We start from the raw sequence: 69805 nt of genomic DNA on the forward strand, positions 1-69805 counted from the left end.
GTGGGCTTTCAGGGTAGGTAACATTAGCATTTTATAGATGAAGGAAAGGGGTTGGAAAGGTATTTATTCAAGGTCACTTAGAAATGAATGCAAGAGTCCAGCACAGTGGCTTATGCCTGTATCCTAGCTATTCAGGAAGCTAAGGCAGAAGGATTACAAGTTTGAGGGTAGCCTCAGCAACTTAATAAGAGCATGTTTCAAAAAATAAAAAGAACTAGTGATGTAGCTCAGTGGTAAAGCACCCCTGGGCTCAATCCCTGGTGCCAAAAATACAAAACAAAAAGCATAATGCTAGAGCTGATAGGGACCTAGCTTTTGGAGGTTCAAGAGCCCATATGCTTTCCAATAGGCTGGCTGCCTCCCACCCTCAAAGGGTACAGAGATGCCCATTATTCTTAGCTCATTGCTAGCTTAGGATATTTAGAGTCCATTTCCTTCTAACTTCTGCCTGGAGATTTATTTTTTAAGCAAATGGACTTTTTTTGTGTGTGTGTGTGTGGTACTGGGGATCGAACTCAGGGCCTTGTGCTTGTGAGGCAAGCACTCTACCAGCTGAGCTAAGCAAATGGACTTTTTATTGGGAGGTGAAACCATGTGCCATGGTGTACACCTGTAATCCCAGCAGCTCATGAGGCTGAGGCAGGATGATCATGAGTTCAAAGCCAGCCTCAGCAAAAGTGAGGCATGAAGCAACTCAGACCCTGTCTCTAAATAAAATACAAAATAAGACTGGGGATGTGGCTCAGTGGTCAAGTGTCCCCAAGTTCAATCCCTGATACCCCCAAAAAAAAATTTTATTGGGAGGTGAAAATAAACTTTTCAATCTGAAAAGAAATGGTTTTGTGACAATACTTTAGTTTCTCCTCTGGCACTCTTCTTCCAACGGAAGTACATTCTTCTCCCACTGGATGAGAGCCTTTAGGAAGAAAATTGACTTGTTTGTCCTTTCCTACCTGGAGCCCTTTAGTGGTTCTCCATGGTGTGTTATAAAGTCTCAGAATTTCACTTTAGCCTGCTATTTGAGCATGGATGTGTACCCTGAGCTCCAGACACAAAAAAATGACTGACTGTTCCTTCAGAGCACCACATTCTTATTCTCCCATGTCTTTGCACATGTTCTCACTTAGGCTTGGAAGAACTTCTTCCCTAGGAAACATCTGTTCTACTTTAAGTGCCCCTCTCAGATCTTCTCTGGGTTCTGGCCCTGTCTCTCAGTGATGGCCCTTGCTTACATACATATCTCTGCTGAGGCCATCAGTGTGGTTTTTTATAATTGTGTGTGTGTATATTTGATCTAGTCTAATTTCTCCTACTGCCCCAAGAATTCCTTTGTTGGCAAAGATTCTTATTTTCTGCTTCCTGTGACTTGCCCAAAACCAGGCACAGGGTACTTGCCCAGTACTTGTTTGTTAAATGAGTAAGTTAGATAACTTATTTGAGATGAGTATGTTTCGAAAGAGTCAGCCCTCGTTATTAGACTATTGATGAGAACATGACTGCTACATTGCATCCGGGGGTACTGCTACATTGCATCACTTTTCCTTGGTAGTGTGGCCTTAAAGTCAGATGGTATAGTCTATACAAACGCATAAACACAAGTAGCAGTCCTTAGTGAGGATTACCACACTTTAAGAAGTATGACCCAGGATGAATTTTCTATCTACCTAATCTCCCTGCTCATACCCATATATGAAATGGACTAAGGCCCTTTATGGTAACCACAGGTAGCTGAGGTTATTACAAAACTTTCCCATATATGTGAATCAGTGTCTAAAGATCAAAGAGGAGTTTTGGGCCTTACTGTTGGGCATGTGATGGAAAGTTTGTTAAGAGCCTTGGGATCAGTGTGTTTTCTTGGTTCTCCTTTTTTTTTTTTTTTTTTTAAAGATTGAAAATAATATTACAGAAACCTGGAAGAATACCAAGGAGAAAACAGTTACCCCTTGAACCTGTTACCTTATCTGAATGCTCTTCTTCCTCTTGTCCCCTCCAGCTTTGGACCCTATGTACACTGACACTTGTTACATAGTTTTACCAGAGTTCAAATACAGCTCTGTGTTCTGTTTCATTCTGTTAACATACTGTGTTAGCATAGCACTGTATTGTTAAGATGGTTTGCAGAGCACTTATTTAAATCCTTGCATAAGTGTCTCCTGAGTTGATTATACCTTCCTCCTTGTCAAATGTAAGAAGTCTAGAATTCCTGTGGTGAGTTGTTGATCAGAGCACTCTTTCATGTGGTAAGATTCCCGTTGGCCTGAACTCAAATTTGTTTATCTACTAAAAATACTTAAAGGAGAGTGCAATTTTTCATATCTGTGGCACAAATGGGTCTGAGTGAATTCTCACATTCTTAGAGAGTGATGAGGGAAGGGAATGTGTTGACCAGGTTGCAGCTGGGCACTTGCTCAAATGATGTTGTTATGTCTGTGGCAAGGAAAGGGCCTGGACTGTAGGGTAACTGTGAGTGTCTTGTCCTCCAGAACCTGTGGACAAAGTGGCTGCCCTGAGGGAGTTCCGCGTGCTGCATACTGCCTTGCACAGCAGCTCCTCCTACAGGGAGGCGGTGAGTGTGAGCTGGGACTGCAGGAGAGGGTGTAAACGCTAGTGCTGGTGGTGGAGAGTGGGAGCCGGGAGCCCCGTTGCCACAGCAACCAAGAGTTCCTCTGGGAGTTTTTGCCTTGTCTGTGGGCCTCAGTAGAGCTCTATCTTTTCCCAGAGAGCCTTTCTTAGCAAGGTGTTGGTTGGTGTTGATTCCCTCTAATGATAATGATATAATCTCTCATCATACTGGCCTCATGGAATGAACATGACAGCAACCAAAGGATCTACACAGTTTCTGCTGGGCTTCATTCTTTGGCTTTGGCTGAACTGCCTGCCTACCACCCCTTAACAAGGATTTCCCCACTGGTGAATGGGCTGATGCCTTTCTATAGGAAAGTTGACAGGAAAATTAATACAGCTGTGAACTTCCCAATATATATGAATATGAAATAGTAATTGTAAGGAGATTTAAAAAGGCTTTTGGGACCTTGTTATTGGGCTTGTAATGAGACCTTTCATTTTGTAAGTATTAGAACTATGGTGGGGGAAAGAATCACAGAGATTAGGGGTTTACTTGCCCTTTTTTTTTTAATTCTTTGTTTCCTTTCCAGTAAGCCACAATCTCAGAGCAAAAAGAAGCTCATCTATTTCCAGGGATATTGTTTCATTGTTGTGGTGTATATGCAAGCACATAGAGGGAGGAAGTCTTTGAGCAGAATGTGGGCATTTGATGAGTGTATGGAGCTAGTTGGAATGCTTAGTCCTCCCTGTTTCTCCTGCAGGTCTTTAAGATGCTCGGCAACAAAGAGTCTTTGGATCAAATCATTGTGGCCACCCCAGGCCTCAGCAGTGACCCCATTGCTCTGGGTAAGTGCAGGAAAGGATTTGAGGAAATAGGAGTTGTTGGAAAAGGAGAAAGCCATGACCCTAAAGTGATTCTGACCATCTTTTAAAGACTCACTGGTCTTGCGGATAGAAGGAAAGTGATCAAAATGTGTTTTACATACTCATCCCCTAAGAGTTCTCAGTCCTCCAGAGTGATAATAGCCTAAGTAGCATCACAGATGAGGGTGTGAGCATGCCAAATGAGGGCTACAGTTAGCCTGAATCACCACAATCAGGGAAGACTTCCTGTACACCTTGGTGGATGAGGGAAGAACCCAGATACAGAGGAGGAAGACCAGTGTGTTAGTACTCAGTGTGTGACTGAAGCACAGTGGGGAGATGGAAGGCAGGGGAACATCCCACTGGAAGAGGAAGGAGTGTACTCAGGTACATAAGACTGCTTGGGGCTTTGTTTCTTCCCTTTCTCATGAGGGTAGGTTTGGGCTTGTGTGTTCCTGTTGAACCAGTTGTTCTGAGACTAATGCCTCTTTTCCTTCCTGGATCTGACCAGATTTCCATTCTCTGAAGTGGGTTGTGTTCTCTTTCAGGGGTTCTCCAGGACAAGGATCTCTTCTCTGTCTTTGCTGATCCTAACATGCTGGATACGTAAGTATAATCATCATATTAGAGGGTATCACATCGGTCCTCATGTGATTAGGCTAGAAACCTAATTGTTGCCCTGGTTTCTGCTCTTGGAGCCCATCCTCAGCCTGTCACTGGATCCACCTTCTAAATATGTGAGGAGGTGAAAAGGAGCAAGGGCTGCTTGGGCGTAGTAAAACTCAGTCAGGAACATGTGAAGAGTATCAGGATGAAGCAAAATTCTGTGGGATGGGGCGTTGTGTGCCTGGGACAGTTTAGATTTTGTTTGGTAGATGTTAGAGAGTCTCTGAAGGATTTAAGCCCTCTCTAAAATATCAGAGCTAGAAAAGACAGAAGAGGCCACATCCCCTTATTTTGCAAGTGTAAACGACCCTACCCAGAGAAGAGAAGGAAGTTGTCAAAGGTTGCCCAGTATAGTAACGATGGTGTCTGGGACCAGACTCTGAGTCCAGCCTATACATTTCCCATCATGCTTTTTCTGAGATGAAAGTGATGGATTTGCAATAGAGTCCAGAAACCGAGGGCCTTGCTGTCATTGATGAGGGCAGATTAGCAGAGGAACAGAGCTTCCTGACTGAAGATGCTGAAGACACAGGCGACTCCGTCATTGTGAGGGGGCACCCAGAGCTGTCATGGATGAGGGTGTTCTTTTCCTTCTTGATCACCTTTGGGTTTCTTCTTGTCCCTGTCTTAGATTGGTGCCTGCTCACCCAGCCCTGGTCAATGCCATCATCCTGGTTCTGCACTCAGTAGCAGGTAGCACCCCGATGCCAGGAGCTGACTCCTCTTCCCGAAGCATGCCCTCCAGCTCGTACCGGGATATGCCAGGTGAGCCCCTGAAGAGAGTACCATGGGCCCCTCCAGAGCCGATAATGGCCCAGGGATTTGCTTTCCTCTGCAGCTATGTATAGTGTTGGCAGAGGGCGTTCCTTGGGAACTCTCAGTTTGAGTCAGGAAGTGCATCTGTCCTGTAATTTTCCAAGGGGAGATGAAATATGAATTTGGAGTAACTTGAGCTGAGATCTGGAGCTGCGCCTGTGCCTTTCTGTTCTTCCTCCTGAAATCTGTTCACTCTCTTCCAGGTGGCTTCCTGTTTGAAGGGCTCTCAGATGATGAGGATGACTTTCACCCAGTAAGTGGCCCGGCTACCTGCTGTTTAGGGGAGATGGTGCTGGGAATGAGCCCCTCCCTGGGACCTGGCACTCCCAAGGCTGAGAAGTGGTCATAGGTAGGCTCTTTTGGGAGCTAAGACCATGTCATACTGTTCCTTTTTTATTTTCTTTTTGGGACCTGGGGGCTTAGGCAGTCTTCCTAGGAACCATTTCTGGAGTGGAGAGGGGTTCCTTTGGGGATTTCAGTGTCATTTCCTGATTCTGGATCCTCCCTTCTCCAGAGCACCCGATCTACACCCTCTAGCAGCACTTCCAGCTCTCGCCCAGCCTCCCTGGGGTACAGTGGAGCTGCTGGACCCCGGCCCATCACCCAGAGTGAACTGGCCACTGCCCTGGCCCTGGCCAGTACTCCAGAAAGCAGCTCTCATACGCCAACTCCTGGCACTCAGGTATGGAGAGAGGACTGGGAACATCAAGGCCATGCCCCCAAGGGAGAAGCTCCCCAGTGGTAGAATAGGTTTGCCTTTGCTGACCCAGGTTCTAGATCTGGTTTAAGCTGAACCCTGGAGCCCTGGTGGGAACTTCTTGCTATAACTCAGGTGACTTCCCCCTCACTTGCCTCTAGGGCTCAGAAGTTTGACACAGGCCTGGCTCATTCCTCCTAGTAGTTGAAAGAATCCCCCCTCATTTAATGTGCCCTTCCTCATCCCTAACTGGGACTAGTTATCACCAGCTTAAGCATTCCTGGTGATGAATTAACTCCAGCTTCCAAGGCCTTCCCTCAGAACTGAGTTATGTGCTTGGAGTCCATTTTCCTGGAGTAGAAGAAAATGGAACCTTTTCTGCTCACATAAGTAGCTTTTAGGTACCTTCATGTGGTTGTCTCATAGCAGGTGTCTGTTGGGAGGTAGTAGTTGGGTACCCCAGGAGCACTGTGGGGTGACCTGATAATAGTTTATATCTGTCATGGGGTTGAGATAGTTCTTGAGGTGACTCTGATTGATTTGTCTCTAGGGCCATTCATCAGGGACCTCACCAATGTCCTCTGGCGTCCAGTCAGGAACGCCCATCACCAATGATCTCTTCAGTCAAGCCCTCCAGCATGCCCTGCAGGCCTCTGGGCAGCCTAGCCTTCAGGTCAGTCTTCTTCATTTCCTGGCTTCCATATGGCCCTCTTGTTGCTTTAGATGCCAGGCTTTTTTCTGTGTTGTGGAGTGCTTCTCATTTGTCATGCTTTGCTCTAGGTGTGGGCATGGCAGTGTGACAGGTGATGATTGTTCTCACCAAGGACATTTGCCCCTGTGGTTTCTACTTCTGCCCCCAGTGACCGTGACCTGACTGTCCTGACTGACTAGCTTGTATAATCATGTCAGTTTTAGTCAGGCAGTCATTCATTCATTTAGTGAGCACTAGCTGATCATTGAACATATGTATACTAGGTCTGGGTCCAGATGCTGGGGCTTGGGGCATACCAGTTTTCATCCCTGCCATAATGGGACACCAGGCAGGTATGGAAGTAGGGACAAAGTGAGAAACCTAGCTGCTTGAAGTGAGGGCATAGGTTAGGCAAAATTTTTTTTAGGCAGGGGTATTTAAGCTGATTATCAAAGAATTAGCAGGTTTTGTGTTTTGGTTTTTGGCTTTTGTGGTTTTTTTGATACTGGGGATGAACCTAGGGGCGCTTAACAGCTGAGCCACTTCCCTAGTCCTTTTTATATTTTCTTTAGAGACAGGGTCTCAGTGAGTTGCTTAGGGACTTGCTAAATTGCTGATACCGGCTTTGAACTTGCAATCCTCCTGCTTCTTGCCTCCTAAGCTGCTGGAATTACAGTTGTGCGCCACTGTACCCAGCAAGAATTAGTGGTTAACCAAACGGGGAAAAGGGGTGTTTGTAGTAGGAAGGGAACAATTTCCAGTTGGAGGCAACTCCCTGTTTGAGCAGATATGTGGAGGCATATGTGACTTACTCAAAACTATGAGGCTAAAGTGCAGTATCCCAGTGTAAAAAGTCCTGAGATGGCGCTAGAGAAAGAAAGCAGAAGCCTGGGCGTGCTGGGTGTAAGGGGCCTTAAATGCCAACCTAAGGAGATTAGATTTATCCTAACAGTTACCAGGGAGGCTTGGCAGGTTTGAAGAAGAGAAAGGGTCACCCTAGCAGCCAAGTGGAAAACCCAGGGCCTCAGCATTTTATCACATGCCTTCAAGTGTGAGCTGTTAGCTTTATATCTGCTTTCTTTATTTCTCATTGTAAGCCTGTGCAGGGAATGTCATTGGAACTTATCTGGGTCCCAAAGCCATGAAGTGGTAAAGACGTGACTTTTACTACTCCACTGGCCCTCAGGGACCATGAGGGTAACAGGCATAGGACATGAGGACGACTTACTTCTCCACGCTTTCCTCTTCCCCTGTTAGATTGCCTGTTCACTTGGTTCTGCAGCTCGGCTCTTGCCCTGGCTCCACCTAGCCTATCAAAGGCCTCCAAGTTGATGTATGGGGCTTTTTTTTGTTGTTTGTTTGTTTTGTTTGTTTTTTTGGTACCAAGGATTGAACCCAGGGGCACTTAACCACTGGGCCACATCTCCAGCCCTTTGTATTTTTTGCTTTGAGATAGGGTCTTACTAAGTTGCTTAGGGCTTTTTGCTAAGTTGCTGAACTGACCTTGAACTTGCAGTCCTCTGGCATCAGCCTCTCAAGTTGATGTGTGCTTTTTAAACCCTCCACAGTCTTCCCCTGCTGGGCTCTCTGTATTTGCCTTTCTTCCCCAGTGCCTTCTTCTGCATGTGAACACACAGTTTTCCCTATGTTGTACGCTTCTTCCTGTCATTAGGTAGGGATATTAATGAAGCTATGGGAGTACTATAAGAAAAGGTGGGTGTCTTTTTTTGTAAATCCTTAGAGTAGATAAGCCCCTTTCATGAATCCAGGAACCATTGAATGAGTTATAAGCCAGGCATGGTGGTACATTCCTGTAATTCCAGCAGTTTGGGAGGCTGAGGCAGGAGGATTACAAGTTCGAGACCAGCCTCAGCAATTTAGCAAGGCCCTAGCAACTTAGTGAGACCCTACCTCAAATAGAAAATAAAAAGACCTGGGGATGTGGCTCAGTGGTTAAGTGCCCCAGGGTTCAATCCTCAGTACCAAAAAAATTAAAAATTAAAAATTTAAAAAATAAGAGTTATAAATTTTGAGTTTGTAAAAGTGAAAATTTCTGCCTGGCAAATCAAACCCAAACAACAATAACCACAAAAACTAAACAAAAGCTAACAATAAACTGAGGGGAAAGTCTAACATATCACACAGAAGGTGAACTCTTCCTGATGTATAGAGGTTCTAGAAATTAAGACTAGTAACTCCATAGAAAAATAGGCAAAAGGGATGGTGATGTAACTCAGTGGCAGAGTACTCGCCAGCACCACAAAAAAAGTGGGGGCAAATAACATGAGCAGACTATTTACTGGAAAGGAAGTACAGATAGGTCTCAAACCCATATAATTCTAGCAATCCCTTTTCTCAGAATTTATCCTGGAGATTTATGTGCATGTAGAAAATGACAGTTGTAGAGTCAGTTACTGCAGCTTTTGTGATAGGAAAAGATTGGAAACAGCCCAGTTTTGGTGTTTTAAGGACACACATGTTAGAATATTATGTGAGTATTAAAAAGTTCTCTATGTACCAACATGGAAAGATCTCCATGTTATTATGTTAAAAAATAAAAGGTGAGGGGGGAAGAAGGGCAAAGGTGGATGTAGAACAGGAATATAAGAAAAGGGTAAAAACAACTGGGCATTGCACTTGTGATCTCAGTGACATGGGAGGCTGATCCCAAGTTTGAGACCAGCTTAGGCAATTTAGTGAGATCCTGTCTCAAAGAATAAAAAGGGCTGGGGTTGTAGCTCAATGGTAGAGTGCTTGCCTAGCAATATACATTTATATTCCTTGAAGGAAATAAAATTGGTTACTTGGGGTAGGAGGGTTAGGAGTGGGGGTAAATAAGAGTAAGACTTCACTACATATGTTAAAAAACAAAACTAGTTTTAAATTTTATCCATCTTCCATTTATTTGTGTGTGTGTGTGCATGCACATATGTATACGGGAGAAAGAATTGAGACAGTAATTTGCATTTTCTCTTTTGATCCTTTTTTACTGTAAAACTTTGAATTTGTTTTCTTAACCCTCAAGCCTTTTAATGTTTCTGAAGAACCCATTCCATGGAACTTAGTATAGCAAACTTTGCTGTAGGATTCTCATCTTCTTTTCTTTCCCCTGAAAGCATAGACCTAAGTATGTCTTCATTAGCATCCCAGTTAACAGCTTTGGTCCACCCTGTCTTTCCAGAGTCAGTGGCAGCCCCAGCTGCAGCAGCTACGTGACATGGGCATCCAGGATGATGAGCTGAGCCTGCGGGCCCTTCAGGCCACTGGGGGGGACATCCAAGCAGCCCTGGAACTCATCTTTGCTGGAGGAGCCCCATGAACCCTCTGCTCCTTCTGAACCCCCAGCAAGTTACAGAGGTTGCTGCTGCTGATGGGAGATAACTTGTGAAGATGTGTCCATCTCTCTCCTCCTCAATATACCTGATGGTCAACTCTCCTGCTTTGTCCAGTACTTGACCTTTCTGGCTGATCTGAGCTAGTAGAGGCAGTGGAGCAAGCAAGGTGGTGGCCTTGGTGCTATGGCATCAGGGAGTAGGGTTGGCCCCTGGTTCTGGGCCCTGAATAGAGGATTTTAGATTCACATCATGGAATACTGTGTGATACCCTTGTTCACCTTTGGGATTGGTAGCAGTAGTTCCAAGACTCTTTGGTGTTTTGGGGTATGACAGCTGTAGGTTGTACCCAAGGCTGGAGCAGGGCTGCTGCCCAGTATTCAGGGTCATTGCTATGTGACAGCTATGGCCAGAAGAGGCTCATGCTTCTGAGATATCCATAGTCTAGGGAGTAGCTAGGTGGGTTTTCAGAGGGAGCAGGTCGGGGTGGCTTGCCTTCCACTTTACTGCTTATTAGTTAAATAATTATACTAAATAACAACCCCAACACTAACAGGGCTGAGCTTTAATATTGAAGACAGGGCACCAACCCCCCCAGCTGCTGCTCCATCTGCTGGTGCTCTTGTTCCCCTTGGCACTGAATTCCCTGTGGCACTTTCTGCAGCGTCAGATGTGTTCAGGTTGAGAAAGTGGGTTTTATGTGCTTCAAGTACTTCGTTAGGAAAAATTCCTGTGCCTTTAATGGTGTTTGGGTTCATATGAGAACTAATCGGGGTAGAAAGGTGCTCAGAGCTCTGTTCCTGCCCCAGACCTTGGCAGGTATTCCATCTGCACCATCACCATTCATGGCTATTTGACTTCTAACTTGTTTTCTCCTGGGACAAAAGTCTTAAACTTATAAAGACAATCTATTCTTTCTTTAACTGTTCCCCAGAGAATTTACCCCAAATCCTCTTTCTGCCCTAAGGAACCACGTAGAACAAGTGTGCTCTGTCTTCTTCATTTAGTTACTTAAAGAGAGTGTGGTGATTCACTTGCCCCTTTAACCTGTACTTGTTTTGGTCCCCTTTTCTCTGGATATCCTCCAGTTTGTCATTTATTCTTAAAGGGAAGCACTCAGAAGAACCCACTATTCCATATATGTCCCCAACAGCCCATTGTTCTTTGTCTCCTCCAGAAATTTGAAGCTTCTCTGCATTCCTACACAACCCTAGAATTAATGTCGAAAGGTGTTTGCCTTGGCAGAAAGATTCAATCTCTGGGCCTCCAGTGCCAGGCCTCTCTGGGTCTCATTGGTGTGCCTGAAACCCAGCTGCCTTGTGGTTGAGAGCAAAGACCAGGAAGCTTTGTCTTTGAACCCAAAGTCCTTTGCTTGTTCCTGGTGGAAACAAACTCTGGTTCTATCCTCAAGGGCTCCTGGTGGTCAAATGGGGCTGACATAGCCCTTCCTGTTCCCATGATACAGCTGCCTAGAGCTGGATTCCATTCTGTGGCAGCTTTCACTCTGACGCTAAGGCCCTTCAAAGGTACTGGGGCTCCTTAGCTTCCCAACCCCATTACTCTGTGGAGTATTTGGGTAAGCCTGCCCTATTGCCAGAACCAACCCCAGTACCAGTTACACAGCTTCCCAGAATTGAGCCGAACCCACGGTTTCCCTTTCCCTTCTTTGTCAGCTCTTTCCTCCAGAGCCTTGGCAAGTCGGCTTTGCTTCCTGTGGCCAAGTTTTAAGTAGTATATGTTGGGTCTGATAAGTGCCCCCACTGAGCCTGGGGCTTTCCAGGACCAAAGCTCCTTCCTCACCATTGTCCTTTTCACACTTTGGACAAACATTGCACTTCTGCACCAGGTAAACATAGCATCCTTGCTCTCATGGAACTGTGTCATTGGCAAGACAGACAAAACACGTTTACACTACAGCCTGATAAGACCTGGACCAGGCAAGTCCAAGTCCTATGGGGGTTTCAGTTAAAGGGAGCTCACTTAAGGTATGTGAGAGAGTGAGTGAAGCCGATTGGAAAAAGTGGTATCCAAGATGAAATCAGAAGGGTAGGGAGGAATTGAGCAGGGAGGTGTATGTGCTCAGCAGGCTGGGAGTTGGGGGAGAATATGGCTCCTGTGCCCTGTCAGGAGGGATAGCAAGGCAGGGGTCATGTAAGGAGTTTTGGCTTACCCTGAGGACAGTAGAGAGTCAGAATTTTAATCATGAGAATCAGGTTTGTGTTTTAGAAAGGTCAGTCTGGCTGCTGCAGGTAAATAGAGGGGGGAAGGAGACAGGTTTGAGGTAGGGACCCCATCAAGGACGATGAGGCAGTGATCTGCTTAGAACTGAGGGCTGGCCTGGCAGCATGCAATGGAAGAAAAGGGTGGAAACAGACTTAAGGGGTCAGAATTGATATCAGTCTTTGGAAGAGGTGAAAATACCTACGATCATCTTCATTGAACAGATGGGGACACTAAATTCAGATGGGGAGATCATCTGTCCACGGTCTCATGGTTAGAAAGTGTACAACTATGGCTGACTGTTGACTGAAGTAGGGGAGACTAGATGAGGGCTTAGATTAGGCTGAGGAGCTCTGGCTTTATCCAGGGAATGACAAAGAGCACCCCTGGAATGGCTTTAGGTAGGGCATTTGGGGACCAGATTTATATGTAAGATAGTCTGACAGCTGCATGGAGGGTGCCTTTGTGGGAAGTGAGAGGGGGGTGGGTGACCAGCTAGGATGTTTGCTGTCTCCAGATGGGACATGGTGGAGGCCTTCACTTAAACTACAGCAGGGGAGCTGGGTGGAGGGGAGGATGTGAGGTGTGAAGGACAGACTAGATCTGAGGGTGAGAAAGAGGGAGGAGGCAGAATGTGAGTGAGTAGGTGGTGGTGCAGCAGGAATAAGAAATTGGGGGTTAGGATTTAGAATGCAAGACCAATTTTGGACATGTTGAGCTTGAGGTACAGGGATATCCAGTAGACAGTTGGATGTACCTGGGCTTCCTGGTGATCAGGAAGTTTTAAGTTCAAGGCTGAATTTTCATCATGTGAAAAGGTAATTCAACTTTTCAGGGAAAGGTGGAGGAAAAAATAATAGCCACTAAGGAGTTTGACTTTTTAGGAAATGGTGAGTCGTTAGTAGGAAACATGGAAGATGGGGGGTGGGATCTGCTAATTCTAGAAGGCTAGAGCAGGAGTCACCAAAGCAGAGGGAGTGGAAGGAACTGGACAAAGAGGTCATGGTCCTCATGGTGCAGGAAGGCTGACCTTGGACTTACAAACTTGTGCCGTGGTGACCTTGAGATGACAACACAGTAAACCAGACCCAGATTGCAGGGTGGAGGACTGAATACATTAGGGGGCACTGGAGGCAACAGGCAGAGAAATCTAGAGGATCTTATTAGTGAGGGACAGGGCAATAGCTGGAGGGGAGACGGGACTGAGTGAGCATTTGCAGTTCAACAGAGGTGAAGTTGGAATTGATTGCAAGAACTTTTCTAGGAAGCTGAGGGGAAAAAAAGGGAAGAGAGACCCCAAAATAGAATATGCAAATATGCAGAGATGGGTGAATTTCTGAACAGATCCCTTCTCCTGATATAACTCAAATTTGGCTGGGCTGACATGGGCTGGGCTGGCACAGCTTGCTGGGCACATGGGCCCAGGTTCTGCTCCTCGCCTCAGCCCCATCTGGCCTGGGCCCCAAACCAAGAAAGCTCTCAGATCCTTACCCTGAGGTGGCTTCTTGTTTCCTCTGCCCCAGGCCTTGGCAGTGAATGTTGGGGATTCATTCAGGCCTCCCTCTGCCTCCCCAGACTTTCCCAACATGTTGGACCCCCTCTGGCCATGGGCTAGGGTTTAGTTCAACTCAACTGTGCCCCTGGTTCCCCTGGGCCCTGCCCTGTTTTATTCCCATAGGCTCTGCATTTGCTGGTAACAACTCTGCTTCCTCCATGTTGAGATGCCTTTTGCAGTGCCCTGGGCACTTGCCTCCCCTACCTTGGCAAAACTAGCTAACAGCAGTGCAATACAATAGTGCTCATTTATCACACACCCTCTGTGCCAAGCTTTGAGATAGGCACTTATGTGTGCCATCTCAGTTGATCCTCATAACAACCTTCAAAAGGATATGTTATCACCTCCCTGTGCAGATGAGTGCTTCTTGTTAGGAGATTTAACAGCCAGGAAATGTCTTTCCAGGCCTTTGGTGAGTATGTCAGCCATGATTCCATCAAGGAACCCACCTGGGGCCATGTGCTTGCCTGGCAAGCCAGGAAGCCACTCAGGGAACTGAAGGGGTCTGCTCACCACTCATCCTGAAGTGGCAGCTCAGATCTTGGAAGGGAATTAGGTTTCTTAGAATGACCAAACTTTAGGTCACTTTTCCACAGATGACTTAACTTCTCAGACCCTCCAAACTTCAGTTTTGTCCTATTTGACATATCCCCTCAATTTATGTAAGTGAATATTGACTGTGTGTACATCAGAGATAACAGGTGCTCAGAACTGGGCTGGGGAATATTCTAGGTGGAATCAGGATCTGGACAGCAAGACAACCCTATCTAGAGAGATAGCAGCTGGGGTAGTCCAGAAAACTAATTGCTCTTATGCAAGAAGCAGGGTCTCAATTCTCCTGGGTTCAGATTCAAACTCAAAATCTTTAACTCAGCATCCTAGAAAACTACTAATGATTGAGAATTGAACCAAAGATGACCCTGGGCTCAGAAGAACAGGATTTAGCAGCATGGTGTCTAAACCTAATAAGGTAGAGACTTCATAGGTGCTAGAATCTGGAGTAAGGAAGTCTACCTTTTCAGCTTCTGTCCTAGGTGTTGTGTGTGACCTGAGGCCTAATCTTTGGAAGGGAAGGACACAAACTGCACTGCTTAGTGAAAATTTGTTAAATGATTAACCGATCATGTCCTAGGACTCAACCAGGATTAGAGAGACTTCCAATAAAAGTCCCATGAGAGACTTATTTGGAACTGGGGTTATAGACCCTGAAGAAGAGCAGATTTAAAAGGATATGACTTCTAAATCCTTGAAGGACTGTATGCCAGGAAAGAAGTATTAGACATTGTGTGGCCTTATAGGGCAGAGGTAGGACCACTGTTTGGAGTCTTCAACCAAGAAAGAAAACTTTGTATGAGAGCTAAACAAGATGGGGCAGGGCTGCTTAGTGAGGGAGCACACCATCACTGGAAGCAGGTAAGCAGAAGCTGCGTGGCTGTCAGAAGGGCTGTGGGGAGGGGCTCCCAAGTTGGACTGGATTCCTCTGACAAGTACTTCCAATTCCAAGAACTGAGATTCTTGGATCATTACATTCATGAAAGAAAGTGAACTTTCCATGAGAAAGCACCACTCTGCATGCCTATCTCCTCATTGAAGTGAATCCTGTTGTGGGACATCTTTTACCTGATGGAGATCATTTTGAAAGCATACCGAATTCATCATAAAGAGCAGAAAGTGCAGAAGGTAGGATGAGAAAACTGTCTCTGATCTAGAGAGTAGGTAGAGCAGGAGAACTGCTGCTTTAGATCCTCTTTCTCATTTTGTAAGCAAACTGAGGCCTGGCCTGGGGCAGGGAATTGCCTAAGAATCAGTGGCCAAGCCAGGACTTGACCTTTGGCCTCCCAGCCTCATCTAGTCAGGAGATGTTGTTTGGATTCCACATGACTTTCATGGGATTCTTCTCTGCCCTCAGGCCTCAGACACTGAGAACAGAGGCTCAGAGATGAATTTAGGGCGTGAGAATGAGGTGGAGGGAGGAGTTTGTCTCTAGGAAGCTTGTGAGTGTATACACGGTCTCCAAGTTTTGGCTGTTCCAGAGTGGACACCAGGTGGCGCTCCCACCACAAGCCAAGTGTCATCTGTGTTGGCTGAGTTTTGGCTAAGGGTACTGCGCTATCCCCAACCTGTCATGTTTTAGGTAATCTGAGTGTTCTAATGGAAAGAGAAGAGTCTGTCTTTTCTCTGCCAACCCCCTGTCCTCACTGAATATCCCTCTGTGGACTTTTACTTATTTTCTCATTGAACTTGACTGGCCTGACCCAGATCTTAGCAATTTTAGAGTAGGGGCAATCAAATTAAAATGCACCTAGAATGACTAGGACAGAGAACATAGATGAAGGAATGGGTTGCCCCTGGGAAGTGTAGACCCTTGAGGCTAAGCAAGCTAGTGGCACTTGTGAGAAGCTCTCTTTTCGTGGGGGCTGAGTAAATGCCTGGGAGATGATAGGCTCTTTGCTGACTTAGGAGAAGGAAGCAGGTACTTAAGGGGAACATGTTGGCAGGGGTTGGCTGGTGGGCAGAGTGCTTGGGGTAAAGTGTGACCCTAGGGCCTGAAGGGGGTTTCTCTACTTTCCTTGCTGGGCCTACCCTAAACCCCCATGCAATCTTCCAAGAGCTAGGTCAGGGACATTGGTATCCTCTTTAACTCTTGAAATATTTGTCAATATTTAAAACTAATGGTTTCAATAAAGACTGAATTTTCAGCTTCTCTTGAAAAATCAGAGATCACCTGTCACTTCTGGGTATACTTCTCTTTGGTTCCCATGACATGGAGTTGAATAAAAACTACCCTGTAAACACAGTTCCCCAGGCCCCAGCCCACTGGCTTCATTCATTCTCATGACCTGTCTGGTCTCTTTGTTCCCCTGCAATGGGGAGAGGGTCATGGTGGGCATTAGTAACTGTTGCTGTTGTTAGTAGCAGGCCTGGGTGTCCACTAAGCTCTGAAGCCTCACATCAGGGGTAGGATACAGCATTTAGGGATTGATGGAGGCTGAATACCTTCTGAACGCTATTAATAATCCCAGGAATCAGGATTCTTGGATCATTGTATCCATGAAAGAAGGTGAGCAGTTTGTGGGTGACCACACCTGTGCATGTGTTATCTCACTGAATCCTTATACCTCCCACCAGCTTGTTCAGGGTGGGTCACTCCTGCAAAGGTTGTGTGCAGCCACGGAATTAAGGTTGAGGAAGGGTCAGAGGAAGCTCAGGGAATGGGGAAATAAACCAAATTTAGTCATGAAAGGTGAGAGACTCTGGTTAGAATATTGGAGTGTATGCTCAGGGCTTCTGCTGCTTTGGGGTCATGAAGCTCAGGTCTATATGTGTCCATTTCCTTTCCCAAGGTCCACTTCTTGGATTTGGCTGTGCCTCTGCTGCCCACAGGACTCAGGAAGCAACTTCTGTTTTTCTCCTTTTCTCCTACATCCTTTCTCAGTCCCTTCTTCCCTTGCCTGGATTATGGAGTCGTGGGAAGGGAAGGACAGGAATATGCCTCCCCTTCAGATCTGTCAGTATCTACATCTGTTGCTTCTTCTGCTGGTCCATCTCCCATCATTGACTGTGAGTAGGGGTTGTGCCCCTTTCTCACTTCAGGCCCAAGAGTCAGCCTTGGCCTCCAAAGAAGCATGCAGACCCTTGTCATCATTTGTGCCATTCTGAATTGATTTCCCTGTGCTGCTGGAAGGCAGTAAAGTCTGTGCCCAAACACTGGTGCTAGTACCTATTGTTCCATCAATTAGTTGCCTTTCCCTTCATAGTTATTGCATCAAATCACAGACTCAGTTCTCATCTCCCTTAGTTGCCTGCCCAGAAGTGGGCTGCCATCTGGTCCTGCCCTTTATCCCCAGGTTGACTGGCTTGGGGTGAAGATAGTCTTCATTACTACTCCCTCTCACCCCAACCCCAGTCTAAAAAATGTACCTGGGCATTTACCCCAGTTTCCATCTGCTGCCTTGTTGCTTGGAAGGCTCAGCTTAGTCTGTGGTCCTTCTGATCAGTAATTGGTGACCTGGGCCCCGTCTGTGTCCTTCTGAGGATCATATGGACCTAGACAGCAGTCACAGACAGGAGGCAGCAGTACAAAGGCATGTCACACTGGGAAGTTAGGGGTGTGGGCCCTAGAGAGAATATCCGAGTTTCAATCCCCACTCTACCTCTAGCCAGCCAAGTGCTCCTGAGCACATCACATTTCCTTTCTGTGCCTTAATTTCCTTGTTTGTGAAGGAGGTGAATATTAGCACCCATCTCCTAGGATTGCAAAAGTTAAAATGAGGCTATGAAATGTGCACTGCACTTAGTAACTACAATGTTAGCAATTGTTACTGGAATCTGAAAACCTGGGTTTCCATCTTGATTCCATCATTTACTGATTGATTTTGGACAGGACCTGTCCCTCTTTTTGTCTCACTTTCTTCTCTAGAATGGAATTATGCTTTTTCCCTTAGGGAAAGAATGCGGGACTGGCAGGAATGATGTAGGTGGAAGTGGTTTGCACTTTGCAAGTTACTATGCCTGTGGGTAAAGTTTTTATTTTGAACCTGCTTGAATTCTTAGTTCTTAAAGGCAGGGATTGGTGATTTCTTAATTTGCCTTAACTTTTTACAGAGAGAGAAGATACCAGGGGCCATCTGTCTGGCAGAGGAGGCCTTGGGCTGGACAACAAGTGTCAGTCTCAGAAGCTAGCCTAGGCCAGGTCATACTGCTGGCTTCAGGGTCACAGCCTGGGGTGCAGGTCTGGGTGCAGGCCACACATCGTAGACTCTCCACAGCCTGCCTCCCTCTGGAGCAGTGTGATTCTTGGCATCTTGAAGCTGGTAGCCCCACCCAAGGGCCCAGGAACTATCTCTGGAGGCATCTTGATTCCCTCTTCTTGGCCTGCTAGGATATCTTGGGGCTCTCAGGGAAGGAGGAGAAGGCAGGTAAAAGCAAAATGTGGAATGGCAAAGCTAAACTTCCTGGTAGCAATACTTTCCTGGCCATGGAGCAGGGCAGAGGGCTGGGGCTGGGGCCAGGGCATCCTGCCCAGTGTCTTTGTTGGTGTCTGCAGTGCATGAATTAAGCCTAAGTCTGTGAGTTCTGAAGGTCGAATCTTCATTTGCCTCTGCTGCCACCTCCTCACCCTATTTCCTGTCAGTGCAGTACACTTTGGGCTAGATCTCTGGCATGCACTGGATAAGGACTTACTGAACTGGGTGGTCTTCCTATTTGTGGTTCCCTGGGGCTCAAGTAGAGCTTATTGATCCAAACCCTTTCTGGCCTGAGGGACAGAAGAACCATTTTACAAAGGACAGGCAGGTGACTCTGAGAGGATGGGCTAATGGCAGAGCTGCCTCGGCAGCCCAGGTGACTGCAGAGAGACTGGGCCTGGACTTTCCAAGGGCATCATCATTGGGTCATCAGGTTGCCTTTGGTAGCTAAGCCCTAGACACCTTATTGGCAGAGATAAGTTGGTCCTAACCTGTCTCCCTGACAGTCTTGGGCATGTAGGATATTCCCCTTTCCACTTGGGGAAGGGGCCTTCCTAATTATATCCCCCTCTGCTCACATGGAAATGAGTTTGGATTTTCTGAGCGTACACCAGCTGGCTGGGGGGAGGCAGCCCAGAAGGCTGCTGGCTGGGGAAGGGAGGAGAGAGGAGAGGGAGGGGAGGGAGCAGGCCAAGATGAAAAATTCCCAGTGTTCTCACAGGCAGAGCAATAATGGGGCGCTGCGCACTCCCCACACATCATCAACTGCCCTCCCGCCCCCAGGGAAAAAGCATCATGCTCCTGCTGATAGGCTTAGGCAAGCCCATCCTCTGAGAACCATGACTCTTAGGCTCCAAACCTAAGCGCTGGCCAGAGTGAGGGTGTCTGGTGTTAGGCAGTCTGCGCACTCAGAGACTCAGTCCTCCAGGACTTCTAGACCAATCCTTTCATGGGGTAGGAGGAGTGGAACTGAGGCCCAGAGAGGGGATGGGGCCTGCCGCCGAAGACAGACCTCAAGTCTGTCTTGTTCGCAGTTGGGTTTTCACGGTGGAGTTGCTCCTGAGTCCGTGGGGAAGGATCCCCTGGCTGCCCGCACGACTCACGCTTGGGGCAGCAAGGGAGCGGAGAAAAGGCTGAGAGGGGCGGGGGAGGGGCGGGGTGGGGTCAGGCGTTTGACTCCGCCTCCTGGCGCTAGGTTCAGCCTGCGGCCGGGCGCTGGCTCAGTCTCGGCTGCTTGCCGCTGTCGCTCCGGGGCTGCGGGATGACGCCTCCTCCTCCCGGACGTGCCGCCCCCAGCGCACCGCGCACCCGCGTCCTCAGCCCGCCGGCTCGGTCGAGGCTCCTGCTGCGGCTGCTGCTGCCGCTCTGGGCGGCCGCCGCCTCCGCCCAAGGCCACCCGAGGAGCGGACCCCGCATCTCCGCCGGCTGGAAAGGTAGGCGGCGCCGCGCGGCCGGCGGGGCGCGGGATCGGACGCTGAGCGGGGCGGGTACGGAGTGTGCAGCACCCGGAGGTAGTGCGTGCGCGCGGCTCTGCGGGACCCGGGCTGTCCCCGCAGGGAGTGTGTGGGTCTGGGTGAGTGTATGTTAGTGTGTGTGGTGTCACGCCGGAGCAGACTGTAACGCTGCAGCAAGCGAGCGGCTGGGGCCAGAGCCCTGGCTAAGTCGCTCCAAGTCCGTAGGCAGCCCGGAGCCGCAGCGCCTGGGTGCGGGGGGAGGGTGCGGGCCCTTTCTCGGCCCCCAGCTGCTTTCGGTCCTCTAGAGCGGGGTCTTCTCCGCAGGACCCTTTTCTGTCTGGGTTCCCCATCCGGACCCCCTCCTTATGAGCTGCGGGCTCTGCAGGCGCGCAAGGCTCTGGCTGGGCCGGTGAAGGGGGCGCGGACCCGTTGCCGCCGCCGCTGCGCTCCGGCTGCGGGAACAAAGACCCCGCCGCCTGCCCCCGCCCTCGCCCGGCCCGGAGCGCGGGCCAGGCAAGGGGGTGGGCACCCTGCGGCGAGCCCGGACGAGGTGTGGTGCGGGGGCTTGGGGCACCTGGGCGCTGTCTCCGCAATGCCGGGACCGGCCGCTCCCCCCTTGCCCGCACGTGGCAGTTGTCACCACGAATCGGCTCTGGTGTGGGGGGCAGTGCCCACTGGGTGGGGCGAGCCATTGGGACCCCCCCCCCCCAGCCGGCAGATCTGGGGCAGGGGTGCAGTCTTTAGGCCACGGTGGATATGAGAACCTGGGGGAGGAGAGTCTCCCCTTAGGGCACCTCACTTTAGACCCCTGTACAATGGGACAGAAAGCTGGATAGGCGGACGTTTGAGGCTTTCTGCCTCTAGGGTCTGAGCTCCCCTCCGCTGCATTGCATATAAATGTCTCCCCGCCCCCAGGCGAACTAGCTCTGTCCCCAAATTTGGTGTCTCAGCGTCTCCCCTGTGGTGGTGGTGGTGGGACTCACAGTGGGGGGCTGGTTGGGTCTGTCCCCACCGGGAATCCTTTGATGCCTTTGACAGTTTGCAGGGTTTGCCCGAGTCTGAGCATTATCTGGGGCAGGTATTCTTAGCAGAAGGGGGAAAAAAACCACACACAAAATGAGTGTCCTGAACTGCCGCAGCAGCTGAGGGAATGCGACTCGCCCAAGGTCACTGGGCAGCATGGGAGCTCACCAGTGCAGGTGGGGGCTATGATCAAGTGCAGGACCAGTCCCGGTTTTGCCTTAGAGGGGGAGAAGGATTTAAGTGGTTCTCCAACCATAAATGAGATGCTCTGGTCTCCAGCGCTGCTACCCAGCAGAGGTGTGCCTGGTGTGAGTGGAGTAGTTTAGCTAGAGCTCTGGCAACCTTCTCATGTGAACACTTGCACACCTTCTGCTCCAGCAGGGGCTTCCTGTGCCCTCCCAGCCTCTTTACCTTGCCTCAGTCCTCTTGACTGTCTTGGATACCACAGCACATGAGCTATGTCCAGAGGGACAAATGGCCTTGACTGAGTGTTCTGGAATCTCCCCCTGCATTAAACCCCTTGCATTTGGCTCTGCTTGCCTCCGCCCCAAGTCTTCCCTTGATGTCCCCCTCCACACACTTAATGTACACCCACTTCTTAGCACATAATGCATATCTCCTCATCCTGGGCACTTAGTTTCCACCCTGAGGCTATTTAAAGCTGCTTTCAGACCTCTTACCCACTTTTCCAAGCTCCCAACCTAGCTCTGTGCCCCCCTTCCCCTGCCTGCAGATCACTGCTGTGACCACATGGGCCATGTCCTCTGCTTGGTGATGCACTATTGACCCCCACTGATCAGGGCTCGCCAGCCACCTACCAATCTAGTCCAAGGACAGCCTGTGGTCTCCTTCATCAGTGCCAGGTACCCCACTGGCCAGACAGGCCCTGCCATTCACCTGCCCACCAGGGCCACCAGCTGGTGATAGTATGCCCGGCTGACAGCTGCCTCCTGTCTCCTGTGGGGTGACACATGGCAGTCGGACAGAACTGAGTTTGGGTATGGCAAACCCAGGAGTGGAGTGAGAAGGGAACCCTTCCAGACTTGCTGTAAAACTAGAGCCCTGTCCACCAGTGGGTGGGGTATGGCACCAGGAATGACTAGATCAGAGACGGTAGTGGTTCCAGAACCATATTTCTAGAAGGCATAGATTGGGATTTTAGTTTTGGACCATGACAGGTGAAGGGACAGGTATGGAGCTTCTTTATTTTCTGCTGTTTGAACCCCTAGCTCTAGGGAAAGGTTGGAGCAGGGGGCTCTGGAAGGGTCCCAGCCTGCACTTGTTGGAAAGTTTGCTGCCTCTGCAGCCCAGTGAAGGCCTGGTGCAGAGCAGCTTGGGCCAGGGGAGAGATGTGCCAATATGGTGTCCTTGAGTTCTGCACCTATCTTTGACCCTCAGAGCTTACTAGGGCAAGATGGGCTTGGGGGATTCCCCCTCCCTAGGGTGTCACTGACACATAGTTCAGTTTAGGATGTGAATGTGTGATCCTGACCTTTCTTAAGCAGGCGCAGGAAGAGTGGATTGCAGGTGAGGGCAGGGGATTGGCAGGAGTTGGCAAGCCTGTGTATGCTGTGCACCTGTCCCCTAGTCCATCAATGGTTGGAGGAGAAGGAAAGGCTCAGAAAGGCGTTGACTTCCAGGGTCAGAGGTGAGCCAGCCTGTCCAGAGGGGGGAAACAGCCAGTCTCCAGTCTCTACCTGCCCAGCTGGTCCTGCCCTCTCTGTGGTCCAATTAAACAATAGGATGTTATTGTTGACTCGGTGGCTTCTGGGGAGCCATTATGAAGCCACTCCCCAGGGCAAGGGGTTGTTGTCACCTCTCCAGGGGATGAGGTCACACCTGGGGCTCCCCAAGCATCAGCATTTCCAGTGGAAATCCTTGCCTCCTCAGGGACTTGGATGTATTCATCACCTTCAAGGTGAACTCCCCCTGCAGAACTGCTGTGGGGGGGGCAATTCCCAGGGCAAAGGGGGAGTTTCCTAAGCTGGGAAAGATGCTTGGTGATGTCACCAGAAACTGTCTACTAGGCTCTGTGATCTCTCTGTCCTGGACAGTGAAGAATCTGAGAGCAGGTGGGGGGTGACATGGACACTGGCACAGGCCAGTGACCCTGGTATGGGCAGAGGGGAGAGGTAGGAGGGAAGGAGCTTTGTTCTGGTCTCAGCTCTGCTTTGGCTTAATTTGCTGTGTGATTCTGGGCAGGTCATTGCTTGTTTCTGTCTCACTTTCCCCAAATGCCCACAGAGGTTGGGGGAGGGGGCTTGTTAATTTCTGAGCCATATGCCTCAGAATTCCTGATTCTCTGGGATAGGAAGGGCTAGGCAGAGGCTGTGGTACCCTGTTCAACTTGTTGTAGAGTCTGAGTGGTAGAAACCTCAGGGGAGATCCTTGAGTTTTCATGTTTTTGTTTTTTTTTTTCTCTTTTTCTCTCATGGGCCAAAGGCTGAGGATTAGTTGGAGGAAGTAGCTTCTTGACTTGTGGCCTCAAGGGTAAACATATTCGTTCAGCAAATATTTTCTGCGATGAATTTTGTGCTGGTCCACAGGCTGGGGGACCTACCAATGAGAAACTTGATGAATTGATACCCTGGACACAAATCTATAGTAAGATGGAATGTAGCAGGGCCTATAATGATGGGCAACTATGGGGACTGAGAAGGTGCTTAACCCAATCTGCCCAATAAGAGGGCTTCCTGGACAACGTGGCAAGCTGAGATGGCAGGAGTAGGAGTTGGCTGGGGGAGAAAAGGGACAAGAGGATTTCGGACCCCCAAATTTGCATCTAGGACCACAGAGACAGCCACATAAGAGCCTCCAGAAGGGAGGTATGAAGTCAACCTGGGCTGGGACCTGGGGACCAGGAAGGTTTCTTACAGGAGGGGACATCTGAGCTGGGCCACTTGTCATTCCATGGCCAGCCCACCACTGAGGAAGAAGGCTGTATCATTTTGAGAAGCACTTGCCGCTTCAGTGCTTGCATTGCTGTGGCCCATAGCAGTTCCCTGATGGGAAGCTGGGGCTGGGTACAGGGACACCAGGGATTTTCCCATTGACTCCTGGCCACAAGGGATTCTCCAGGTGAGGAGGCCTGTCCCTCAGCTCTGTCTCCTTCCACTTTTCCTCTGTAGAAACTGTCCGTGCAATGGGAGCTTCCCACCCACCATCCAGGTCCTGTGTGAGGTGGGTAGACACCCTTCCTCTAATTGACTTCCTCTTCCAGGATCCTTAATTCCCTTAGTGGGAGTAGATCACTCTGAGTTGAGGGTGGGTCCTGAGAACTTGGAGGAAGCAGGGCAAGCTGAGTATCAATCTTTGAGGAGGGCTCAGCCCAAGGGACAGGGTCTGGCAGCCTGCAGATGGCGGTAATGGGAGAGAATGGCCCTGGAGTTGACAGCTGGGGCCACAGCTGACGTCTGGCCTCCACCCTCAGCTCCACATCCCTCATTTCACCCAATGCAGGGTGACTGGTTTTGTCACAAGAGACTGAGTACACTTCCCCAATTTTTTTGGCAGCTCGGGGCCTGAAAGGTTTCTGTTTCTCTTGCTTTCCTTTTATGGCCAGGCCTGACTGCCCCAGAAGCCTTCCTTCTTCCAGGAAGGAGAGAAATGGCCTTTGGCCCCAGGGGGGAGAAATGGCCTTTGACCCATGGCTTTGCCAGCTCTCCTGTCCTCAGTGAACTAGGCAGTCCAAGGAGAAAGCTAGAGGGTGGTGGACCATGCCCCTGCCTCTTCAGAGGCTTGCCCTTCCCTAGTCAGTCCAGGCCACAGGCACTATCCAATGGTATGGGGTGGTTCTCCACACCCTTTCTTCCCACCGGGCTTTGACCCTGGCTCTGCCATCTCTCTAGGAAAGCGCCTCACCTCTCTCAAGTCCCCTTTATCCCTCTGTGTCACCATTCTACCTAGAACACACAGCCACAAAGTACCACTTTCCTCAGTGCCAGATAGTGACCTGGCCTCTCCTGCCTCTACTCCATGATTCTTTCCTCACCGCTCCCTGCTCCATTCCTACCTCAGGGCTGTCCCCCTCTCCATTCCACTCACCCTTCTCTCCTCCTGTCCTGTAGAATTCAGTCAGTTCTTTCTCAGTTCCTCTGAGGAACCTTCTTGGGTGACCTCAGCCCATACAACCTGACCGTGCAGAGCTTAGGACGTCAGAAAAGAAATGTCATGTCAGCTGGGTCAACCACACAATCCTCAGATTAGGAAACTGAGGCCCAAAGATGACAGACACTGGCCCAAGGTAACCTAGCAAGCCAGACAGAGCTGGAGCCGGGACTGAGTCCTCTGCCTTAAGTCTGCTTCTTCCCCAGTTCTTGACCTTTACCCACTTGTCTATCTGCTCTTGTGCTGTCCCAGGTTTGGGGCTCCCTGTGCCCATCTCCTCCTCAGCTAGCTCAGTTGAGTTCAGACTCTTGCTCCCTCAGAGCTGTCTGTATTCAGGAGCCACATCAGCGAGGACTGTCATCTCTCCAGGACCTTAGGTTTGGACCAGCTAGATAGATGTGCCTCTTCTGGGCTTTCCTTGGGATGGCTAGGCTTAGGTCCCGAGGGCAGGTTGATCCGTGTCACAGGCTTGGGCTAATCTGGGTTTAACTGTCAGGGCAGTGTGGGATTAGGATGATCCTACTGTGCCTCCTATACCCCCTGCTTCTAATCAGGGCCATGGGCTTTGTGCCAGCACCCTGGGGGACCCCTCATTGTGGAGGGCAGCCAATCTCCGCCTCCATGCCTATATCTATGTTCAGCTCCTCTCCGGAGAAGCAAGAGGAGAAGCCCTGGGGTTGCCCTTGGGGAGCCTCTGGGTGCTTAGAGAGGTAGGCCTCCTGCCTGTGACGTAGTGAGGACCCCTGGGAGGTGAGGAGTAACCTGGAGGTGTAGCCTAGGACCTTGAGAGTAGATAAGAGTCGGAAAGGTAGGTGTGGGCTGGTGCAATCAGGGAAGGGTTCCTGGGGGAGGGGAAGGAGCCAGGTTAGAGTGAAGGACAGAGACACAGGGGACACAGGGTGGAGCAGGGCACAGCACCAGAGCCATTTGTGTTGTTTGTGTTCTAGCCCAGGGCCCTGGCCCAACCAACTGAGGAAGGAAGGTCACAACAATGAGTGTCACCTTATCAGCTGCTAGAAACCCCTTCTAAAATGCCTACTCCTCTGCCAGGGGCCTGGCCCACTCCAGCAAGGTTTCTCCATACTGTCCCAGCTGTCCCTTCTTGCCCAGCCCTGGAAATGGATGATGATGGAGCCCTAGGAGGCCTAGTCCTCATGTGCTGCAGGACCCTGCCTGTGGTCCAGGTGAAAATCCTACCAGACGGTGTGATCTGAGGAAAGATGGTGTGTGCCAGACGGTGGACGGCACAAGGTCAGGAAGGACGGAGCAGTGAGGGCTGGAGCAGTCTGGAATGCTTCCTGGAACACAGGGATTTAAGGTAGAGCTTCAGGACAGGTGAGATCCATGTGCATGAGGGAAGGGGCAAGGGCAAGCACGGGAATGAGCTGTGGCAGAGGTGCACGGAGGTGAGGTGGGCTTTGAGAGCCCTGCCCTGAGGAGTCGGTCCCTATTGGGAAGCGCAGTGGGAGCCCTGATGGATTCTTGAGCTGAGGAGCCAGGGGTGGAAGCTAGTGTTTTGACTGCAGCCTGGGTGGGAACCTTTGTAGGCATGCAGTAAATAAGGGCTGGTCAGCACGCCCTGCCCTCCACCATGCTCATCTCCAGACCACAGTGTGTTTTTCTATTGGGAGCAGAGGTCTCAGGAGGTTTATCTTCCCAATTAGTCATTTTGGTCAGTACTCAGGGCTAGGACCCATGCTGCACCCCCAGATTCCAGTTCCCTGTGGAACATACTCATGCTTGCTTATACATATTCTTCAGGGTATCAGAGGTGGAGGTCATGTAGCCTAGTAGCCTCTGGCTGGGCCCCACCCTTCTGGAAGGACCCATTTCTGGAATACAGTGTTACAAGTACAGATTCTGCAGTCAGTCTGCCTGAGTGTTGACCTCTGTTCCCCCACTTATTAGCTGTGTGATCCTGGGTAAATTACTCAGCTTCTCTGTGCCTCACTGTCCTCATCTATCATGAGGATAATAAGAGACATACCTTATACAAGTTCAATGGTGATTAAATGAGTTAATACATCTAAAAATCACTTGGAATAGTGCCTGGCACATAATAAATTCTTTGAAGGAGTTGAAGGAGGGGGTATTTTTGTCATCGACATCACACTTTCCCCTCTGGCATCTCTGGTTTCTCGTGGAATGCAGTCCTGGCAGCCTGACCCCTAGCAGCTCCCCCTAATGGGCTGTGCTGGCTGTCTGCCCTTGCACTGTCTCCCCTGCTGGTCCAGGCCAAGGCCAGGGCTGGGGAACCTTCTGTTTCACAACAGTCTTCCACCTGCCTCCCTCCCTTTACTTGGGGTGCTGTCGCCATCCTCTACCCTCTCCCTGACCCCTGCCCTGGCTCTGGGCCCAAGGGCAGGCCCTGCACCTCTGACCATTCTCTGCTTTGAAGGAACCACCAGCTGACCTTGGCTCCACTGGGGCTTTTGGAACCTGCTGGGCTGAAGAACAGGTGGAAGTTAGACAGGACCTGGTGATTGTCCTGGGCTTCCTGCTTTTCCCAGGCTTGAGCTCAGAGCCTCCTCCTCCTCCTGCAGAGCTCAGTGGCAGCCTTCACTCCCCGCCTGACCCCACTCAGTTCATCTCCCCCAAAGCTTACTTTTCACATGGCCCCTTCTTCCCAAGATTTTGCTCCAGCTAGACTCCCAGCAGCCAAGCCTGGTCCTTTGAGCACAGGGGGCAGTACAGAGAGCACCCAGCTTTTAGTGACCTGAAGGGACCTTGGTTTTTCTATCTGTAAAATGGGGATGCAGACCCTTGTCCTGCCTTCTTAGCAGGGTGTTTGGGGATTTCTTGGGCTAGTTAGTGAGGCAGATGAAGTTGTCAGCTACTGTCTCCACTTCCACAAAATGAACTCTGACTTCTCTAGCTTTCACAGTCAGGGTTTCCCAAAATGACCCATGAACTAAACCCTGACTGTCTTGTGATTTGTTCCGAGAATCATGGTGGGTCATAAAACTCAGATCTTAACAAGTATCAACCCCTCCAACTCCCATCCCCCCAAGAGAGACTGAACTGAGGAAGGCCAGGCCCTGCTTACAGTCACAGTCATCCAGGTGCCAAAGTGAACACCAGCTTTTTGGAGCCAAGGCTGAGCACAGGTCAGATGCCCTTCTCTCCCACCCACCGCTGACCTTGTTGGGCAGTGGATGCTCCCAATGCAGCCCAGCACCCAGCTTGTTGCTCCCTTGCTGATAAACAGAGGTGGGCCTCTTGTTCCTCCGTGAACTAGTACCACCTCCGTGAACTGAGGCCTCGCCACCAGCACCAGCACAGAGGCTCTGCCCTTGCCAGGCATCTGTTGGAAGCTGGCCCTTACCCACTGTTGCCAGGACCCTAATAGCAACTGTGTGTGACCTATCCTTAGCACCAGGTCAGTGCCACCCTGGAAAACAAGGCTTCTCACGCCCTCTTTCCTGGTCATATCAGGGAAGATAACGCCATGGAATGTTTGTTCCTGTGCACCTGCTGCCAGTAGAAGGGTTTTTCTTTGCCCTCTGACACAGCACCTGCGTTTCCATCATTAGTCATGCCTTTGGGTTTAAGACTTCATTGCTAAAGACCCCCTGGGAGATCAGGGCCCCACCTGGAAGGTGGGTGGGCGGGTGATTCCCTTCAATTGTCAGGTTAGTGACTTTGCACCTAACGAACAAGGAAGAGAAGGGTAGGGAGAGGGATGACGCAGGGAAGTAGAGAGAGACTAAGACAGCTTTTTTGCAAATCAGAGGCTTTCAGGAAGTCTAGGATACATGCCTGGAGAGATGCAGTGGGGTGATGGTTCCAGAAATCCTTAGTTTCCCTTGCTGTGTGCCATTGGGCCAGTGGCAGAGCCTCCTTGGCCTCTGAGCCCCCTCAGCTCAGTGACTATTTGGATTCCCTCCCTTCCACCTTGACCTGTGGGGTGTGGGATTCCTGAGGGTGGAAAAGCTGCAGGCTAATTTCTGGGATCCACGTGGCCTTTCTTTTCTCTGCCAAGTGTTCTGGTCAGGCCAGGGTACAAGGGGGCCCAGCAGTGCAAGATGGAAAAACTGTGGGTGGAGGAGCCTGACAGATGTGGCTGGGTTCCCGACCTGAGGTGGCCTGGCTTCTGCTCCTTGGCTTCCTGACTTGAGCATTTCCTGCTGAGATGCCCTCAGTCCTGCCATTCTCTCCGCCCACTTTCAAAGGGCTCCTTGAGGTGAGCACTCAAGGTTCACCAGGTCAGTGGGTCATGTTGGAAGGCTCTGCCTGCCAGACCAGACCACCATGCCTCTTTTGTGGACAAAAACCCCCTCCCTGCCCTCCCCTAAGGATGACCCCCTGTTTTACAAACAATGAGGATAGTGGGGACCAGAGTGAATATGAACAATGATGTCCCTCCAGGCAGACCTGCTATGGGACAACCCACCCTGCAGGGTCTGCAGCCGATTTGCTAATCAGTCCATTGCTGAGACAGTGGGGTATGGTAAGAGGAATCAGGCCTGATTCGTATGCATGTGTGTGTGTGTGTGTGTGTGTGTGTTACTGGGGATTGAACCCACTAGAGCTACACCCCCAGCCCTTTTTAGCTTTTATTTTGAGACACAATCTAGCTAAGTTGCTGAGGCTGGCCTTGAACCTAGAATTCTCCTGCCTCAGCCTCCTGAGTTACTGAGATTATAGGTGTGCACCGTAGTGCCCAGCTAGGCCTGATTTTTTTTAAACAGAATCAGAGCCTGCTGGCTGGGGGCTATATCTGCATGAGACCACTTCCCACTTAATCCTTATATTTGGCTGGAGCTGGGGCTGGACTTTGTAGGCCTTGCCACTGTGAGGTGGTGGGGACCAAGGGGCATGGGATCTGGCTAGGTTTGGGGCATCCTGAGTGTGCTCTTTCTCTGTCCAGCTGAGCAAGGATTGGCTCAGAATCAGATGGAGTGGGGGTGGGTTCCCTTGTGCCCAGCCTGCCTTGGGGCCATGTCCTCCCCATGTGTCCCTAGCCCCCTCCTCTGCCTGAACCCCTGGTTATTCTGGGAGCTTTTAGCTACCACTTAGTCAGCCACTAATGCGTCAGGCCGGGGAGTGAGGGGGGAGACACGGTGCCAGACGGTGCTCCTTTTAGACACAGGATGGGAAGCAGGGAGAGCCAGGAGGTGGGGGGATGCCAGAGGAAGGGGAGGCATTCCCACTCCTGGCCCTGCTCCTCAGGAGCAGGCAGCAGGGGAGACTGATGGACAGTGGGTCAGTGTGTCCTTGGGCTGCCTGCTCCTCCCCTCCCCCATCACACAGGACCCACCTTCCTGATTCTTTTCTCATTAGAACTCTGCTAGGCTGCAGCACGTGGCCTCTGTCCTCTGTACCTACCATACAATCTGCTTCTCCACCTTTGCTCAGGCTGTTTGGCCTGCCTGGAGTCCCTCCCCTCACCCCCCTTCCTGGCCCATCTAGCTTTTATTTGCCTCCCCATCCCTTTGGGTTCATACGCCAGCAAAAAATAAAGTGTTTAAGGATGCGATATTTCCTTCCTTGGCCTGGGCCTTTTTAAGGCAGTCCCCAGACTTGCTCAGCCCCTCCTAGGCAGAAACTTGAAGTCTGTCCCCTCCCCTGCCCTAGCTCTCTCATGCTGATCCAGCCGGGCCACAGATCCTGGCCATGATGGCGTGGTGCTGCCTTCACTTCCAGGCAGCCCTCCTGCCCCTGAGCCCCCAGCCCCCTCTCCTGCTGACCTGAACAAAGCTTCCTTTCATGTATTCATGGAGCTGCTGCCGCTCTGACACTTCCCCGGCACAATCAGGCCCTTTGAGGGCCTCGGGCAGTGCAGGAGCTGGGGCTGGAGCTGTGGTGGAGAATGGGCCAAGGTCTTGTCCTGGGGCCGAGCTGGTGCCATTCCCCCACCCCATTCCATACACATCACCAGGCACAGAGCCAGGAAAGGCAGGAACCTGGGGTCACAGGAGGCAATGATCCTGGTTTCCAGTTTATTCTTCTGCAAAATGGGGTGAACAGACCGTGTCTCCCCCTACCCTGGCATTGCAGCCAGTGTTTGAGGGGAACAACCTTGCAGATCCACACAGGACTGTCGCCCAGCCGCTGGCAGCCCTCTTCCTCCCTTCATGTCTTCAGCATATACTTCACGAGCAGCCCTGGACTCTTTACTGAGGCTATTTGGTTTAGAGAACTGTGGAACCTTCCTGTTGTACAACTGTCTCACCCTCAGCCTGGCTTCCCAGAGTAGGGCCAGTTCTCCCCCTCAGACCTTACCTTCCAGGCTGTGCCTCACCCATCAGTCTTGACTCCCCAGAGCAGGCTGTGTCTCCCCCATCAGACAGGACTCCTTTGTTAGGACTGCTCTCCTCCCTTTGATAACCTTGAAATTCCCAGACAAGGGCTCCCACCAGCGTCCCCTCTGGAGTCTCTTCCCATACAAGTAGAGTCATAGTTTTACATTGGCCTTGCCTGTCCCTCCAAGGTCTCAGGCTGTGGCCTTGGTGCTGGTGTGGACTAAGGGCCTGGTGGAGTTGGCCAGCACAGCCCGAGGGCTAAGGCTTCTATCCCTTGGTCCATAGCACTGTTTCTCAGGCCCCAGCCCAACATTTCCCGTGTACCTTTTCCTGGCTGCCAGGCTGACTGTGGAGGCAGTGGGAGGGGAGGTGGGGCTGCAGACTGTCTGAATCTGGGCTGGTCCATGGGGACATTGGCAGCTAACTCAGGCTGCAGGTGAAAGGGGAGCCGTGGAGCTGAGTCAGGAAGACTGCATGTCTTTGGGCCGCTGACCCCAGCATTCCAGTTTTACCCCATCTGGAACTAAGTCAGAGCAGGGCAGTGCTGAGATCTGCCAGCATCCTATGCTCACTCCAAGACAGCAGCACAGAACTGGGCTCTTAGCCCCTGCCCTACACACCTGGGGCTGACAGTGGGATCCAGGAGGGCTGATTCCTCTGAGCTGCTGGGTCAAGCTATTGGTAGAGTGCCCCAGGAGAGCCAGTCCAACCAGAGGGCAGTGAATTTGGCACATCTCTGTGGCCAGCCATGCTGACCTTTCCCTGAATGCTCCTGAGAACTGATACTGTCTGGATGAACCAATCTGCCCAGCCTGCTAGCATGACCTTGGCGAGGCTTGTACACCATGGGCTCTCAGTTTCCTACTCTGTACAGTGAGCCAAGCCACAGAAGAGGTACAAAATGAGAATACTCCCATTCCAGGGGTGACTTGGCCACACAGGGATACGTGTTAAGGAAAGAGAATGAAGGTGTGGGTCGTTCAGTGTGAGGTCTAGCTGTTCCTTGTCCCCGTTGAATGGAGAATCAGTGGGAATGGTTCAAATGGCAGCAAGAGGGATTTGGGGCAGACTTCAGGAAATGGCAGTTTTTTTTTCTCTCTGGAGTGGAGCTTGTCCTACTTGGGTGTCACTGCCAAACTGGCTGTCCCAGAGTTGGTTGCAGCTGAAAAAACAGTGGTCAGACCAAGTTCCTGGGTGAGGCCCGAGGCTGACCAGAGATGGGAAGATGCTAGCAGTGTCTGATTGCTGAGGGCACAGCCACAGGCTATCCCATCCCTGTAATTTAGTCCTGCAACCAGGACAACCTCAGCAATGTCACCGGAGATGAGACAGCCTCTCCCTGGAGGCGGCGGTTGCAGTTTCTTTTTTTGGGCAAAATTGTCCCGGTCAGCTCTTCTGTTGAAAGGCCCAGGCTGTTCTCTGTGAAGGTTCTCCTGTCCCAGAGTTGCTGGAGAGGGAGAACTGATCCTTATCCCCAGGAGATCTGGCATCTCAGTGGGTGAAGCCAGGCTATAGTGGGTCTTGCTACAGAATGGTGCAGGGAACAGGAGCACAGGCCCTGGTTCAGAACCTGCCACTCGACAGCTTTCATTTGCCCTTGGGATGCCTGTCCCTTGACCTCTGTTTACCCAACTGAAATGTGAGGGAGTGGATGTTATGATTCCCTTCTGTTGTGATCTAGTGTCCACTAAGCGGCAGCTGGGTGGGGTTGAACAGGGCTTCTTCAAGGAGGGCTTGAGGTTCTGAACAAAGGGATTCTGGGAAAACTGGAACTAAGAGAGATGCTTAGAAGCTCTGCTGCTCACTGGAAGGCCCAGGTGGAGGTGGCTGCTTGTTGTCTGTGGCAGCAGAGCTGATGGGCACTGGTCCTCCTGCCCCAGCCCAGCCCCAGCCCAGCCTGTATTTGGGGGATGGGTCTGTTCTCCTCAAACATTCCCAAACCCTCCCCAACTCCCCACACATAAGGTGGAGGGAGGAGCTGTCCTCCTAGGGGAGGGGCCATGACTCTGGGTGAGGACAGCCAATTGCTGGATCCTACGAGGGGACTCCTAATTTCTCCTGCTCTTGGCTCTCTGAGTTCTGTGCTCTCCCACCCCAGACCTTTTCTCTGAGGCCTCAAATGCCCTGAGCACTAGACATCAGTTGCCACACAAGTGCTGGTATGCCAGGGGTAGATCAGGGGTCCTTTTGCTAAAGCCCATCCTTAATGTTTCTATCCATTCCCTCCTTCTCAGGCCGGGCAGGGCAGGACCGGGTGGACTTTGGCCAGGCTGAGCCCCACACCGTGCTTTTCCATGAGCCAGGCAGCTCCTCCGTGTGGGTCGGTGGACGAGGCAAGGTCTACCTCTTTGACTTCCCTGAGGGCAAGAACGCCTCTGTACGAACGGTGAGCCTGGACCCCTCTCTTCCCCTTTCCTTTCCCCTTCAATACTGCCTCTTCTCTCCCCTCTGTCCCTGGGGAGGGGACTCAGGGAATGAGAACTTGGATCTTCCACTTTAATATCCACAAATGGTTTCTGGGAGAGGCTCCTTAAAGGTAGTCCAATTTGGTGTAGGAACTAACACACCTGGCCATGTGGGTAGCACTGATGGGGGAGGCTGAGATAAGTAGCTAGGCTCCAGAATCCATGACCCATTTCCTGAGGTCTTGGCTTTGGCTCCCAATGTCAGACTGAACAGCCTGTGTAATCATATATATATATATATATATATGTGTATGATTATATATATATATATATATATATATATTTTTTTTTTTTAGATATTGATGGACCTTTATTGTATTTATTTATTTATAATGTGGTACTGAGAATTGAACCCAGTGCCTCACATGTTAGGCAAGTGCTCTACCACTGAGCCATAACCCTGGCCCCAGCCTGTGTGATCTTGAGAAATCTACTTGCACTCTCCTAGCCTGGGTTGTACATCTTATCTGTAAGATGAAAATAGTGGTCACTTCATCTAGGGCTTATCCTAGGCTGCAGGACAGTATTTAGGGGCATGTTACCACTAGCAGAGTGGACTAATGCTTTTTCCCTTCCCCAGGTAAACATCGGCTCTACAAAAGGATCCTGCCTGGACAGGCAGGTGAGTGTATGTGTGTGTGTGGGGAAGGCAGCTAGCCCCCTTGGGAATGAGGGAGGAAACCTTAAGAATCTGAGGCAGTCCAGAAGTGGTGGCACATGTCTGTAATACCAGTGACTCAGGGACCAGCCTCAGCAATTTAGCAAGTTCCTAAGCAACTTAGCAAGACCCTGTTTCAAAATAAAAAAATTGGGGGCTGGGGATGTAGCTCAGTTGTTAAGCGCCTCTGGGTTTAGTCTCTAATATAAAAAACAAAAAAACAAGCAAACAAACAAAAATCACAAATATATACTCAAAATAAAAAACGCCTAGGATATAGCCCCATGGTAAGTGCCTCTGGATTAAATCTCCTAGTACCCCCACCACCAACACCACACACACATGTACACACACAAAAGAAGAAAAAAAGAAAAAAAGGTTCTGAGGAAGAAAGCATGATTCTGCCCAGGGTGCCCCAGACTGAAGGAGGAGGTTTGGGGCCATCCTAGGGACCCCAGTCTGAGTGGAAGACATGATCCCTCTCTGGAGGCCTCAGTTCTTGGTGGAGGCAGTGGGAAGTAGAGACAGAGGCACACCCCCTGGACTGTCCTGGAAGGCTGCCGCCTGTGCTGAGCACTTCTGATGTCTACTTCCCAAGACTGAGGGTCCTACTGCTAGGGCCTTCTACCAACCCAACTTCTTTCTCCTTCTCTTCCTGGAACAGGACTGTGACAACTATATCACACTCCTGGAGAGGCGGAGTGAGGGTCTGCTGGTCTGTGGCACCAATGCCCGGCGCCCCAGCTGCTGGAAGCTGGTGAGAACCTCTGCTCCCCATGCCTGAGCTCCCTCTCTCCTGGGTGGGCTTCAGCCCCTTATTGCAGAAAGGAGATGGGGAGCTTTGAGACTGGCCTTACCCAAGAGCAGAATCCCTGTGAGGGAGAGCCTTCTGGTCAAGAAACAGGTCCTCATGGGGGATAATGGCTATAAGATCATGTGGCTATCTAACCCCCTTGGTGTACCCCAGGTGAATGGCACCGTTGTAGTGCCACTTGGTGAGATGAGAGGCTATGCCCCCTTCAGCCCGGATGAGAACTCCCTCGTTCTCTTTGAAGGTGAGGCAGTGCTGCAGGGTTGTGGGGGTGGCTTGGAGGATGCTGCTACACCAGACTTGGGGAGGGATGGTCAGCTTCTTTGGCCTGGGCCCTAGGAGAAGGACTTCTGCCCTTGCCAACACCCCACCACCACCACTGTCCCTAGGGGATGAGGTGTACTCCACAATCCGGAAGCAGGAATACAATGGGAAGATCCCTCGCTTTCGTCGCATCCGGGGCGAGAGTGAATTGTACACCAGTGATACTGTCATGCAGAGTGAGTGTGGCTTCAGCTGGGCCAGGTTGGACTAGGGGATGTGGATGCCCAGGGCTGCAGATCTCCCCAGGGACCATTCAGGAAAGCAGGGTATTGGCTCAGGCCTATGCAGGCAGGGCCAAGGAGTTTGGGCTGTGGAAGCAGAGGCAGGATGGGCCTACACACTCTGGGGGCAAACACAGAGGAAGCCCAGACCCAAGTTCATCCCTCTACTGAGCTCCTGTGGGGACAGCCACCCCTCTCCTTATTAAGGCTCTTCCAATTAGGCAGAAGTGACATTGGAGCACCCAAGGACCTTCCCCTAGTCCCCAGGCATGAAGTCATTGCTCCTGGGCCGATGACATCTTATTGTAGGAGGGCAAAACAGGTGTGGGGTGGTGCTGCAGAGTCTAGGGTCCCTTGGGGTGTTGGGCCTCATGTTCTGAGTTTATTCCAGGTCTGATTTGCCCTGGGCTTGTGTAGACCCTGGGAAAGTGTGGCAGGGTTGGGGTGGGTCCCTCATGCAGGCAACCCAGCCTCACACCTGTTCACCTGTGTCCCTGGCAGACCCACAGTTCATTAAGGCCACTATCGTGCACCAAGACCAAGCCTATGATGACAAGATCTACTACTTCTTCCGGGAAGATAATCCTGACAAGAATCCCGAGGCACCTCTCAACATATCCCGTGTAGCCCAGCTGTGCAGGGTGAGTGGGTGTGTGAGGGGGGCTGAGTGGGTGAGTATGTGTCAGCACACAATAGGGGTGAGTGAGGGTGTGTGTCCCTGTGTGCACATGTGTAAGTGAGTCTGTGTGTGGGATTGTGGGAGCAAATGTGGGTGCACAGATCCTCCTGTGTCTGAGTAGGTAAAGATGGTTGAGCTCCTATGCATATGTGATGGTGTGCAGGTGTGTGAGTGACAGTGTGTTGCTGAGTGTGCTTTGCTTATATGAATAAGCCGTGCTGTGTGAGAGTCTGAGCAGATGTGTGTCTAAGCCTGTGTGTTCTATGGGGACTGAGCACCCTCTTCAGCAGTACTTCACTGTGAGCCCTGTGCCCTGGGTCAACCAGGCCTTTGACTGAGCCTGACCTGAAAACCTGCCTGCACCATCCCCTGGCAGGTCCTGACCACTTTACAGCTTGCCCTCCTCCTCCACAACCCTGGGCTGACATTCCTCATAGCATATGCCTTGGGTGTGTGGGGCAGCCAGGCAAATTCTGAGACGCTATCTCTCCCCTCTTGTCCTTCTAGGGAGACCAAGGTGGTGAAAGTTCACTGTCAGTCTCCAAGTGGAACACCTTCTTGAAAGCCATGCTTGTGTGCAGTGATGCTGTCACCAACAAGAACTTCAACCGGCTGCAGGATGTCTTCCTTCTCCCTGACCCCAACGGCCAGTGGAGGGACACCAGGGTCTATGGAGTTTTCTCCAATCCCTGGTAAATGAGTGACCTTCGTCCTGGACTGGGGCTGGCATTGGATCTGTGTCCAGTAGGGATCTGAGTATTGAGCCCTGTTGGTGTGGCCTGAGCAAGGATCACAGGCTTGAGGACAGGGCTATTGCTGGGTGTGGGGTGGGGTAGGCAGCGCATTTTATGTACTGTTGCATTTGTGAGCGTGTACACATAGTGTGTGGGCATGCACCGTATGCACACTCATGCTTGTGTGTCTTACCACGTGTGTGCTCAGAGGCCTGGGAAAGGCTGCTGAGGCCTCCCCTGGGTGCTGGGTGCTGGGTGCTATCACACCTGCTCAGGCACCGCCTGCGCTTGATAATTCACACTTCTTAATCGCTCTCATTGATGCAAAACAAGGCAGGCAAAAGTGCTGGGGAGCCAAGACCCTGCTCTGTGGTTCCTGTGTGGCGGAGCTACCAACTGGAGAGGGGATGGAGGTCTGGCCTCCTGGAGCATCAACACCCTGCATCCTGTACCCAGAGGGGCTAGAGAAGAGAATTACTCAGCCCATGTTGGGATTACTTCTGCCTTGATGTTGGGTAGAGTAGGTGGCCTCTGAATTCAGCCATGCTACAGCAGAGCATAAGGTTGTGGTTTTAGATATCAGTGGAGAAAAGTTAGGCTGAACTTCTCTTCCATCATTGCCTTTCTCCATTGATGCTTGGTAATACTGTGCCAGGCTCCACATTTAACTCCAAGGATAACCCTGACTCACAGATCAGGGGACGGTGGTTGTGGTCCACCTTGGAATGGGGCTGACCTGGATGAGTGGAGTCGGGTGGGGCCCAGGCCTATTGAGGTGTTTTCTGTGTCCCTGCAGGAATTATTCTGCTGTCTGTGTGTATTCCCTTGGTGACATTGACAAGGTCTTCCGCACTTCCTCACTTAAGGGCTACCACATGAGCCTTCCCAACCCTCGGCCTGGAAAGGTGAGCAATGACACTAGCTGTGACCCAGGTCCCAGCCCTCTCCTAAGTCCCCTCCCAGCCATCTGACTGACCCAGGCCTGCTCTCCTTAGTGCCTCCCAGACCAGCAGCCGATACCCACAGAGACCTTCCAGGTGGCTGACAGTCACCCCGAGGTGGCGCAGAGGGTGGAACCCATGGGGCCACTGAAGACACCATTATTCCACTCTAAGTACCACTACCAGAAAGTGGCTGTTCACCGCATGCAAGCCAGCCATGGGGAGACCTTCCATGTGCTTTACTTAACCACAGGTGAGGGGCTACCCTGGGACCCCCTGATTTGCTTTGTAAAAATGGATGTGAAAGGTATAAAGAATAACATAGGTAACATTTGGTTGGATCTTCACATGTGGAAGGGAATTGAGGGGCTCTAGCTATTAGGGACTAGTGTGTGGGGCTGGGGAAGATCAGGAAGGTGAGGAGGGCTTCCTGGAAGAGGCAGGGCAGAGGGAAAAGTGGGAGACATCCTAGGATGAGAGAAGAGCATACTTTGGGATTTGAGGCAGAAATGTGGCAAGTCTGAGCAGAGCCCAGGATAGCTTTGGTCCAGATGTTTTTCTCAGGAAAGAAGATGGTGGGAAGAGATATTGAAAGTCAGGAGAAGGGGCCTGGGAATTGGGCCTCCCGAGAGCCCCTGCCAGGCAGGATGGGGACTATAGAACCTCTGCCTGATTTTGATATTGTACAAGTGAGAGGACACATTCGAGAAGTTGGTAGGGCTTACTCAGAATTTAGTGCAACATGAGGAAGGAGTTCCAGGTGGGAGAGCCATGACGGAGCCTCATGGAGGACGAGGTAGCCTCCCCTCTTCCCTGGAGGCCTTCCTGGGGGAGGCTGGGTGGAATGCCCTAGGAAATGGTTCTTCCTTCTGGGAAGCTGCTGGGCATGGAGGAACCAGCCCTGAACTGGGTTTGTGGCAGCTTCCTGATCTCAGACTGTGGGCAAGTGGGGGATCCTGGGAGTGGGCTTGGAGGCCAGTGTGGACCAGGGCTGCAGGCTTTCCTCAGACTAGAAAGGGCCCTAGCACCTCCAGGGCCACTCATTTAGGCCCCAGGCACCCACCCTCAATGATTCACAGTCCCCCATGTGACTTCCTGCTGCTGTTTCACCTTGGGGCTACCCAGGCTGTGGTGGCCTAATTGAAAGCTATAAGTCCAGGGCCATTGTTTGGCTTCTGGAAGCCTCAGGGAGAGGAATTTCCCATAGGGAAGGGCCTGAGCTCTGGGTCCTGAGATTCAATCTCTTTACCCCTTCATCCATTCTGGCTGAACCCACAGGCTCTGGTCCTTGCTTTGCCTTCAGAGTACATGGGCTAGCTGTTGTGGTCAGTCAGGGGATGGCAGGGGATTGGGGAGTAGGCCTGAAGAGGTCACAGTACAAAACTGTGGAATCAGGACAGAGAAGGCCGGGCTTGATTGCACTTCCTGCAGACCTGAGCTGCCAGCACACTCAAGGATTAAGGGAGATGTCTGGTTCTCCTTGAGGGCCATGTGAGAGATACCATTTTGGAGCCTGGAGCTTTTGAAAATATTGGGGCCAGATAAAAAGTAGAATTTTTTGAATGGAGGGAGATTACTGGGAGAAATTATTGATTCTGTTCCTGAGAAGTGTACCAGGGAGCTGTTCCTGTAGCTGTTTAGAAGTAGGCAAAAGCGTGTGGGGGAGGGGGGAGGGAGGGAGGGAGAGAGAGAGAGAAAGAGAAAGAGAAAAAGAGGTAGTGACTGGGCTGAGGGTTTATTAGGTCCAAGGAGCCTCTGGCCAGAACTTAGAGTCTTCAGGTGAGAATCACAGAGGCCTAGAGAGAAACTGTCCCAGGCAGGCAATCATCTGACTGCTTTTTTTGGAGCAGGTGATGCCCTGGGAAATGGGGAGGGAAAGAGAAAGAGAAGGAGGCTATTCTAGAAACTGGGACAGCAGGTGAGGTGGGATTAGGAGGACCAGGGGTGAGGATGCCCATTAGTTCCCAACAGGTGCCAATGGAGAGTGGAGAGGGTATTGGTGTAAGAAGCAGCCTGCTTATGTGACCTTGGGGAGCCCTTATAAGGAATCTAAGGTTCTTTTCAGATCTAAGATTTTGAAAAAATTAAAATATCCCCTAAGACTAAATGCAAGGTGGAGTACTGGATTGGATCCTGGAACAAAAGAAGGACATTAGTGGAAAAACCCGTGAAATCCAAATGAAGTCTGCAGTTTAGTGAATAGTAACGCATCAATGTCAATTGCTTAGTTGTGACAAATGTGCCATTGTTATGTAAGGCAGTCACATTAGGGGAAACTGTGGGAAGGCTAGACAGGAACTCTCTGTACTATCTTTGCAACTTTTCTGGAAATCTAGCATTGTTACAAAATTAAAAATTATTTAAAGAAAATATATCCTCTAAGAGTCCAGGAGGCAGGGGAGTCTTGGAAGAAGCTGAGGGGTGGGGTTCTGATGGTTCAGGGTTCCAACTTGTTCTTTTCTGATCACCAGCTGTGTGACCCTGAACAAGTTGGTAACTTTTCTGAGCCTCTTTCCCTGACCTGTGAAGTGGGAAGAGAAGCCCATCTGGTGCGGTTGTGTAGGGGTGAAGGAGGTAGTCCATGAGCATAGGACTCCTGGTTTGTCCTTCACACCGCAGCCTCCCATGCTGCCTTGGGCACATTGGGGCCCCTCTCTGAGGAGCAGTAGGCCTCCTGGAATGATCAACCTTGGAAACTTCCAGGCTGCCCTTGGGCTTTGTGTTCCTTCCCAGTCACACTCTCCTCACCCAACCCTGCCCCAGTCCTGTGACCCTTCTCTGAGTCACAGCTTCCTACCCCTCCCCATCCTATCTCTCCTGGCACCCAACCTCAAGGGAGGCTGCCTGGTTCTGAGGTAGGGCCCCTGCCCACTGACCCTCTGCCCACTGCCCACAGACAGGGGCACCATCCACAAGGTGTGGAGTCAGGGGAGCGGGAACACAACCTCGCCTTCAACATCATGGAGATCCAGCCCTTCCGCCGTGCGGCTGCCATCCAGGCCATGTCGCTAGATGCTGACCGGGTGAGTCACCCCACCCCCACTCTGGTCCTGTGGGGCTACCTCAACAACTAACTGAGGGCAGGGCTCTTTGCATGTATTTTGCATGTCATTTTAAAGTCCCTTGGTCCTCAGGGCCTGCCAGGCCCCAGGACCCCATGGTCTGGGGGCTTAGAATTCAGCATAGTGGCCCTGTCCTAACCTGGTCTTGCTTTCTTTCCAGCGGAAGCTATATGTGAGCTCCCAGTGGGAGGTGAGCCAAGTGCCCCTGGACCTGTGTGAGGTCTATGGTGGGGGCTGCCATGGCTGCCTCATGTCCCGAGACCCCTACTGTGGCTGGGACCAGGACCACTGCGTGTCCATCTACAACTCCCAACGGTATATTGCCTGGTTTTCTTGTCCCTGGGAGAAGGTGGATATGGGAGTGGGGGCGGTGTTGAAGGGCTGCAGGAGGTATTGTGGGGCCTTTTTGTCCAGACCTTTCTCTTTGCCAGTACTGTGTTGGGAGTGAGGACAGGCCAGGGGCCAGGCTGTAGCCTCCCATCTGAGCCTCAGTTCTTCCAACTCTAGGTCGGTGCTGCAATCCATTAATCCAGTGGAGCCACACAAAGAATGTCCCAACCCAAAACCAGGTACCTGATCTAGCCTCACAGGCCACAATTCCAATGAGTGAAGTACAGTTGTGCCCCCGATTGCATTAGTCTGAGGGAGACATGAGTGTGACCTGCAGGCTCCAGGCAGATGGGGCAGGGCAGTCTGGCCAAGAGAGCCCTGTTGCTGCTTTTGAGAGGGGTGGGATGAAGGTTATGGGAGAACAGAGGAGAAAATTAGGGACTGGGTCCCCCATGTACACTTAGAAGCCTTGCCCTAGAAGCTCAGTCTGCATGGGAGGACACAGCCTTCCCTGGGATCCCTCAACCCCTCCTTAAGACTCCCCCCCCACCTCCCCAGATGAGGCCCCGCTGCAGAAGGTCTCCCTGGCCCAGAACTCTCGCTACTACCTGAGCTGCCCCATGGAATCCCGCCATGCCACCTACTCATGGCGTCATGAGGAGAACGTGGAACAGAGCTGTGAGCCTGGCCACCAGAGCCCCAACTGCATCTTGTTCATCGAGAACCTCACGGCCCGCCAGTATGGCCACTACCGCTGTGAGGCCCAGGAGGGCTCTTACCTCCGTGAGGCTCAACACTGGGAGCTGCTGCCCGAGGACCGTGCCCTGGCCGAGCAGCTGATGGGCCGTGCCCGTGCCCTGGCTGCCTCCATTTGGCTGGGGATCCTGCCCACGCTTGCTCTTAGCCTCCTGGTCCACTAGTGCCTCCGGGGGCTGGAAATGTCCCGGGCTTCTGCAGCCCAGGGATGTTGGAAAAGTCTCACACTCAGAGCCGGCTGGCCCGGAAGCTCCTTGCCTGCTATTTCTTCCAGGGGGACTGAATAACCCGATGGGGGGGCAAAAGGCCTGGAGATGTCCAGCCGCAGGCGGCTGCTGGGCCCTAGGTGGGGTGGGAACAGTGGGAGCCAGAGAACGAAGGCACTAACTGTGAAGTGGGATAGCAGTGACCCAAGACTTTATCTTCTGGAGAATATTTTTCAAAAACTCTTCGCACTTGACTAAATACAGTGATGCTCCTGGCCTGAGAGCCTGTGGGCCAGGGTGTGCGTTTGGTAAGGAAGCTGGATCCCCATTTCTGGACCTTGGGGCTGAGGCCTGAGTCCTCCTGGACTCTGTACCCAATTGCCTCCTTCCCCCACATCTGGGTGGCTGGTGTCCCTGCACAGCCAGGGCTGCCCTGCCAGGCCCTGCCCTCTGCAGCTCCGTCACAGTCTGGGTCCCACTGGACAGTCGCCTTGCATGTTTATTGAAGGATGTTTGCTTTCCGGACGGAAGGACGGAAAAAGCTCTATTTTTATGTTAGGCTTATTTCATGTATAGCTACTTCCGACTGCATCTGTATGAAAATACCAAAACTACATGCTGGGGGGGAGGGAAGGGAGGGACTGGGATGGGTGGGATGGGCACTGGTCCCAGTCTGAGGCTCCTGGGGTTGGGGTAAGAGTCCAGGGATAGGCATGGGTTCGAGGAGAGTGGCATGAGCTGGCTCTGCCCCAGGAGCCCAGCCTGAGGGCATGAGCCCCTGGTGGGGGTGGTCATGGGTGGGGGGTGAGGGAGACAGGGGAGAATGAAGGAGAAAACTGAGCCCTAGGTTCACCACATTCATTTAGAAGGAGGAGCCGGGTCCTCGGGGGAGGTTCCAGGACTCTGCCCTTGGCATTGGGGGTTGGGGGGCGGGGGGCATCCTCCCTTCCTCTCAGCCCCCTTCCCCAGGGGCTGTGCTTCCATGCTCCTAGCCTCCCACCTTCAGCTCAGGACATGTTATAACTTAGGCTAAACTGTGAAAATTCCAGTGGGGATGGCCTGGGCCAAGCTCTCCAAGTGGACGGCCATGCCCCCAGTCCATGGATTTCAGCAAAGAGCTGGGCCCTTCTCCAGCTGTGTCTGGGGCAGGGCCTGGGGCCGGTGGCCTTCCAGCTTCCGCCCTGTATCTCTTCTCAATGCACTTTAATAATGTAACATATTACTAATAAACAAGCTATTTATTTACCTGTGCCTGTTCCCTGCCTGCAAAACTGTCCTGGTTGGGATGGGGGTGGGTGGGGACTCCTGTTTCCTGCTTGGTATCTCCTGCCTGTGTGAGCACCACATGTGTCCTCACATTTCTCTTCCAGACCCTGGGAGCTGGCTCATGGAGCCTCAGCTAGTGAGAGGCAGGGATGAGATCTGCATGTACAACCCCCTGCAGCATACCGCTTGCCAAGCCTTGACCTTACAGCCCCGATGGTTCCTGCACCACATTCTGCCTTCCCAGTCTCCTGGACTGCTTCCCCTGGGAAGCCAGGCCCAGGCCAGGCTAGAAACAGCCTTAGTCCTCCCTGCCTTCAAGGGGCAGTTCTGGGAGAGATAACTGATCAAATAGGCCCCCCTGAGATACCTTCATAGAAGTGTGTATGCACTGTAGGCTGGTGGCCTCAGCTGGGTGTGGGAAAGCAGGTTTACTCCAGGTCGGGCTGCCAGGCAGGGTAGGGGTGCAGGCAAGGGCTGCGCACGGAGGGGACAGGGCCAGAGAGGGGACAGTGTGAAGGGGGTTACTGGGAGCTGCTCCATGGATGGAGGCCAGGACAAGGGTAATGGTTCTGGGATAGAGGGTGGGGACAGTGGGAGGGGGGGTGCAGAGAGGAGTCCAGATATTCCTGAGAACTTCCCTTCCTCTCTCTGCTGGGCTTTGCTCCTTTCTCTTTGTTGCCTGCTCATGATGTCGTGGGGAGCCTTTGGAGTTCGTTGGGAACCTTTCCTGAGAAGTAATAGCTGGTGGGGGTTGTGGGTGTGTGGCAGTCTTAGGACAGTTCCCCTCTCTGAGTCAGCCCAGCTTCCTGCAGAACCCAGAGGATTGAAATGGCCCCACTCACAGCATTCCTCTCCACTTTGGTCTGTTTTGGGCTCTTCTGGGCCAACCCAGAACTGAGAATTCTTCCCAGTTCTTTCCATACCCAACCTTCCCAGGGTGACCAAGGCGACAGCAGGTGCTCTGGACCAGGGGTCTTTGGGAGTTTGAAGGATCCAGAAGAGCCCTGTACTGCGGCGGGAATAGGCCTGGGCTGCTGTTACCCTTTGTGATCCTGGGCAGATCCTTGCCTTCTCTGAGCCTCATTTTCTTCATGTGCTCATCTGGTCTTGGCGGTTGGTTTCTTTCCCGGCTCTCAACCAAGCAGCAGCAGCAGAGGGGCTTCACAGCTTCCCCCTCAGTGTGCCCTCAGCTGGAGGAAAGGCCACCAGTGGGAGGAGTGGGTCCAGACCCAAGACAGCAGAGCACCTAGTGAAGAAAGCGTGGTCAAGTCCTGCCCCTCCTGGATTGCTGGGAGACCTCCTGCCCTTTCTGGATCTCAGCAGTCTCCCTCTTTCCTTCAGAGTTGCTCTTGATGTCCTGATGGGCCCGTAGAGGGGACTTGAGGGATGGCGTACACTCCTTTGTCTCCACAGAGGCACTGGGAGAGGCTGGGCCAGGCGGGAAGCCGCGGGCATCGAGGCATGAAATGAGTCCATGTAAATCCCATGTAAATGAGCCATCAGGGAGGGGGCTGCCAGGCACAGGCTCCTGTCTGTTTGCCCTGATGGGCGAGCAACACCAGGGGCCTCTGGCTGGCAGTGGGTGGGTAGGACTGTTAGGCTGAGCCTGGGTGGTGGGAGGATCTGCTGCGGAGGTACCCGCAGTGCCAACGTTGTCTGAGGACAGGAGCCAGGCCTGTCCTGCCCTGTTTTGTGCATCTTCTTTGGGAGGCAGATAAGGGGTAAGGCTATGAAGGACCAGTGTCCAGCCTCCTGGGACAGCCTGCAGATCCACTCAGGTCTACTCTCTCCACACATCCTGCCATCATCTCTCCCTTGGGGGAGGCCTTGGCTGTCTTGTCTCTCTGCTGCCTAAAACCCTTAATTGCTCCCTCTACCTGAAGGCCAGCAAGCCCTGTCTCCAGTCATGCCCTACCTTTCTGGAACCTGTTTACATCTTCACCCCTAATTTGCTCCCTTGGGATGCAGAAGTAGGATGCTTCCAGGCAGAGGTTCCAGAATGACCTGGAAGTCTCCATAGGAGTCCTTGCCCACGCCCAAACCCTGATGCCTCAACCTGCTCATACCAGAGCTGCGGGGAAGAATTCTTTAGAGGTACGCCTGAAAGCAGACCCTAGGGGTCCCAGGAGAAAACACAGTCCCTGCCCTTGAGACCCTCCAAGCCTGGTAGGGGAGGGAAATGTGGGGCTGGATGGTGACCATCCATGTGATGATCCTAGGCTGGAGGTGGGAGGTCAGAGGGGGCACCTAACCCTCTGGGTTTGCTCAGGGAAGGCTTTGAGTGAGGCCTTAGAAAATGCATAGAGTCGTCTGGGGGAGAGGGAATGTGAAGGCAAAACCAGACCTGGTTGTAAAATGAAATTATAAAAATGTTATGGTAAGAAACCAATGCCTGGAGAAAGGGTCATTCCCCTCCCCTCAACCTTTCTTCAGGAACACTAATTAACCACTGGGTCTCTACCTTTTGGATTGTAAATCACTGTCTCTACAGGCTACTCCCTCTTGAAATGTAAACACCTGTGCTAGAGATTTAAGGGATGCCTATGAAAAGAGCCCTTTCTTCTTATCTGTTTCTGTAAGCATGCTTGATGTTAGAGACCCTGCACGAGAGGCTTTAAGTCATTAAGGCCTTAAGTAGATTAGGACTTTTTACTATATTAGGACTTTTTTCGAAAGAGGATAAAAGTCCCAACGATAGGATGGGATGAATGATGCCCAACAACCATGTTGTGAGAAACTGTGGATTAGGACTTAGAATTTGGAGTTTGTTCTCCTTGGGGCCCACCAGTGTAGAATAAAGTTTGGAGTTCTCCTTTCCGGTGCTGCTTGCTGCTTCTCCACTGGTGTTTCCCGCAACATGACCACGGGGTGGCCAGGGTTTGGCTAGAATGCAGTGAACTCCACGAAGCTAGGACCCCGGGTAAGTTTTGTTCACAGACATATCTGCAGCACCTACACTAATGCCTGCACATAGTGGGTGCTTCACATAATCTGTTGAATGAATGAGTCAGACGAAAGAAGGGAGAGTGTCTGGAGGTGAGATTGGATGGTTCTGTCAGTGTCAGATCCTGGGAACTAAGGCCCTAGATCTTTATCCTGCAGGTACTAAGGAGCCACTGAAGGATTTTGAGCAGGGGTAGGGGAGATGGTGATGCTAATGATGGTAAGAACAATTGAGGCCTGAGATCTAGTTCTTCTTATACCCCATTCCTTTCTGTCTTAACCCAAACAGCCCATTCCCCATCCTTGGTTGTTTCTAGCTCCTTCTGTGGCCTTATCTTAGGCCCTCATTATGTGGGAAAGAATGTGGAATGATCCCAGCTAGGGTGGGTGACCCTGGTGAGGGTGCCAGGGTAATAGGAGGTCTGTGGGTGGGAGCTGGTGTAGTGGGACTGAAGCGGCTAAATCAGGCTCAGGAAGCACTTTTATGTTGGTACTGGTTAGATTCAGGAAGAAGAGACCTTGGGGAAAAACAAAAACAAACCCCACATTCTCAGGGTCACCAGTGGCCATGAGCCAACTCCATCAGGGTAAAGAGCACAGGACCACACCCAGGAGGCACTTGCCTCGTTAGCTTATTAGAACCTCTTTGCACAATGGTGAGCATGCCAGAATGCTGGGCCCAGGCGGGGTCCAGGGCTCAGAACTCAGATTGGCAGCTACTTCAGGGCAGGCCAAATATGTGGGCCAATGTGGATGGGGTGTAGGTAGAGGTGAACACATGCTTGGGGTTGGTCCTACAGGGCAGAGGAGGGCAAACACTTGGCCTGTGTTTTGATCCACCAGCCCTTACAGGCATCACTACTCAATTGTGGCATTCCTTTCTCCTGATCTTGGATGAGCCATTTCCTCTAGGACTGCATTCTCCAAGGGCTACTGAGCCCTGTAATGTGACTCATCTGAATTGACACACTGGATTTCAGTAATATAATGTGAAAGAGAAGATTTATCTCATATTGTTATATGGGCAACACATCAAAATTGTAATAGTTTGGATATATTATATTAGCCTAAGTAAATTATATAATAAAATCAATTGAACCTATTACTTTAACTTTTATTTAAGGTGGCTTACAGAAAATTAACAATTATATATGTGCTCAAATTACATCTCTACTGGTCAGCACTTCTATAGTATATCCACTCTGTAAAGGCAGGGAATTTCATCTTGTTTGTTCACAATTGAATCTCCAGTATCTAGAATAGTGCCTGGCACATAGTAGGTGCTCAATAAGTTATTCATGGAACGAGTGAATGAAACTCATGAACACTACTCTTCAGGGAGCATAAGTTACTCTGAGCCCATGCCATGGCTCCACCACTGTTCACGTGACCCCCTCACCCCCACTTTGTGCTTTTTGACTTTAGAGCTGCATCACCCTCTCCTGACATCCAGGAGGGCAGCTCAAGGGGGACTCGGGTGAATGCACTGCTCACTGAGAGTCCCCTGAAAGCGGACTTTCGGTTCCTTTGGGTCAGGAAGCAGGGCAGTGTGAAAATAGTATGGAAATCACCTCTTCAGGACGTTTGCATACCTGGGGTGCAGGCGATGCTTCCAGTCTATTTTCTGACCCAGTCTCCGGACTCTGGGGACAGAAGAGGAAGCTCTGGAGACCTTGAGCTGGTGGGGAAACAGTTGTTTGGGGACGAACTGGGGCCACCTCAGTCTTTCCCCAATGAAGGAGGGCTCGTAGCCTGGAGCATCCTTGTCTCTCAACTTGAACAGGAGCCTAAAAATAGTCTGCAGTTTCAGCCTCCCCCACAGCCACCCGCGCCAAGCCGGGCCCTGCGCCCGCCAGCTCTTCCACAATCCAAACTGTCTGCACAAGCTGCCCCAGCCACCGACCCCCATCTCCTCGACCTCAGTCCTACCCTGGGCTCTGGGGACCCTGAGTCAGTGCTCCCTGTCACCAGCACTGCCGAGGTCTGCCCCCCACTCAGTCCTCAGTCTGGGTTCTGACCCCTGAGGCCTCCTGACCCCATGCTCTGTCCACTCCTGAGCTCCAGGGCAGTCTCGCCAGACACGGGTGTGGGGTGAAGGTGTTCCAAGCAGTGGACCCTGAAATGCAGTCAAGCAGCATGAGTGGGAGAACACAAATTGTGGGGGAAGTGTGAGCCACCGGCAAGGGCTGGTTGAACAGGATGGAGTGGTGGGGCCAGATGCAGGTAGGCAGGCTTGTTGGCCTTGCCCTTAGGCAGGGATCCCCCAGTGTGGGATGGCGTCTCTGTCCTGCCCCACAGGGAGCAGGGCTGCCCCTCTCAGATCTGGCAGCCTGCAGTAAGTAAAGTATGTTGCCACCCATACTTTGCATGGCTCTTAGGAGGAGTTTTGGGTGCCTGGGTCCTTCTACCTGTGTTGGGTGTTCCATAGCTATTATTCATGGTGTTACCAGCCCGAGGGTCTGAGGAGGTCCCCCAAAAGGGAGCTGGACCTTGACTCAGGCCTTGGGGTTCCTGAAAGGAATTTAAGGTCAGGTCTAAGTGAGGCACAGATTGATTTTATTGAGAGAAGGAAAGAAGTACACAGTCTGAGAGGGAGAGAGGGTGGAGTGCAGGCGGTGGAGAAGGCCAGCCAGCTCTATCGTAGCTGGACGTATTTAGACACGTAAAACCAATAGTGCAGGGATGTGACCTCAGACTGTGCTTTTAGTTCTTTTTGTGTTGGTCACTGGACATGTTGACCATTACTGGTATGGGGGCGGGGTGTCATTTACTGACGTGTTGACCATTACCAGATGGGTCATTTACTTTTCCTCTTTGTTTTTGATGGGTTCTGCTTTGTGAACACAGTACTAATTGGTGTATCTGTGGATAAGTTCTAAGAATTGCTTCAATAGTGCTGTATGTGATCAAGTATGTGTAAGTGATTTTTTAAAATATATTTTTTATTTGTAAGTGACTTAAATCTGGACTTTTAATCAAATGTGAAAGTGGACTTTAGATCATGGCCACTTGAGTTATCCCACATGCTTCTTTTCTGCCTATCCTTATTTCTTTTATCCTGCCTCAGTGGGAAGCAGTGCCTTCCAGCTCAGGGCTTCTGGAGCTCCAGCCTGCTCGGCACCTCAGGGGGACAGGCAGGATGCCCCACTGAGCCCTCCAAGAGAAGTCCTCAGGGCCACTTGTACCTCAGTGGCAGAGCTGTGACCGAATGCTGCATATGCTGATGCTCAGCCTGGACTTAGCCCTCACCTGGAGGCTGGGGGATCCCTGCTGGGGCACCTTCCTCTGAGGCTGAGGTGTAGAGCCCTTTCCTAGTGGCAATAATGAGTGTGCAGATGACACTGTGGGCCCATGACAGTTTCCATGCTCTGAGCTGAGCAGGGTCCCTGCTGTAGGAAGTGGGGGCAACGGAAACCGCAGTCACCTTTCTCTCCTGGGGGGCGACTTTGGGGGAAGCTGAGAGGAAATGCTGAGCTCATGGGGCCATTCTTCTCACGGCTGGTGCCGGGAATCCTGTTAGCATAGCCCCTTCTTGCCCTGACATCTCCTAATCCTTGGAGGCAGGGCGCTGGTGCTCTAAGATTGTTGACAGTTGTTAGACAAGGGAATGAAGCTAGGGAGAGGGAGCTCCTTGCCCAGAGCCACCTGGCTGTTAGAGCCTGGCCTAGAATGCAGGTCTCCTGCCTCTTCCCACACAACACCCTGCCCCAAGAAAGCAGGGGTGGGTGGAATCTAGATGCTTCTAGGCCAAGGCAAAGGTGTAAGTGAAGGGTTCGAACCCCTGAGGTTTTCTCACCTCCACCCCTCCCCTCACTTCTCAACAGATGTAAGTCCTCCTCAACCTGCATATGGGCCACTCCCAAGGTGTCAGAGTCTGAGGACTTTTGGCCCTGGCTTTGGATGTTCCCTCTTCCCCAGCTACCTCAAGAGCCCAGAGCCAGCTGGAGTTCTTCTATGTCCTGGTTGGTTAGGGATCTCAGGCCCATTTCTCAGCCTGAGGAAACTGCAGGCCTTGGAAAGGCTCCAAACTGGTTCTGCCAGTGAGGAGGTGTGGGGCCTGTTGGCATCCTGGCCTGATACAGCCTTTCCTGAACTCCATCTGCTCCCTACTCACCTCCTCTGGAGGCCACCCCAAGACATGGGTATAAATACAGGTAGAACATTGATAATATGAGAGGAGAGCCCTCTGCCCTTCCAGGGAAGATGGGCTTCTGTGTTATCTTACTTTGACTTTCTGTTGTTCGGTCGGACTCAGTCTCATTCTCTGTGTGTGTCTCTCTGAGCGCCTCCTGATTCTCTCTGGCTTTTTCTCTGTGATCACTCACATAAGGCAATCATGCATCCACATAACGCAGGCACATAGGACCACACTCCTGGCCCGCTCCCTAGTACACAGGTATAGGCCATCTGGGTACAAGGGCATCCACACACAGAATCCTCCCTCATTGGATTCCATACATGCATTCAGACTCAGATAAAGGGGCACTGGTGAAGCTCTCCTTGCGTGTGTTCACAGGCTAAGGGCAAACCCACATCTGATTCCCCTGCTTCCCTGTCACTGGCAACTGGGAGCTTGGAGATCGAGGATGGGACCCCCACTGATACCTGGGATTCCAGTGGGGATCACTGGGCCATGATTACCTGCCAGCAAAGAGAGAGTGGGACAGAGGGGTAAGGGGGGTCCCTGAAGGTGAACAGAGGAGGAGGAGGGGAAAGGAAGATGAGATGCCGAGTTCATGGTGCCCCATTGCATGCCCCTTCCCTGGGGTCCTGCTGAGAGGCTGTATGACCCACCTGAGGGCTGGGGACAGGAGGTGACTGGACCACAAGAAAGCCCCAGAGTGAGGTGACTGTAGGGAGAAAGCTCGATTGCTCATGTGCCCCACCCATGGAGAGCTGGAGACTGAATGTCCCTGGGGTGGGTGGTCATGGTGACTACGCCTCTGTTCCTATGCCTTCAAGACAATGGACCGGATGAGGCCCCGCCAGGTGCTTGGGTTTCCTGGGCGGATCAGGGCTTTCCTGGAAAGCCCAACCTTTCTGGTGTCCCAGGGTAGAAGTGATCCCACAAAGGGGGAGCAAGCAGGAAGCCCCTGAGTTCACCAAGGACATGCCTTGCCCTGGTATTTGGGCCCAGGGTGTCCCCAGAGCCTGTCTTCCTCCACCACCATCAGCCCAGGGCCTGTTGCCCGTTCTGAGCACCTGTTCAATGCAGGTTCACAGGGAAGAGGTTTGTAATGGGCAGGCAGAGTCAGCCCTGGCTTCAGGGAAGGAGGCACATTTCCCTGCTGGGGGGGGGCAGGAGCTGAAGTCCTTATAGGTCTATTCTTGGAACTGGGGTGGAACCGACAGAGCCCAGAGAGTTTTCTTAAATGTGTCATTTACCTCCACCTTCCTTACCAGAGAGGAACACTGACCAGCCAACCAGCCTGGCTTCAATAAGACAGCTACTGTTAACAATAATGAACATGTGTGTGTATCACACACCTGCTTGCATGAGGGTCCTCAAAGCTTTATGTGGCTCATGTTGGTTTTCTCACCAACTCTTTGAGATTTACACTGTTATTATCATTGGTTTTTTTTGTTTTTTGTTTTTGGTACTGGGGATTGAACCCAGGGGTTCTTAACCACTGAGCCATGTCTCCAGTACTTTTTTAATTTTTTTTTTTTTTTTTTTTTTTAAGGAAGTGTCTCACCAAGTTGCTGAGACTGGCCTCAAACTTGAGCTTCTGCCTCAGTCCCTGAGTTGCTGGGATTACAGGCATGTGCCACTGTGTCTGGCTGTTTTCTTCATTTTATAGTTAAAGTCACTGCAATACAGAAAAGATAAATTGCTTACCAAAATCTCACAGCAGTGGATGCATCTGATTTTTTATCCTTAAGAAACAGGGGTTTGAGTCCGGTGTGGTGGCACATGCTGTAATCCCAGTGGTTTAGGAGACTGAGGCAGGAGGATTGAGAGTTCAAAGCCAGCCTCAGCAACTCAGTGAGCCCCTGCCTCTAAATAAATAAATAAATAAATAAATAAATAAATAAATAAATAAATAAATAAATAAGTAGGGCTGGTGATGTGGCTCAGTGGTTAAGTTCTCTTAGGTTCACTCAGCCGTACAGGAAGAGAAAGAAACAGATTGAGGCTTCTTCCCCCAACTCATTCACTCATTGACTGGTTGTCTATTGAACTCTTCTTCCTTGCTGGGCTCACAGAGGACACACAGAGCAGAGATGGGGACAGGCAGGTCGCTCTGGGAAGTCAGTTGTTGGACACAGTCGGCCCCAGTGGACCAGGGCTCCTCACACATGGGCCCTGAGGACCTAAGGCTTGGGACCATCTGTTCCAAGACCTGAGGAGGCTGAGATACCTCAACAATCTGCCCTGCTAGGGACTTGCCTGGGCGGGTGGGGCGGTGGGGGTGGTGCTCCACTCTGGTGGGAAGCCCTCACAGGGCAGGCGGTTGGTGGGTGATTAGCCTTCTCCTTTCATTGGCTTCCACCACAACCTTGTCAGGGAGCAGCTGTTGTGGGGTGTGGAGGAAACCCACATCCTGCCCCATTACAGTAAGTTGATCATCTGGAGGTGAGGACCCTCATGCAGGCCTGAGGCTGAGTGAAGGCTGAATCAGACTGACTCAGTGGAAACCTCTGCCTACTGCTGTCTCCAAGTGGAATACTGTGGTCAGAGCAAAGGAAGAACTTCCCAAATACTGGTCCACACAGGGTTGGAACATAGGCCAAAAGGGGCCTTTTGGGAGGGTACTCTCATCCTCAAGCTCTGTCACACCACATCCTGCCCTCAGAAAGAGGTGACTGCTGATGGGAATGGTCCCCTGCTGGGACAACCTCTGGACCTCGAGGATCTTCCTCGTGGATGCAGTTGCCCTGAAGCTGGGAACATAGAGGAGGGCCCACTGGGACTCCCTGGGCAGTCTTCTCCCACCTACTCCTTGCAGGCTGAATCTAAGGGCAGGGTTGGGAGGTTCCCTGTGCAAAGAATGCTTGTGTGTGAAGATGTTTTCAGACGGACACAAATAGTCAAGCAAACTAGCTTAGCCAAATGGGTCTGGCCCTCCAATCATGTCCCTGTGGAGATTGTTTGCCTTGTTTTTTTTATTGAGAATTAATTTACATAACAAAAGTCTCCATTTTAAAGTGTCTGATCCTGTGGTTTTTAGTATATTCATATTTTGTGACCCCTACCACTAAATGATTCTAGAATATTCCATCACCCAGAAGAAACCCTATACCTATCAGCAGTCACCTCTTTTCCCCTTCTTCTCCCACTAATTAGTCTTCTGTCTACAGATTTGTCTCTTCTGGACATTTCATATAAATGGATTCATACAATATGAGACCTTCTTGTGTCTGATTTCTTGCATTTAGCTTAATGCTTTCAAGGGCCTTCCATGTCAAAGCAACTATCTTCACATCTTTTTATCACTGAATAATAATCCAGCGTATGACTACGCCATATTTTGTTTCTCTAGTCATCGGTTGGTGGACATTTGGGTTGCTCCCACTTTTGGCTATCGTGAATAATGCTGTATGAATATTTGTGTACAAGTTTTTATGTGATCATATGTTTTCAGTTCTTTGGAGAATCTATTTAACCGGGAGTGGAATTGCGGAATCATATGGTAACTGTTTAACTTTTTGGGGAACGGCCAAGCTGCTTTCCACAGAGGTAATACCATTTGCATTCCCACCGGCAAAGCGTGAGGGTTCCAGTCACTGCGCATCCTCGCCAACTCTTGTTATTTTCTGTGCCTTTATTCTTCCAACACATATTTTGTCAAGTACCTACACAGGCATTTGCTCAGGGTAGTGGTTGTAGGGACCAGGCTACTCTTGCAGAGCTTAGAGGACATAGAAAGCAGTGGTGGCTGGCACTGAGTGTAGTGAGAGAAGACACTGAGTGACAAGGGCCCCTACCTGGATGGGATAAGCAGGATGAGTGTCAGAGGGGGCAACATGGAAGCTGTGGGCAGGTCTTGGCCCTTGCTGCCCTAGGGCCTTCCTCTGCCTGCTTCCAGCACCCACATCTCTGGGAGGGGTGGTGACCAAGGTGCCCAGGACCTCAGTGTCATGACCTGGAGAGTCTCATCCTAGCCTGAAAATCACTCTTTAGGGCCCATTCCAGACGTCATCTCCAGACCACATGCCAGCAGCCCAAGTCAGGAGAGGGCACAGAGGCTAGAGGAGGGAAGAACTTGCCAAAGGTTACCCCAGAAGGCAGTGACCAAGGGAAGCCCAGAGCCCTGGTATCTGGATGCTCAGCTCTGATGCGGCAAGGCCTGGGCAGGTGAGGGTGGTGGGGGAGGGAGCAGGAGGCTGAGAGCCCAGGTCAGAGAAAGACAAGCTTTAAAGATTTTCCCAGGTTCTGGTCAGGTGTGTGTGGGTGAGGGGTGAGAGACAGAGGTCCCTGGGGCCTGCCCAGACCGGTTTCTCCTCTGCTCAGTTTCAGTTCTGCCTTCCTTGTCCCCTGAGACCCTGGGCTTCAGGTGGTGGTGAGGAGACTCTTAGCCAAGCCCATCTTGATCCCTAGGGGTTGGGGGTGAGTCTGAGGTAGAGGCTGGAGGCCTGGCAGGGTCCATCCTTGGCATTGGGAGAATGGAGCCTGCTGTCCAACAAAGCCAATGGCCTCTCCTGCTTTCATACCTCCTAGCTGGGAGCCTCCACTGGGTGGCACCTGGTTTGAGAGGTATTTACTCTGTGAGTAAACTTTACACCTTGCTCACACACACTCTCTGACTCACAGGTTCCCAGGGTGAGTCCCTGACCATAGCATGTGCTTTGGGTGTGTGGGGACAGGTGTTCTGCAGTACCCTGTCCTCCTGGCAGTGGAGAGGCCTATCTGCTGTCTGGCAGGCCCAAGGCACTGGCAGAGACAAGGGTGGCACCAGTTGGGGTGCTGACCCGTGGGCCCAGTCAGACCTGAGTGTTGAGTGGGTAGGCGGGCCGCCGAGGTCCTGCCAGAGCCTGGAGGCTCGCTTTCCATGCCCTTCGGTCAGATACCATGACCTGGATTTCCCAAAGATGGTCCCAGTGGGAGTGAGGTCTTGGACTGGATTGGGTTTCCCACGGGCCTTTATGGCCCTGTTGGAGAGTGTCTGGGGCTGCTCCTATGTCTTTGGTTTAAGGACTCTGGGCACTAGGAGAGGAGATCCAGACTGCTAAGGAGGGGACATACTTTCTCTCTGGACCCCTCCCCACTTGCCTAGGAGGCTAGGCAGTGGCTCTGTGAACTGGGAGGGAACTGGGAGGAGACTGAGCGACTCTCAAGTCCACCTTCTGTCCTCATGCCCACTGATTCCTCCTCATTTCCTCCTCTTGGAGACCTGCCCACTCAGGCTGATGGTACCCTTTGGTCTATACCCCGGCAGCTGCCAGGCCTGTCCTGGTGACCACCATGTTAAAATTCAAGTGTTTGGGGGAAGCCCAGAAGATGCTGTCCTTAAGTACCTCCCTCTAACCTGGTCTTGGGAAGGCTCACTTCCCCTGTGGGGCTTCCGGGGCAGTTTCTGGGTCTTTAGTGAGAAGCCTCTGAGGCCTGGCTTTTCCTAGGGGCTGCCCTGTGTTGGGGCATAGTGACGTGGGGGATTTCAGCACTGCCAGGGGTTCGTCATGGCTGAAACCCCCTTACCACACAGACAGCTCAGTGACTTCAGGCACAAGCCCCTGTGCTGTCCCTGCTAGGCCTGTGCAGCTCTGTGAACACACGTCAGGATGTGCAGGGTCCATGTGTAGGACGAGTTCTCTGAGCAGGTTGTGGGGCTCAGAGCTCTGACAGTGAACCCGGATGGGGTACTGGGGTCTCAGGAAGTGGGGTTTAAAAACGACAAGGTGCTCTGTTGGTATGTAGGTACTACCAGACTGGGCAAAATGATTCTGGAATTCTGTCTTTGTGGAAATGTAGGAGTTAACTGGGCAAGAAGGAGTTGAGGAAACTTCGTGGTTGAGAAAGAACTTGTTCCACAGGACTGACTGTAGTGCCAGGGGCTGTGGGGCAAGGTGGCAGAGGACAGGAGACAGGTGGGCAACCAAAGACCTGAGGACTTAGCCAAGGAGCAAGCGGAGCTCTCCTGAACCAGCAGAGGGCAGCGAGTTGGTCCCTCCAGAGCCCCTAGCACACCTGTGCAGGGACGCCTCTCGCACAAAGTTGGCATGGGTCTCCCAGGCACTCCAGCTCCTGCAGCCCCCGTCCCCTGTGCAGATGGTGGCTGACTCAGCTCCGCCTGGTGTGGGCTGCGGGAAGCAGAAGCCACGGCTCAGCTGGGGCTGGCTCTCCTGGGCTGCCCTTCACACAGTGTCTGACATTCTGCATTCCCTCCAAGAGGGGTCTGGCTGCCAAAGCTGGCTGGGAGCTGGGGCCTGGGCCACCACTCCAGCCTCACCACGTCTCTGAGAAGACATCACATGAGTACTGGCGTGTGTGATGGGGAGGCCAGAGGCAGCATCTAAGAGAGAAGAGATCCAGGTGGGGGAGCCCAGGCAAGAGTTCATGCCCTTCCCAACCTGAGTCAGTGTTCTGGAGGGGCCTAGGGGCCAGTCTCTCATTTTGGCAATCTACCATGCCTTTCAACTGGGCCACAATGCCCCCATATATAAGTTCAAGTAGGCAGACCTTGACTGAGCAGAAAGCGGAGCTGGTTTCAGCCCTACACAGTTTGGGCCCTACTTCTGAAGGATGCAAGCGGGTACAGAGAGGAAGACATGAATCCTGAGCTCTTCAGCCCTGGCTCCAGATTGTGGCTCTGTTGGGGAGCACCTGGACTGGCAAGGCAGTGGGAGTTGGCACCTCCTGCCTCTGGGCCCGGCAATCCCACTTCTGGGTTTGTCTTCCAGAGACCTGCTCTCACATGACATATGCACATGGCAATCCAGTAGCACTCTGCGATGGCGGAAGATTGGAAACACCCTGCATATTCATTGATATAGGACTAGCTGCAACTATGACCTGTCCCTGGGCTGGAATATTATGTGACTGTAAAAAAGAATATGAAAGTTTTCTACATTTGAATGTGCAAAACAGCTCTGGGATTTTTGTTAAGTGAAAAAGCAAGTGCAAGTCTGTGTGAAGAGCAGAGAAAGCTGCTGACGGCTGGGGTGGGGAGCAGCATGACATGCTCAGAAGACTCTGGGGAGTTCAGTGTGACAGGAACAAAGGGACAGTGTCAGGGCAGTGAGAGTCAGACCAGCCGGGGAGGGCACCTGGGCTCAAAGGAGAAACTAAAAACTACCAGGAGCCAAGGGACAGTTTTCAGCAGATTTGAATCTGTTTTGTCTGGTACCAAGATAAGGTGACTGCAAAACAATAGTGCACATTTATAATATGCTTTATGTGCACTGTCTCACTTAAACCTCTCAACCCTCCAAACCCCATGAGAGAGGTGCTATTATCATCATCATCCCCATTTTGCAAATGTGGGGGTGGAGCACAGAGAGGTTGGGGCACCAGCTCAAAGCCACACGGCTTGAATATAGCAGAGATAGAGATAGAGATAGAGATAGAGATAGAGATAGAGATAGAGATAGAGATAGAGAGAGAGAGAGAGAGAGAGAGAGAGAGAGAGAAAGAACCCCAGACAGTCTGGCTCCAGAGCCCACACCCAATCATTTTTCTCCCCTTTCAAAGTGGTGGCTGGGCTAGAGTGGGGTAGCAGGAGTTGAGGGAGAGTCAGGAGCTGTTATGAGAAAGCTAGAGGAAAGGACCCAGAGAAGACAGGCCCTGGGATCCCTTGCCAGCAACGCACGCACGCACGCACGCACGCACGCACGCACGCACACACGCACATTCACTGAGGGCCTGGGGAGGGCAGTGGCTTTGGGCACTCAGGTGTAGAGTTGAGAGCTTTTAAGGAGGTGAGGTCAATAAGACCTGGTGATGAGTTGCACATGGGTGCTTTGAAAGAGGGAGGAGCCCAGGACCCATTCATTCATTCACACAGCAAAATTATTACACCCCTCCTGGGCACCAGGTATTGTTTCAGTCATCAAATCAGACAAGTAGTCCTACCCTTGAGGGCTACTAGGTGGTGGAGACACAATAAATAAAACAAGAAATATGTAATCTGTCTGTTAGAACTGTGGAAAAAATGCAATGTGGTAAGAGCGATTGGCATCAAGGAGGCACCTGAAGTTTTCAGTGGGGTGGGCAGCGTGAGCTTTGTTAAAGGACATTTGAATATAGACACAAAGAAAGTGAGGGAGTCATGTAGAAATCTGGGAAGGGCATTCCAGGCAGAAGGACCAGCCAGGACAAAGGTCCTGAGCAGGGGTGCATCTGGCATGTTCCAGAAGCAGCAGCATGGTGCACATGCCTCTCTCTAGCAGTGCCAGTCTCCTTGACTTCTGGGTACAGGGGAGGGCTACACATCCTCCCTCTGAGGCTGGGCACAATCTGTAATATACTCTGGGAAGCGAGATGAGAGTGTGCCTTCCTGGCTGAAGCATCTAAGAGCTTGTGAGTGATTCATATTTCTCTCCCCACCCCGCTCACTAGCAGGTGAAGTCCCAGATGTCCCTGACATGGTCCCTCCGTCAAGGTGATGTGGAGTAAGGCTCCCTGCTGATCCCATGGACAGGGAACATGGCTGAGAAATAAACCTGCCTGGAGCTTTGGATTCCTGGATCTTGGTGCACCGCAGCAGGGTTGCCTCACTGCTAACGACGCAATAGGAGAGGCCTCTGCAGTGTAGCTATAGGGAAACAGGCAAAGGGAAGAGGGAAAAGAGCAAGAAAGGAGGTCAGGGACGCAAGGGGGCAAACCACTTGCATTACCCTGAGGGAAATGACGAGCTAAGGGGGAAGTCTAAGCGGAAGAGAGACATGACCCAGTGACAGACTGAAACAGGACCATTCTGGTCATGGAACTGAGCATAGCTGGGGCAAGAGTGGTTAAGGCAGGAGCAGGGGGACCAATTAGGAGGCCACTACCATGATCCAGATGAAAAATGATGGTGGATTGGTCCAAGGTGATGGCAGCCATCAGATGCTGAGTATTCTTTGAAACCAGAACCGTAGCACTTGCCGATGAACTGGAGGGGGGATGGGGAATGTCTCCTTGGTTTTTGGTCTGAGCAACAGGAAGGAGAGAGTTGGGGCTGGGGACAGTTGAAGCAGGGGGAGGGGCTGGGGTGCTGGGAGGAGCAGGAGCTGAGCGTCGAGACATCAAGTGTAGTGTCTCATGGACAGCTTGGAAGAGGTCTGGACAGGAAATGTCTAGGCATGTGTTTGGGAGTGGACAGCATTGCTGCCTTGAGATGGAATGAGAGCGAGAGGGAGGGAGTGAAAGCGGATGTCCCTTTTGGCCTCCAGGCTAAGGATCAAGGAGAGGGAAGATGGGGCAGGCCTCGGGGGTAGGTAGAACTAGTTGTGAGTGCCCAAGGAACATCCTGGAGGCGATCTAGTGGGCACATGGATTATCTGGTCTGGAGTCAGAGGGCTGGGGCATTGAAGGTGCAGGAGGAGAGGCAGACTGGGATGGGAGAGGTCTGTCTCTCCAGCAGGAGTCGAGTAGCGGAACGGCGAGGACCGAGCCTGAGTCAGGCTCCTTTGAGGGCAGCATTGGAAGAGGAAGGAGAACCAAGAAGGGCCCAGTAGGTGGGGTGGTTAGGGAGGTAGAAGGAGCCTGGAGAGTTGGTGCATGTTTTAGGAAGAGAGAGAGCGGCCCGCGGTTTGCAGCACTGCTGAGGAGCAGAGTCAGGTGTGGGCAGAGGATTGCCTTGGGAGGAAGAGCTGAGTCTGTGAGGCCTTGGTGGGGTGCTGGGATGGCAGTCAGGGCCCAGGGTGTGGAAGGTGGGAGCCGGAGCAATGGAGGCAGCAAGTGGGGACCATAATCTCAGGGCTGAGGCAGAGGCTGGTGGGCTCCAGCAGGAGAGGAAGGACTCAAGCAGCAGGTTCCATGCCAAGAGGCAGCAACAGGACGTGGGGGGAGGTCGAGGTGTGGGCCAGGCCAGGCAGAAAGATGGCAGGTTCCCTGGGGCCTCCCTGGGGCAGGTTGGAGAAGGAAGACTGGGGTGGTGACCAAGGAGAATGTAGTCAGAGCTGAGGAGAGGCAGAGGCAGGGATGGAGGGGAGCCTTTCCCACCGCACCACACCAGCAGGTGGCCTCTGTGTGTTATCCCATAACACCAGTCAGAGCTGGTGTTTTTTTTTTTTTAAGAAGAAAGACAGAAAGGAAGGAAGGAAGGAAGGAAGGAAGGAAGGACGGAAGGAATAAGGACACAGTAATGTAAACTCATAGTCCCATACTGCAGAGTCCCCCACCATAAGTGATGGGGGGCAGTAGGGAGAGAAAGAATACAAAAAAAAAAAAAAAAAACCATCAGCAAAGCAAAAGAAAAGGTAAGGTAAGGTAAGGGAGGTGGAGAGAGAGAGAAAAAGAGAGAAAGAGGGAAAAAAAAGAGAGGGACAGAGGGAGGTTGGTAGGCTTTTGACTGTGTTGAGGAGACCATAGAAAAGAGGGGAAGGCTTCTGGGTGCGTCAGCCCAGCGGATATGGATACAGGGTGTGGTTAGGGCTGAAAGGTGGTTTTAGCAAAGACTCAAAGGCAGGAAGCCTGTGAGCATTTGGGAAGCAGGACTGGAGGGATGGTGAGAGAGTCTGGGGCCTGACCATGTTGACCAACCCCCAGGCAGGGACATCTGGGTGTGCCTAGGGTCTTGGCTGTGCACCAAGGGTCTTGGCAGGCTGGAGATGCTCAGGTGCCTGTGTCTGCTTCCAGAGGCTCACAAATTTTCCAGAATCTGGCCCAAAGGGTGCCAGGAGGGGACAGGTGCGGGTGGATGAGAATTCAGGTGAGAGGACTTGGTTTTGATTGCCCTTTCTGGGCATGCTTGGATCTCACCTACTGAATTAGCAGAGTGAGACACTTGCCTGGGCGTGGGTCTAAGGTTTCCTAAGAATCTACCTACTTCCTCTTCTTTGAAAGTCAGAACTATCTTTAAGATCAGGGAAAAGGAACTAGTCTTGTTGATGAGATGCTCCTGTACAGAAAAGTGAGCCATTGTTCACCTGGAATGACCTCAAACGACATCCTGGAGACAGCACTGCTATTCTCCCCACTTGACAGGGGAATGTGGGCAGGCAGGGACATACTCAGAGTCACACTGGCTGGCAATTTGTTGAGATCACAGGCATGGTATCAACTGTCCCCTCCACAGGGCTGCCCAGATGCTGGTGTGGTCATGTAAATTCTTGTGCTTCTCACTTATCTCGGGTGATGGTTTCCTGGATGGGTTCCTGTCCCTGTTACAGACATATAGTCACATCTCTGGTCACAGGCACTTCATATAGGGCCCCACACCATTGTGTGCTTCCTCATTCTTGTTTTTGCAAGTCCTGGGTTCCTTCCAGAAGGAGGCTCAGGAAGGAACATGAATACCTCTCCCCCAGCTGGACCGTGGGCTCCCTGAAGGCCAAGTCCTCAGCTTCCTTTCCTATTTCATTTTGGAGCTCACTCAGTCCTGGTGCCTAGAGACGGGGAGTGGGCATCAACCATGGAGGCCACTCACAGGAAAAGAAAGGATGGAGAAGAAAAGATTTGGAAATCTCTTCTGGTTTTGTTGGTCCTCCAAAGAGTCCTCTGTGGCCTGTGTGAGCTCAAATCCTGGAGTGCCCATGACTCGGGGCAAGGTCAGAGGGTGTGATGGGAAAAGGACCAGGAGCATGTGTCCTCACCCAAGGGCTGGGCACTTCTTAGAACCTTCGAGCTGCCATCTTAATGCAGGACACTTCTCCTTCCCTTGGGTCCTCTGTTCTCCTGAGACCCTCTCTACCTGCTTGACCCTGGGGATGGCATCCATCTCCATCAACAGGGTGGAGGGCAGAGCCTGAAGTGGCCTGGTTCTGGGCTCACAGAGGAGCTTAGGAGTGTTTGTTGCTGGAGCAGGAGGAGGGTGAGGGCTGAGTTGAAGGCTGGAGTCCTGTGGCATTCCTGGCACAAGAGAGGCCTATCCGAGCCTTTTATCTAATTGCTCTAACGACTTTACAAGGCTAATTTTATTATCTTCATTTCATAAATGAAAAAGCCCAGAAACACAGAGAAGCTTGTGAGTGATCACCAGGGAGTAAGTGGTAGTGGAGAATTTAAAAGGGGGGTGGGTGAGTCTCTGAGGAAGCAGGCTTGTCCCATCCTGAACTCAGCCACAACCAACTCTGGGGCCTCTTCCTTTATGGACAGGGGCAGGGCTCACTCTGTGCTATCCTGCTTCCTTCTGAAGTAGGGTGATTTGTAGTGGGCTCTTGAAGGAGGGGTTGAGGCTGGGGGAAAAGGGGGTCAATGGGCAAGGTCCTCGGGGCGAGAGGTGCTGGCATGGGAACAGGAGGAAAGGCTTGGCCACAGGGAGGAGCCCAAATAAAGGAAAAGGGCCCTGGAGCAGGATGTGCAGTTGGATGGACCTTGGAGGCTACAGATATGTACACTGCACGGTCTCGGGGTGTGGGCACAGCGTCACCATCAAGGTTGTGTAATTGTGGGCCACAGGCTCAACTTTTCTGTGGCTCTACCAGCTTTGAGAAGAAGCCCAACCCTGGGAATAGCTGCTCTCTGGGGTGCCCCTGCTCTCCTCATCTCTCAAGACTCAGCTTCCTGGGACCCTACAACCACCAGCCTTGGGGGCTTGGCCAGTAGGTGTGGCTGGAGTCCGCTGTTCACTGCACCCCTGCCCACCCCAGCTTTAGCTGTGCTTCCTGCTGCCCAGGAGGGGGCTTCTGAGTCCCTTTCCCAGGGGTCCACCTGAGGGGTGGACTTGGTAGCTAGGGCTTGTCCTCTGATGCTCCCACCCCTAACCTTTGCTGGGCCCAGGGCCGGAGTAAAAATGGAAGCCCCACACACCATATGTCTAGATATTTAAAAGTTACAAATCTAGCCAACAAACTGCTAAATAGAATATGTTCTCTCCTCCTACACTGGCAAATATACCTTCGTGACAACCAGGAAGGCCAGGTTTCATTTAGAATTGGATTCTTGGAGTCAAGTTCTGGAACACAGCGACATAGGGAGAGCTAATCTCAACCCCTCCCTGGCCCCCACTGTGGCCAGTGCATGCAGCTGCACTTCACCATTCACCTTTGGGTTATCCTTGTAACCAGCAAGGGCTGCCCCTGGACACTCCTTAGACCAAGCAGCAAGGCCCATATAGACTGTGGAGTGGGATTTGAGGTCTTGTGGGCAGGGAATGCTGGGTTCCTGCTTTTGGAGGAGACAGAATGGACCTTAGGCGGGTATGTCTCCTTGCTCCTGTTGGAGGAGTAAGGTGAGAGAAGGGCCAGAATGGGTTCCTCTAGAAAACACAGTCCTGGGCAGGGTCTCTTCTTTTTTAAAATATTTTTTTAGATATTGTTGGATCTTTAATTTATTCATTTATTTATATGTGGTGCTGAAAATTGAACCCAGTGCCTCACACATGCTAGGCAAGTGCTCTACAACTTAGCTACAACCCCAGCCCAAGGGGTCTCTTCTTGCTTGGGTCTAAGGCAATGCTGCCCTTCAGGAACTTCCAGAACCTACTCTGGAGTGAATGTCCTTACTTGCCTGCATCCTGGCCCTTGAGGCATCCCAGAGCTCCATTGGACCAGGGTGAGCAGGCCACTGTGCCTTGCTGACCCCACAGTCCAGGGAGCTGGCTCCACTCCCTCAGCCCTCCCTTCCTACCCAGCATGCTTTCCTCATGTGGAAGCGGGGAGGGGGCTGCAGCCAACTGTCCCCCACCTGTCTGGGACTCTACTGCCCAGGCTGGCTGTGTCTACTGAGCACCTCCCACCCTGACTTGGGCCCTGCAGGCAGTGGGCAGCCCTTCCTGCTTGTGTTTGGAAAGTGGGGCACCAACTCCACTTTAGCCAATGTTTCTCGCTCACTCAGCTGAAAAGCCAAAGCTTCCCTGAGGCTCCCAGCCCTCATCCAGTGCTGGCAGATCCCTTGCTGATGCTGTGTGACAGGCTGACATTAGGGCTCCCACACCTGTCCTGCCACCCTGCTACTGGGCACCTCCCCCATGGGGCACAACATTTGCCACAAGGCATCAGCAGCCCCCCTCCCCACTCGGCCCTGTCTTTGGGTTCACTTTGGCCATTTCAGGTCTCCCCTGTTTCTTAGGGTACATTCTTTGGCCCCACCCTTCAGGGCATGGTGGGGGACGCACAGGAAGTGAGGTGAGCAGACCCTGCCATCAGGGTGAAGAGGCAATTCAGAGGCTTTTCCACGGGGATGGGAGGGTCCTGGGCCCCCCTGGGGAGGTATGACAGGGATTTTCTGGGTTAGAATGCAGCAGGCCCTGAGCTGCACCCATAAGCAGGGCCTAGTTCCACCTCCCAAGTGTCTGGTCAGGAACATGCTGGACTGAGCCTCTTGCCTCCTCCCTTGCCCATGCAGACCACGGTGCCTGATGCCACATTAGGAGCGTCTCCTGCAGACGCAGCCCCTTCTCATCTTTCTTTGTCCACTGATGGCCTTGCTTTTGCTGCGTCAGCACCATTATCGTCCCCTGTCAGGCGTGGTTGTCCTGCAGCCAACATGGCTCCCCTGGGAGGATGCTGCTGAGGTGAGTAGGGCCAGGCAAAAAGGCTGTCCACCTCAACCTGCCAGGTAATGGATGTAGGCGAGGCACCTGCTGGCCCTGTAGGTTTCCCTGGGACAGTTGCACCCCTGCCTCTCCTGGGTGGTCCCTTCTCCTTCTCTCCCCTCATCAGCATATTCCAGGCCTGGCTCCCTCCTGTCAAGCCACCCCTCCCTTCTGGTCCTCTAAAGACTAGCCTGACTAGCAGAGGGACTCCAGCATGGGGGACAGCTACCACACGTGGGGCCCAGTCCTAGTGAACTCCTAGTGGGCGACAAGCCCAGATTCATCCATTGCCAGCCAGCCCCATGGGTGAGGTGGAACACAGGGCAGGTGCTCATCTGCCACGGGCCCCTCTGCTCTCCACTGCATTGTACCTTCTGGGTTGTCTTAGTGTCTTCCTCCTTCTGCTGCCCTGAACCCCACACCAACCACTTTGAGAAGCTCTCACAACTGCACAGAGCTGCCTTGCCTGTGTCTGAGTGAAGACCCTCAAGGACAACAGATCCTTGTTGTGAGTCAAGGCTCCCAGGCACAGGTCCAGGGACCCTCTTACCCTACCACCCCATCAGCTGTAATGCCCTTGAGGTTCAGCACAGGCTCTTGCAAGAAACAAGGGGCTCACAGTGCTCTGGCCTCTGGCCTGTGCCTCAGTTTTCCACCTGAGAAATGGGCACTCTGTCACATCGTCTGTCACATTCAGTCTCTGCCCCTCCTGCTCTGTCGGTTTCCCTGGTAGAACCGCCCAGCTGCATCCCGGGAGGAAGTGCGCTGCTCCTCTGGGAAGGGCTCGGGAAACAATTGAGGATCTGACCTCATGTTTGCATCTACCGGCCCTTTTTGGTGCTGCCAGATGTGAGGAGCTTTTGCAGGGGAAGGGGGAGCAGGTAGGAGACAGGGTTGCAGGACCAGGGGCTATACCTGACCTAGGCTCCTCTTGGGATAAAGCTGTCCTTCATTCTGAGTCCCCAGTTGAGGGGCAGCTCAGATCACACAGCTGGCTGCCCATGCCACCCTACCCAGAGCCACCCACATGCTGAGGGGAAAAAACACCAGTGGATGCCAGGCCTCAAGGCCACCTGAGACCCAAGGGCTGAGAAGACAGATTTGGGGCTGGAGCCAGGCCTGAGGCAGAGGGTAGGAAGCAGGCTCACTGTCTGAGCACCAGCGAGCTCACAGGAGTCACCGCCTCTCTGGGGACTACACTTTTTACCGCCTGCCTCACTGCCTGGCCCACTCCCTTCTTTCAGGAGCATATAAGGTGATGCAGAGACTCTGAAAAGCATAAAGGTGGTATTATTATTAGCAGGAGTCATATTTGACTTGCTAATTAGCTTCCTAAAAATAGCCACGTTTATTATAGCACGGGGAGAACCCTATGCAGGAGTCTGCGCCCTGGATTCTTGGCACAGCTCTATGGCGGCTGTGCTGTGTGACTTTGGGTTGAGTCCTGACCTTCTCTGGGCATCTGGTTTCTAGGAGGAAGTTGGATGATCTCTGAGGGCCATAGACCTTGAGTCTGGAAACAGCAGTCAGATGAGAAATTGAGGAGGAGACCTTCTCCAGTCTGGACTGGATTCTAAGGGACTGGCTCCTTCTGAGTCACTGGGTCAGAGGAACTGGTGTCATTGAGGCTATCCCTGTATCTGTTGGTGAATTTACAGGAGTCTCAGTTTTCTTCTTGATCTTGGGGTGTGTGTTGGTACCCACCACAGAGCCCAACCATTAGGAGGCTCTGAGGGATGCAGGTGAAAGGGCCCAAGAACAGCCAGGTTGGATAGGGCAGGGTGGGAAGAGAGGGGCTGCAGAGTCACCGTGGGACATCTAACCAGTTGAGGAATCTGTTCATTCAGTGATGTTTATTGAGTGCCCATTATGTGCCTGGCACTGTGTCACATGCTGTGGAGACAATGGGGGCCAACTAGACCAGGTCCAGTTCTTCCCTCCTGGAACTTCAGATCTAGAGGGGGAGGCAGGTGCTCACCATTAACCAGGCACTAACTCTGGCAAGTGCTGCAGATTGGGGTGTGTGGTGCCAGCAGCACGTCACTGGGGACCCATGTAGTCGGGAGGCCGGGGAAGGCTCCACTGGGTTGAAACCTGAAGGATGAGTAGGTGCCAAGGCAGAGCACGGAGGGGAAACCCAGGCAGGAGGAAGAGCGGGAGTAAAGTTGTACAGAGGGGTGAGAAGGGGTGCTTCCAGGACGCTGGTGGGGCGACAGGTGGCGTGGGTCCAGGAGGCTGGCCTTTACCATCAGCGCTTCATACAGCCTGGAAAGGGAAGGGGTTTTCCATCTGAAGCGTTTACTGTGGTCCAGGTCAGGGTGATGGCAATTGAATGAGGGTGATCAGGCTGAGAGTAACGAGTCTGACTCTGACATCATGTCACGGTGAGGTGGTGGGAGTGGTCGCAGTGATTCACTGAAAGGGCCTCCCTCCCTGTCTGGCTCTGGGAGGAAATGCCCCTCCGTGTGTCCTGTGAGTCACCAGTCCCTCTACGTAGTGCACCTGTCAGGATGCTGCCCTCCCCTCTGCATGCGTCTCCATTTCCGCTTTCCTTACCTCTTTGTCCCCAGGATTTCTGCTGTGATTCCCCAGTCCCTGGCTGCTCTGTCTGTTCTCTGGGCCGTGGAGTCAATTTGCTTATGAGAACTAATGGGTTAATCGTGAGACCTGTGGGCAGCCATGGGGGCTTTCCCACAGACACTGCCCCCGTGTGGGGTTATGGTGGCATCAGTTCATCCTTGGCTGGGCATGGCCAGGTTGAGGCCTGAGGACCACAGCCAAGTAGAGCAGTGCTACATGGAGCCCCCAGCCTCTAGGAACTTTAAATTCTGAGAGAGGCAGGTCTTGGGGGTCTTCCTGGTCTGGGGGCCTCCAATATCCTCTGTCACTCCCATCTTGTATTATCTACTGCCCTGGGATCTTTGCCCCGAGAAGCTGGACCTGTGGGATTTGTAGTCTGGGCTTCCACTGGGATGAGATCCCAGGAGATTGGTTATAGAATACAAATCCTTGCTATTGGGAGGAGTAGTAGGGCTGATGAGGGGGCCATGGAGTCCCCTCTGGGCAGACCAGTGGCCCTGCCCCTGGGGAGTCTCTCCTGAGTGCCTGCAGACTCCTTCTTACCCTGGGGCCTTCCTTACCTTCTGAATTTCCACCTCTTTCCCGTACTGTCCTGGGGAAGATTCTCTCCTCTCCCTCTAAGGAGGGCCTGAGACCGTACAGGAGACACCTCCCCATCTCTCCCTACAGCAGTTGGATCATCTTATCACCACCCCCGAAATAAGATGGTGCTAAGGGACAACCCTGGAACCCATGGGGGACACTCAGTATGGGGACCTCTGGGAGTTCCTCCTTAGGTTTAACTTCCTTTACAAGACAACTTTCCATACTGGGCTGTGGACGGGGGAACAATCTCTTCTCCAGTTCTTCTGCCGTGCTGAGAGCAGAATCTGGATGAAACTGGGTGTATTTGAGGAATGTTCTCTCCACGGATGGACATGCAAGGAGAAAGAAGAGCTTATTTTAAAAAAGAAGAAGAAGAAGAAGAGCTTATTTCCTTCTGTGCTCAGGTTAAAAGGACAGGTATCCCGATGGGCTCAGGAGTCTTTCCACCCTAAGAACTACCCCTCCTTCTGCCCCGTCCCCCCAGCCCTAATTCTGTTCTGGGACCTGGCAGGATACTGGAGGTCACCACTCCTGGGCAGCACTGCCCCCTGCTGGCTATCCAAACAGGCCCAGGGGTTAGAAGTTTCATTCTGTCTCTCGTTGGTTAGCCCAGTGCCCCCGGTAGGCCTGTTGGGGCTGGTTCCTTCGTTCTCCCCAGCTGGGTGGCCCTGGGACAGGTCCTGGCTTGGCTCTCTGGCAGGCTGAGGGGTTTTAGGCAAATTTCTGCTTGGGCCTCAATTTCCCTGTTCTGTACAACTTGCAGGGTGACTCAGAGGTCTCAGATGTCAGATTTAGAGGTCACTCTTCAACTGCCCTCCTCACCCCCATTCCATTTTCCCTGCCCTCAAGGTCCCTCCCTGCTTCTCTCTCTCCTTGGTGTTTGGCAGACCCCAGCTCTGGGACCCCCGCTTGCCCTCCATCTCTCTGTGCTGCCTCTCCTGCCTCCCCAGAACCAGCTGCCTCAGGGAGATCCCAGCACTCCACGCGTCGCCCATTGGCTCTGGGTGCGGTTGGACGAGCTGGGTTTAGAGCAGCCCTCAGTCCTCCTCCCACACGGGCATTAGCCACTGTGAGTAGGCTGCTAATGGGCCCATAACATTATTCAGTTTGCCCTCTGTAAAATGGGATAATAACTTCCAACTCCCAGAGCTGTTATGAGGATTAAACAAACTAATGATATGTTTGTGAACAAGCTTTGCAGGTGGTGGATGTGTGTCAGTGGAAGGGCAGCCAGGCGCTCCAGGAGGCTGCCTTGGAGCCCACAGCAGGAGCCTGGACCACCAGGGCCTGCAGCCCCTTTCCCAGCACTAGGGTCACCCTGCCCCCAGGCCCATTCTCCTAGGCTGGAAGTAGGGTGGGAGCCCAGGAGTCCAGTCCTGGTCACTCATGGGCCTGGAGTCTGGTGAGGGGAAAGATCTCTGTCTGGCCTGGCTCTGACTTACTTACTTGTACCATGTAGTTGTGGGTCAGCCCCCCCAGGAC

At 52.0% G+C, this 69805-nt stretch overlaps 2 protein-coding genes across 4 annotated transcripts in view; both read left to right on the forward strand.

Moving 5' to 3' along the window:
- The window catches only part of Ubl7 (ubiquitin like 7), a 14324-nt gene extending 4445 nt beyond the window's left edge, over positions 1–9879 (forward strand). For all 3 annotated transcript variants that reach the window (XM_047539009.1, XM_047539006.1, XM_047539008.1), the window contains exons 4-11: positions 2484–2566; positions 3327–3411; positions 3978–4035; positions 4727–4860; positions 5115–5164; positions 5426–5593; positions 6159–6281; positions 9481–9879. In XM_047539009.1, coding sequence (XP_047394965.1) covers positions 2484–2566; positions 3327–3411; positions 3978–4035; positions 4727–4860; positions 5115–5164; positions 5426–5593; positions 6159–6281; positions 9481–9618 — 839 coding nt within the window. In that variant the 3' untranslated portion in view covers positions 9619–9879. The remainder of the gene's footprint in view (positions 1–2483; positions 2567–3326; positions 3412–3977; positions 4036–4726; positions 4861–5114; positions 5165–5425; positions 5594–6158; positions 6282–9480) is intronic.
- Positions 9880–19591: 9712 nt separating this feature from the next.
- On the forward strand, positions 19592–43013 carry Sema7a (semaphorin 7A (John Milton Hagen blood group)). Its single transcript, XM_047539005.1, is given in 15 exon segments — positions 19592–19806; positions 33437–33588; positions 34248–34289; positions 34990–35082; positions 35293–35380; positions 35526–35636; positions 36183–36322; positions 36868–37052; positions 37891–37999; positions 38090–38288; positions 40932–40949; positions 40952–41058; positions 41258–41412; positions 41605–41666; positions 41986–43013. Coding segments are annotated over 15 exon segments (1995 nt in total). The 5' UTR covers positions 19592–19634; the 3' UTR covers positions 42348–43013.
- Positions 43014–69805: the final 26792 nt, after the last annotated feature.

Source organism: Sciurus carolinensis, chromosome 2, assembly GCF_902686445.1.
Source record: "Sciurus carolinensis chromosome 2, mSciCar1.2, whole genome shotgun sequence".
Lineage (NCBI taxonomy): Eukaryota > Metazoa > Chordata > Mammalia > Rodentia > Sciuridae > Sciurus > Sciurus carolinensis.